This window comes from Enhydra lutris, unplaced genomic scaffold (genome assembly GCF_002288905.1).
Source record: "Enhydra lutris kenyoni isolate GAN:26980312 unplaced genomic scaffold, ASM228890v2 scaffoldscaffold14, whole genome shotgun sequence".
In the NCBI taxonomy this organism is placed as follows: Eukaryota; Metazoa; Chordata; class Mammalia; order Carnivora; family Mustelidae; genus Enhydra; species Enhydra lutris.
In genome coordinates, this window is record NW_019154098.1 from 45575212 (window position 1) to 45647300 (window position 72089).

Consider the following 72089-nt stretch of genomic DNA (forward strand, 5'->3'; position numbering starts at 1 on the left):
GGCTGGATGCGGGGCTGGATGCGGGGCTCCATGCGGGGCTCCATGAGGGGCTCCATGCGGGGCTCCATGCGGGCCTCGATCCCAGGACCCTGGGATCATGACCTGAGCCGAAGGCAGAGGCTTTAACCTACTGAGCCACCCATGCGCCCCACAATCCTATTTCTTAAATGGCCTCAGGCTTCTGCTTCTTGAAAACTATTGACCCTTGCATGTGCTTGAAGGTTGGATGAGTCAGACATGATCAAGAAATGACAAAAGAGCCTTGGTAATACTTTACCTTTGTGACCAACTGTTGGATTTAAAACAACAACAACACAACAATAACAACAACAACGACAAAAAACCCTTGGTAACATTGTCAATATCAAGAACCTGTTTACATTGTTACATTCTATTGTAAAGTCAGCTAAACTGCATATTTTCAGCAGGACTTTGTATATAGTTAAAGAAGGGAGGGGCCAAGCCAGGGACAAATTACCCATTTGGAAAATGGTCCTAAGAGATTCTTTTGTATTTGGCACTTTAAGGTCATCGTTTGGCAGGAGTTTAGAATTAATAGTCTTTCTGAAGTGTGCTTTTTCAGGTTTAGAACCTATGTTGAATCTTCTTTTCATGGGTTTTCATAATATTTTAAAACTGTTTAGTGATGGCTTTTGTTTGGTTTTTAGGTAAAGGTTAATCTTGATTTTTTTTTAAGATTTTATTTATTTATTTGACAGACAGAGATCACAAGTAGGCAGAAAGGCAGGCAGAGAGAGAGAGAGGAGGAAGCAGGCTCCCCGTGGAGCAGAGAGCCCGATGTGGGGCTCCATCCCAGGACCCTGGGATCATGACCTGAGCCAAAGGCAGAGGCTTTAAGCCACTGAGCCAGCCAGGCGCCCCAAGGTTAATCTTGATTTAAAAAACAAACCCACAGACTAAAAGAATATATAAATAGAATAGATAGCTTCCTGGAATAGTATGCAGACTGTGTAAATATCACCTGTGAGTCAATAAGCTAAAGAGCTCAAAACAAAGCGATAATAATATGAACAAACAATTAATAAAGAAAACCAGTAGTCAACTAGCATTTGAAAAGATGTTCAGTCTTGCTGGAAGTCATGTTAAAACCACAGCAAAATACCATTCGCACCCATGAAATTGTCAAGCATGAAAACAATACCAAGTGTTGAAGTGTCGGTGTGGGTGGAACATTGGAAGCTCTCATATCAAGATAGTGAGGGTATAAATTTAGCATTTATTAAAGTTGAAGATACGTCTCCAGTACAACCCAGCTATTCTGTTCTGAGAATATGTTCGAGAAATTCCTGCATATGTACATAGGAGGCATAAAGGAGTGTTCAAAGCAGCTTTGTTATAGTAGCCAAAAATCAAGGCAATAAACCCCTTGACTGTCCTGTCCATTGATAGGGAGAATGAGTAAACTGGTGCTTTCGTATAACGGAAGATAGTTGTGAAAATGAATGAATTCGATCTCCTCATAGAAGTATGGAAGAGTCTCATGTAGAGTGTTAAGCAAACAAAAAAGGGCAAGTCACAGAAGCATCGTTTTATATGTATTCATACACATACAGAGGTTTAGCACATGCAAAACAGTACTACATTCTGCATACAGATACCACGAGATTTCCTAATCGATGCAATAGGTGCTTGTTGCTCATTTATCCCTGTGATAATATGGCAGTTGAGTTGTAGAGTAACAATAGGTTATTTCTTTTCTGGGAAGACTTCCCAGAGGTAGCGATTATGTAAGCTGGATGATGAAAAATGGGCATGGGTTTTCTAAGGAGAATTCATGCACTGAAATTAATGTACTAAAGTGGATTCTTTGGCTCACAGAAAAGATGCTCCAATATTCACTTAGGACCTTTTGACTTATTTAATATATAATTCTAATAAACTGACTTGTCTTATAATCCATAGCAGATTAATTATCTGTATTAGCAGATACACAGGTAAATAAATGAGAAATGACAGCCTGCGGTGAGTTATAAAGGCAGGGAACATCACCAAATGCCTGCATAAGAATTAAAATTAAAAGTAGTCTAAGGCTAACTATAAAGGCAATGAATCTTATGTCTTGGTGACTCCACACAGCAAGCTGTACACTATATTGATGACCCCAAGTTACCCAGATGTTTATGTTTCAGTTTAACAATTTAGGAATATGTATATATATACATATATATATATATTTGAAACATCACTCAGCAGTTTTTAAAAAAAAATTGGAGCTTAAAGGAAACCATTTTTCTGTTATGCAAAATTAACCTCTTTGGAATAACACATTTCCAAACTATGCCTAGTAAGTAATGCATTTCTATATTCCATTTATTCAGCATACATTTCTTGAGCAATTACTGTGTGCTAGCTGTGATGTTGACTGGCCATAGAAAAGCAAATCAGATACTTCATTATCTCATTCACTAATACAGTGCCTCCAATATGATATATTTATATATTTATGCTTAGGAAAAGAAGAAAGTGCTAATTTGGGTGGGTGATCTCTGCTCTACTTACACCATTTTGAAAATTACAAAAATTAAAAGTGTAAATGACTAAAAACTATTGGATTTAAAACTTCACTTGAGAAGCATGATAACAGTATATGATTTTACGAATTTCCCATAGATTCTTGCAGTATGTATTAACAGATTTTGAAAAGTTAATCTCTTGAATTTTATAATCCTAATTCTAAAAATTTATCTTAAGAAAACTAAGCAGATGTTTTTAATTGATGTTTACCTGGTTTATAGTAGTGAAAATTCTGTGTCCAGTAGTAGGATATTGACAAAATTATGTTGTATTCATCCATTGGAATTCCAATTTGAAAACACTTAATGACATAGAAATTGCTTATACTATGTTGGTAAATTACCAAAAAAAATTGGCTGGAGGAAAACATGTCGAAATAATTTATGGTAGTGGGATTATAGGTAATTTTCTTTGTCCTTTTTATTTTTTACTCTATTTTCCAAATTTTCTACAGTAAACATATACTGTTAAAACTGCAAAAAATCAAGCACTGTTTATAAGATAGTACATATTTTCCATCCTAGAATACATTTTTTGAGATGTATTTTTATATTGGAAGATTGTTTTTTTGTTTTGTTTTTTTTTAAAGATATTATTTATTTATTTGACAGAGATTACAAGTAGGCAGAGAGGCAGTCAGAGAGAGGAGGAAGCAGGCTTCCCGATGAGCAGAGAGCCCGATGTGGGGCTTGATCCCAGGACCCTGGGATCGTGACCTGAGCTGAAGGCAGAGGCTTTAACCCACTGAGCCACCCAGGCGCCCCTATATTGGAAGATTGTTATTGACCACAGTAGTTTTTTTGTGGATACTGTCAATAACCAAGGCTTGAACTTTGGTTAAAGCCACTGTAATATAATTTACCATTTATGATTATATTAGCTCATTAAAAATGGCATTTTTATGCATGTTCTTGTCTCTCAAATTGAAGAAATAAACAGAAGTACCTGTGTCACTAGAGCCATAGAAGAGTATTCCCAGGGATGAAAGGGAGAAACTGCATGGAAATAATGCTGTCTTTTACTCATGAATTTGCAGTTCCTCAGTGGGTAGCGCACTTCCCCGAAGACGCTGCTGTGCATATATTACCATTGGAATGATATGTATTTTCATTGGAGTCGGATTAACTGTGAGTATTACTCTACTCACTGTTAGAATTCTTTCTTCTCACCTTTATCAGTAGTAAGTGATGAGGCCTGAGACAATCTTCAGTGATCCCCAAAGAGCCTGCTTCCCTGGCATCCCAGAAGCTTCTCGAGGACTGTGGGCAATCAGAAGCCCAGTCCATGCACCTGTGTTTAATGGAGTTTAATGGTGTTTTGGGACTCCTCTCAAGGTCCTTGACCTTGGGGACTTTACCATCCATTTAGCAAAAATCCATTGTTTTTATTTAGTGCCATAGCAAAGCAAAAGCAATAGTCAGCTATGGAGGGCTGAAAAACCTTTCTCTTTATTCAAGTTAAGCACAGATTTATTATCATTATGGGGATGGTTTATTTTTAGAGGCGACTGAAGCTAAGTGGTTGGCACTGGGGATTATTCTCTCCCAGGAGGAGGAGGAGTTACTGATCTTTTTTTGCTACCATTTACTTCCCATTCTCCTTTGTCCTACCTGGTCCCATATTATTAGGAACACTCTATTGTGTCGTATAACACCAAGGAGTTTAGGTGACAATTTAGTTACTTATAGAAATAACATGTTCAAGTGGGCTTTTTTGTTTATTTCATAAAGTTTGTAGTTAATATAACTAGCAGTATTGTCCTGCTAAATTTTACTCTGTCAATGATAATCAGCAAATTCATCAACTCATATTTCATAGGAATATTGTGGCCTCAGGGATATATTTTATAAAAATCACATGTAAGCCCAAGCCCACACAGGCTCTTTAAGCAAATATTTGCTTGAAGTTTTTAATCTTTTGTTATTATATTGCTTTTTATTTTAGGTTGGCACCCAAGATTTTGCAAGGCGATTTCACGCAACCTATGTTTCTTGGGCAATTGCTTATTTCTTAGGTTTGATCTGCCTTATCCGAGCTTGTTACTGGGGAGCCATAAGAGTGAGTTACCCAGAACACAGTTTTGCATAAGCTTGCTTATAATTCAGTGATGCAGGTGAGAGTATCTAGCAGTTCTTGATAAGCTACTCTGGACATATTTGAATCATTCACCTTAATGGATTCCATTTCTGGTTTCTGTATAAAGTTTCAAGACTTGGGGAGTATTTTATGAACAAATGCTCATTGCACTACATTATATGCAAATAGTTTGTTTTGCTGCTAGGTTTTCAAGCTCCGAATAATAAAACTGTCTTAGTGTTCTTTTACATGTCTTAAAGATATTTTTGGCTTTGTCACCAAACATTACATATAACATCACCCTTCTGTTATTTTTAAATCAGTTATTCCATTACTTGCCGATCTGTGAGTATTCCCAAGGAGTATTTATAAATGTTTCTACAATAGCTTCACATTTATACTCACATTTTAATTAAACAGTATCAAAATTGCTTGCTTTAAAATCTAAGCAATATGCATTTTGCTTGAACTGCTTACTGTAACTTTAACCTAAGATCATAGTGACCTTATTCAGGAAAAAAAAAATTGAGTGTACCTTCAAAGACTTGACATTCTTGTCAGATAAAAATCATTTCTAGATACTGTATGCTTGTTTTTTGTTGTTTGTAGAAAGATACGATATTTTGGTAGTAATTTAAAATACAAGAATGAAAATATTTATTTGTCCACAGTTGGAGATAATGTTGGATAAATGTTTTTTCTCAAAGATCACAGGACTTTTGTCTTTCATTTTTGTCTGCTTTTTAATTTACTAATTCTAAACATTCTGGTCTAGATATATGAAATTTAATGTTAATCAGCTGTATGTATTCCTTTATAGATCTTGGAGGAAGTATTTCACATAACATGTTTTATAATACTTAACCATTTAAACAAAGATATATTTACACTGGATTGCCCCCCTTTTCATTAGATCATGGTAGATTTTCTTATTGGGCTAATTATGGACTACTTATATGAGAAGAGAACCTATGACATTTTACACTAGCTAAAATGTTGAGATTAGAGGTAGTTACTCTTATTCTTCTCGAATATAGCTGGTCTGATGGTTACCCAGTTTATTCAAGAAAGTAGATCAAAGACAAAAAGCAGCATAGTTTTCTAAGAATTCACTAGGATTTGAGGAATCAGCTCTTGCACTGCCCATCTTTGCAGTTTTGAAAAAGAAATTGCTTAATTGAGAAATAATGTTCTAAAGCCTTTAATGTAGTAGAATTAAGATAAAGAGATAATGAGTAAATAAATTGGCTCTTCCAGAGATAAGAATAATAATTTAAATTATTTATGTTCCTGACTAGTATAAAAATGTACTCATCAGAGAATTTGGAGCAAAATACATGTAAACTTCAAAGAGTAAATGATAAATGTCTAAATGCAGTAGCTCAGGATTATGTATACCTTTGAAAATACACTAATAAAGATTATTGTTCAAAACTACCTTGTTATATTCCGTTTTTTAAAAATAAGATGGTGTTTCCAAAATGCCTTGAGTTATTCATCTAAAGGAGTTTTCATGTTTAAGAACATGTATAATGTTACTTTATATAATATTCGTTTATGTTTTTTTCTAGTATTTTCACGGTTTCATTTTAAAAGTACAGATTTTAAATCTACTTATAATACTTTTGATGTAAGGTATGAAATAAGAATCTAATTTATTTCTTTTCTTAATGGTCAGCTAGTTGTAACCACATTGTATATAGAATAATCCCATTAATCCTCCCATTCCTTTCTCATAAATTTGAAATCTCACATTAAATTATATGCTGCATGATCATTTTCCTTTTGGACTGTAATTCCATGATAGCAGGAACTTTGGTGGTCTTGCTCACTGCTTTATCTTCAGCATTTAGAACAGTGCATAGTGCATTTGTGTTCATAGATAATTGTTGCATGAATGAATAAATGGTTAAATGAATTGGTATGTTAAATTTTTATACTTGGGGGGCACCTGGGTGGCTCAGTGGGTTAGGCCTCTGCCTTTGGCTCAGGTCATGATCTCAGGGTCCTGGGATCAAGCCCCACATCGGGCTGTCTGCGGGGAACCTGCTTCTCCCTCCCTCTCTGCCTGCCTCTCTGCCTACTTGTGATCTCTTTCTGTCAAATAAAAAAGAAAAAAAAAATTTTGTACTTTGGGTTTGGCCTTTATATTTTGTTATAGAATATATAGGTGAATGAATATAATATATAATATAATCTTGTATTAAGGAAAACTTTCTAAATAAAACCCCAAAGCAGAAATCAAACAAAAGGATTGATAGATTGTATGATAAAAAGAAAAAAAAAACTTCTGTGTGAAATAAACATAAACAAAGCCAAAAGATAAACTGTATTTCCAAAATAGTAGAAAGAGTTAATCTTTTTAATATGGGAAGGAACTAAAGGCATGAAGAAGCAATTCATTAAGAAGAAATATGATAAGTAAAAGCATGAACTTCTTTTCAATTTATTAATAATCAAAGAAGGTAAGTTAAAACAGTAAAAATACTATTTTTTACCTAGCATATTAACAAAGAATGAAAAAGAGGGATTAATCCTTGTAATTCTGAAGATATGAGAAAGCACACACACAGGGGCGCCTGGGTGGCTCAGTGGGTTAAGCCGCTGCCTTCGGCTCAGGTCATGATCTCAGGGTCCTGGGATCGAGTCCCGCATCGGGCTCTCTGCTCAGCAGGAAGCCTGCTTCCTCCTCTCTCTCTCTCTCTGCCTGCCTCTCCGTCTACTTGTGATCTCTCTCTGTCAAATAAATAAATAAAAATCTTAAAAAAAAAAAAGAAAGCACACACACAAACACGCAGTCTTTGACAGTAATTCCGTCACTACGAATTTATTCTAAAGGTGTTCTGGATACAAGAACAAATATATTTGTACAATGATATTTATCACTTTTTTGTTTATAATAGGGATTGAAAGTAAGAAGTCCAAAAATTAAGCAATAGGAGATGGGTGAAATAAATTATGATATACTCATAATATGAAATAGTAAGTAGGCATTAACAAGATGTTGAAATCTCTCATCTAACTGAATTGGCAATGGTTCACAAAATATTGCGACAAAATCATATTATAAATCAAAATGTTCAGTGTTATCCACTTTTTGAAGAAAACGATTTTACATGTATGTATTAAAAAAAACTAAGGGAAATTAAACACTAAATATTAAGAGGGGTTCTCTTGGGGTGATAAAAGGCAATAGTAACTTTTAAAAAATTCCTGTGGTAGATTAACAGTTGGAAGGTTAGGTTTTGCTCTTGATGAATAGATAAGAATGTTATGTGGTTATCATTACCAATGTCTGTTACATTTTCATTTAGATCCTTGGAGAGTTTTAAAATAAATTTATTAATTCCAAACCAATACATTTCATTGATAAAACCTTATTTTTTAGAGTTAATATATCACATATTTAAGCTTAGTCCTATATGAATTAACATATATTTTTAATTAATTAAATCCAAATTTATGAGAGTTTATACCCAGATTTATTTATTTATTTATTTATTTATTCATTTGACAGAGAAAGAGACCATGAGAGAGGGAATACAAGCAGGGGGAATGGGAAAGGAGAAGCAGACTCCTTGCTGAGCAGGGAGCCCGAGGTGGGGCTTGATCCCAGGACCCTGGGATGGTGACCTGAGCTGAAGGCAGAGGCTTAACAACTGAGCCACCCAGGAACCCCTACCCAGGCTTTTTTTTGAAAGTAGAGCATTCCTTCCAATGCCTGGTACAGATACAAAACACAGGAAGTGCTGGGAAAATGTGATATGAAAGAATACACCATAGTCACTAATTGGAAAAGGAAGGATTTTTTTTTTTTTTTTTTTTTTTTTTTTTTTGGTCCCGGCTATACAAAGTAGTAAAACAAAAATGGTCTAGTTCTTAGAAAAGAGGGAAAAAATGGAACCACGCTCAGTTATTCTTGAGCGAGTCATTTGTGAGAGTAAATGTGTCATTTAGAAGATCCAATAACCCATGTGAGGCACAGTGCTCGCCTCACAGCGCATGCAGTATGATAGCCACAGGAAGCCTAGAAAGCACATAATTCTTTTTTAAAATTTATTTATTTATTTATTTGAGACAGAGAGAGAAGGAGAACACAAGTGAGGGGCAGAGGCAGAAGCAGATTCCCCACTGAGCGGGGAGCCTGCTCAATCCCAGACCCTGGGATCATGACCTGAGCTGAAGTCAGATGCTTAACCTACAAGCTACACAGGCACCCTAGAAAAGCACATATTCTTGTTTCTCTTTTACTAGAAGAAATCGAAGTGTCACTCTCATCGTTCTGAAAAACTGGGTTTTAAGTAGCGCAGGTGTATGCATTCAAAACAAGTACTCCCAGATAATGTTGATGTAGGTTTTCCTGGATCATACTCGAGAAACACTGCACTATACCGTGCACACACCAGTTTGCGTCCACTTTCAATGACATTCACATTTTCTTATATATAAAAGCTTTGTATTGGAGTAAATAATGCCATTTCCTTTGTTTAGCTTTGTTTTAGTTTTGATCTAGCGATACTTGTGCTTGTAGGTTATGAAATTATAGCCGTTTCCATGTGCACTGTCTCAAAATTGCTATAAAATCTAAATTTGTACTTATTTGATGTGTTTTGGTGCACATGTACATATATACGTGTACACACACATAATAAACACTGAAAAAAACTCTGGTGTTTATTGATCTGCCTTACAGCTTTGTTAATATTTAATCTCTATGTCATAGTTATGACTCTACCATTGAAGCAGCTCAGTCAGGGAGGCTAAATAATTAAAGGTCATTCAGGTTATATGTGATGGAGCCAGTTGGAATCAAACAATCTGCCTTCAAAATTTATCTGCTTTCCACAGCATGAGGTTTTATTGTGCTGTGCTTTGTACAGAAAAACTTTTGAGTTTTGTGCCCCCTGCTGTTCATCGTCTATAACTCATTTGTGGAAAAACTGAAAAATGTTTGGCCTCAGTATTGATTTCACAAAGAATAGAATACTATTTAAATATTTTTATGAATTTGATATTATATTGTTTTATTTTAGAGCATTTTATGTAACAAAATATCACTACATGTATTATTTTCTTTTTTATAGTTAATATAAAATCACAAGACTGGCTAGGAATATTATATATTAAATATGAGGGAATTGACATACAATGAATTTTAATGTAAATTCCTTTTCTTGTGATAGCAATATTAAAATGATTTTAAATAGCACAAAGTGCTAAAAAGGATCTGTAAAGGTTTTTCATTTTTAAAATCACTTTACATGCTCAGTTACAAATTAAATACCAAGATTCTTTATGTTTGAATAAGTATACATGTATTTGACTTGGGGTGGAATACCATGTGAAAAACAGAAAAATAAAAAGCCTATATTCTTTTAGGACTGGCCCACAGACTAAGGTATCAGATAAGGCTACAGGTCTAAAAAGTGGGTATGGTTTGTAAATTGACAGGTGAGAATCTTTAATCTACAAGCTCATCTAAGGTAACTTGCTAAATAGGAAGTGATCATACACATTCTTCTCAACAAATTTGTAAATTTACCTAGAGTGGCTTATGTATATGTATAGGTACTAACGCTTGGTTGTAGAACTACTCGAAGTTCCCAGTGTTCAAATCAATTTTTCTGAAAAGTCTTGCTGCAGTTATTTCTACATTAGATATACCTTTGGCTGAAGATATTGGATATTGAAATAATTATGGAGAAAATGTGCTACATTTTCATTAGTTTTTAAGCTTTTAGCAAGAGTAAGTTTAGGCTATTTGTAGAGAATTCTTTAGCTTATGCAATGTGTTATTTTTTTCCTGGCTTCTTGAAAACCTACCTGTCTTACTCCTTCTTTTAAAAGTCCCTTTGCCTGGGGCACCTGGATGGCTCAGTGGGTTAAGCCGGCTCAGGTCATGATCTCAGGGTCTGGCTCTCTGCCCTGCTTCCCCCTCTCTCTCTGCCTGCCTCTCTGCCTACTTGTGATTCTCTCTCTGTCAAATAAATAAGTAAAACCTTAAAAAAAAAAAAATACCTCTACCTACCATCTGCCATCTACAAATCTCTTATCACCCTCCCATAATCAATGCCGACTTCAGTACCTGGTTTCATTCTTACCATATGTCATTTATTTAACTGTCAATGTGAATGGACTAATACTCTGGTCTGGACTCAGTTCTGATACCCTCAAGTCGAATGACCTTCCATTCCTCTTCTGTTATCATCTCTAGCAGTACGGTGGGTGCTCACTTAGAAGCACTCCATCTCTGAACTCTTATGCTCAGATACCCACTCTCTGGCCCTATTCCTCCTCTACCCTGACAAAATCCTCACTCCCTTCATACCAGTATTCATGAGTATTACCTTCAGCCCTTCCAGTTTCTCAATTATCTTCCAGTCTATCTTCTTCTATATTTCCAATGAATCCCACAAACACACAGATTAATATCACTATAGATTTTTAATTACCTTTTTAAAAAAGATTTTATGTATTTATTTGAGAGAGAGACACAGTGAGAGAGAAAGAGAACATGAGCAGCGGGGCAGATGCTTAACCAACTGAGATACCCAGGTGCCCCCGATTTTTAATTTTCACCTTCACCTGCTCCTCAGCATTGTTGACCTGTCTCCAGCAGCTCCTGCAAATTTCCCACAGATACTACTTGAAAACTTCAAAATCCTAAAGCCCTTTATCATACTTTCCATAGTTGACCCCCTTCCTCTCATAGCAGATGATTTATCTCACCTATTCTTACCTTTGTCCCCTCCCTCCACCTACACTCTAGGTCCATCCCAGTCCCTCATTCCTCAGGAAACTCACAGTATCTTTTCCTTATTTCTACCCATCTGGCTGCCCACATCAATAACTGGCATCGCCATTTTCACTTCTCATTCTCACAGCCTTTCCAGTCCATCAGGTCTCCTCTATTCTCTCAAGTTCATGCACTTCTCTTTCTTCATGGGCAGACCTACCTTCCTTGTTCTCATCCACACTGCCTGGGCTACTGGAAAGGTCTATGAACCAATCCCTCTGCTGCTGTTCTTGCTTTGCCTACTGCCTGTCCCTCTCCTCAGACCATTCTCAGCAGTTACTTAGGTGTACGTATGATCTTCTCGTATCTAAAGTCCTTCAGGGTCTCTTTTTACCCTTAGGAGATAAAAGACTCATCCTTCTGTAGCGTGGTACTGAACCACTTATTCAAGCAGGGCCTCATATCTTATGTTTCTGCAGTGCTGAATTACTAGGATTTTTGTATTCAAAATTGCTTCATTTCTGTATGCCTTTGCACATATCCTTCTTCCTGCAAGGAATATCCCTAAGTTGGTAAACTCCTTTTTATCCTTGAAAATTCTACTCAGGCGGTACCTCCTCTTGGAACCCTTCCATGATCCCTCTTCTTTCTGTCACCCCCAATAGAATTATTTCTTTCCTTGTACTACTTCTGTTCCAAGTATATACTTCTTACTTCATATACTACCATTTATTTTATTAGTTTATAGGTACTCTTTTAAAAAATGATTTATTTTAGAGAGGAGAGCATGAGGGAGAGAGAGAATCTCAAGCAGGCTCCCCACAGAGCATAGAGCCAAACCAGGAGTTCAATCTTATCACCCTGAGATCATGACCTAAGCCAAATACTTAACTGACTGAGCCACCCAGCACCCCTAGTTGATAGGTACTCTCAAGACTATCATTCTCTTCTTGCTGATTGTTCCTCAGTCATACTGTCTTATTTCAGTTTGTCTTTGTATCCTCAGTGCCTAGCACCTAACAGGCACAGGTCTTCAAAACTTTTTTTTTCCCTCTGAGCTAAGCTGAATAGAACCAAGTCTCTATTATGGTTTTTTAATGACTTGTTCTAATGATTATATGCCTGTGTGCGTCTATGAGTATGTATCCTCCATAAAATGCTTTGTAAATGTGGAATAAGTGAATGAGAGACAGACTACTGGCAGGAGGCTAGTAAGGAGATCATTTGGTAAACACTAGACAATGCCGCCTCTTCAGCTTTTCCCAACTCCTCAGGCTTTCAGTAGCACCAGTCAGGCACGCACACGCCCTGGGAGTGCCTTTATAGGAACAATTAGCTTCTTGCATTGTAATTTTCTGTTTGTGAATCTGTACTGTCAAAGACACTACATTTCGTGAGAACAGGTAACCAGTTTATGTGTGTTACTTGTGCTCATACAGGGTTTTATTAACTTAAAGGAAGGTACTGTGAAGGTCAAATAAGATATGAAAATATAATGGTAACAAAAACCTCTACTTGATAAAAAGACTCATTTAACTGTGAATTATCCTTCTTCTCGGGATTCCTATTTCCATTCTTGCTTTTCCTCAATCCATTCTCCAAATCTTTCTTTAAACCAAAGTAAGTATTTACTTAGAATGAGAGAATGGCATCCTGTTACAAATTTTAAAAAGCTGACAAGTACCAGCTATTAAAAAAAATCCATAAAAGTATTTTATTTTATTTTATTTTAAAAGATTTTATTTATTTATTTGACAGAGAGAGATCACAAGTAGGCAGAGAGGCAAGGCAGAGAGAGAGGAGGAAGCAGGCTCCCCACGGAGCAGAGAGCCTGATGTGGGGCTCGATCCCAGGACCCTGGGATCATGACCTGAGCCGAAGGCAGAGGCTTTAACCCACTGAGCCACCCAGGCGCCCCCATAAAAGTATTTTAATTAACTGCCTGAACCACCCTATTTTCCCCTATATTTGTACTTTTATGTATTTTGATTGCTTCTTTATCTGACAATTTTATAATGCATTTCCTTTGTGAGAGTAAATAATTTGGTATTTTCTGCAGCATAGCTAATCAAAATTTATTTTTTATTTTTGAAAATTTAGAAAAGTTAATTTTAATCATAACTTATGTAGTCATAACATGTCAGTTTTTAGTGTATTGCTAAGTTGGGGAAACCTGTTGAGTTTCTTATATGAGTTTGATGATTTTAGAGCATTTTAAGCTTTTCTTGATCAGTGTGATTAAGCTTAAATATTCTTGAAAGTACTTGCTAACTAGTCAAGCTAACTAGTCAAGCTGTTGTTGCTGAAGTGTATTATGAGCTCTAGATTATCCTTTGTAGATGCTAGTATCTCTTGCCAAGTCAACAAGAAATTTTCCAAACTTTCAATGTATTATATGATTCATTCTTCTTCAGTTGATTACTAAAAAATTTTGGAAGCTACTACCTGTTTAAAATTTACCTCTTCCTCTAAATGGATTACTGATTTTAGTTTGGTCTAAAATTTTTTTCTTCAAATTAATTTTGTCACAATAATTTCTGTTTATTTCGTATAGTAATATATACAAAATAATTGTATAATGTATATGTAACTGTATACATTATATTGTTAAAATTTTTTAAAAGATTTTGACAGAGAGATACAGCAAGAAAGGGAACACAAGCAGGGGGAGTGGGAGAGGGAGAAGCAGGCTCCCTGCCAAGAAGGTGTTGTACCCGAGTTTTCACATCCGAGAGACCACCAAGGAGCCAAGCACCGATGCAATCACATGGGGGTTTATTTGACAAGCTTAAGCTTGGGCCCAAATATACCCGACACAGCAGAGTAGGGACTTGGACCCTGAGCTTAGTTAAGGCAGGGGTATTTATGGGTTCCTGTTACTAAAGCAGGGTGGGGGGTCTCTGGAACTAAAGTAGGGTGGGGCTCCTTAGAACTAAAGTAAAGTAAGGGAAAGTTCAGCCCTTGGGCCCAGGTGTCTGAGATAGCTGTACTTAATGCTAAGGCTAAACCTGAGGTGGGATGGCCTTAATTTTTCTTGGCCTCCACAAAGGGAGTATGGGGGCGCCTGGGTGGCTCAGTGGGTGAAAGCCTCTGCCTTCAGCTCAGGTCATGATCCCAGGGTCCTGGATCGAGCCCCGCATCGGGCTCTCTGCTCAGCAGGGAGCCTGCCTCCCCACCCTACCCCCGCTTGCCTCTGCCTACTTGTGATCTCTGTCAAATGAATAAATTAAAAAAAAAAAAAAACCTTAAAAAAAAAAAAAAAAGAAGAGAGTACAATGTGGGGCTCAATCCCAGGACCCTGGGATCATGACCTGAGCCGAAGGCCGATGCTTAACAACTGAGCCATCCAGGTGCCCCTAAATATTTTCTTGAAGAAGAAAACTTCTATTTTGACTAGATTGATGAGAACTGAAACCTACACTTAAAATTTTCTACATCTGGGGGTTGGAAGGATTTATTGACTCCATTGTTCACAGACTTCTGGTGCTCCGTGCCATAGGACATGCCAGGTGTGGTGTGTCTGGGGATAGGAATGTTCCTGGAAGCCATTTCTACATTAAATAACTTAACTATGTATGAAAGTAATTCTGAAACCACACCTTTTAAAATGGTAAATCCTATCATGTTACTGCCCCACCGTCCCATTGCTCTTTTTTTTTTTTTTTTTTTAATATTGTATTTATTTGACAGAGAGACACAGCGAGAGAGGGAACACAAGCAGGGGGAGTGAGAGAGGGAGAAGCAGGCTTCCCACCAAGCCGGGAGCCTGATGTGGGGCTCGATCCCAGAATATTGGGATCATGACCTGAGCCGAAGGCAGACACTTAACGACTGAGCCACCCAGGTGCCCCCCATTGCTCTTATAGTAAAATTCAACCTGCCTACTGGAGCCTTGTATGATTTTGGCTTTTCCCTCTCTCCAAACTCATCTTTAATAGTCTCTTCTTGCTTTCTCTTGCCTAGCCATACTGATCTCATGTCAGTTTCTGAGTTTTGCAAACTCTTTTTCTTGTTCCAGAGCATTAAGATTTCTTCTGCTTAACTAGACATTTTTTTTCCTATTATGCATGTGTTTTAAGGTGTACTCAGATGATCCCTTTTCAGAGAGGCATTCCTTCTTTAGTTATCCCATTCTAGACAAGCTTTCTTTGTGTTTACATAGCATCCTTTGGAGGTTACTTGTCTTTTAAGTTCTCTAAATACTTCTTTCCAGAATGCACAAATTTTCTCAATTAGCATCCCTTGCCTAATGTTTCATTTTGTCTGTTATATGCCTATGACATATGTGTGTATGTGTATAGGTCTGTATATGTATGGTATATATTTTCTTAATTTATAAAATAGCTGATAGGAGTCCCACTCTGAATTCATCATTTCCAACTCTTATACTACCAGCTATTCACTTGTTTGCCCAAGTCAGAAACTCAAGAGTTACCTAGATTCTCTTCTCAGTCACCCCTTCCATCCAATCTGTCACTAAACTGTTGATTTCACCGCGGCAACATCGCTCAGATCTTCATTCCCTGTATGACATAATTTCTGCCTGGAGTTATTGCAAATGCCTCCAAAGAAGCCGCTTTGTAGCCTGTTTCATCTTGCTCTACCTCCCTGTCCTCAAACTCTGCCCACCATACTGCTGTCAGAATGATCTTTCAAATATTCAAAAAGACAAAGTATGAAAAATTTAGGACCTAATTCGCGTCCACTGCTCCTGTTTCGTTTCCCCACTATCGGTTCCCTAACTCCAGTGACTCCACACCAGACAAGCCATCTTTTCCTTTGCGCTTCCTCCTTCGCTGCTTTCTTCCCCCTGCCAAATGCAACACACCAGCCGGGCTCTGCTCTGAAAACGACACCCCAGGCCCAAGGGTCTGTTTAGGCATCCCTTGTACTGTGCTCCCAACGTGCACCTGTTCCTCCGCCACAGTCCTTAGCACGGGCTACCGAAGTGCCCCCTAGCTCAGGCTCCCAGCGGGGTTTGAGCCCTGTGATGGCAGGACTATCCTGTTCTCCCGTGTAGCGCTCCCATGTCCCCGCAGCCTACTGCTGACACCCACACGGGACACTCCGAGAACAGAGAAAACGTGAATGAAAGAAAAAGGGTGAAGACTGAAAATAAAGGATTCGGATGGAGTTGCTTCAACTAATCTTGGTCTTTAGGGACGGCGGTCTGAGATAAGTATTCCTGCCTGGTGACCGTTTCTGAGCGCCGGAATCCCAGCACTGACCGGGCGCCTCCGCCGCGGGCACAGTCGCCCGCCCCGTCGGGGTCGGCCGGCCGCTCTGACGCGGGCAGCCTCGCTCACAGAGGCGACCTCGCTCACAGTCGCTGCCAGGAGCCCGCCGCTCGCCCTCCCCGTCCCGGGCAAGCAGGGCCGCTGACTGGGGTCCCGAAGGCTGTTCATGCGGGCGCGCCTGCCAGCACCTGGGAGAGGCCACCCCCGGTCTCCTCCTCACGCCGCGCGGCGGCCAGAAGCTCCGCGCCGCTCCCGCGCGCCCAGTACGCCCTGGGAAGCGCGCGCGCTACCGGCTTAACGGTTCTGGCCCCGCGGGGCTGCGGCCGCGCTCGAGGCCAGCCACCCAAGGCCCCGCCCCGCGCCCGCCTCGCGCCCCTCGGAGCCGCCGTCGGCCCCGCCCCCGCCATCCCCGCAGCCCTCGGCCTCGAGCAGACGCGCGGCGGGAGCCGTTCCCCGACGGGCAGCGGGGCGCTGGGTCGCCGCGTTTGGGCTGAGCGCGGCGACGCTGCTGCCCCGAAATCCTCCCCGATCTTGAGGCGGTAAGTGGTTGGGGAGGATAAGCCGAACTGGGAGGGCAGAAGTCGGGTCCGGGTGTGAGGAGGCGGTGGGCGCCGTCTTTGAGGTCGGGCGCCGGGAAAGTTGTGAGGGAGGGGGGACCTGGGGTCGGACGGGGCAAATCAGGCAGGGCCCTAAGGTGGGTGGTAGAGTGTGAGGGAGCGAGCGCGTCGAGAGGAAAGGGTGGTGACTGACGGCTGTGGGAACACCCGGCGAGGGGCAAGTGGCCGAGGGAGAGTTACTCCGCTGAGGGCGTATTAAAACGAAAAACATAAACGCCAGAGAAAGCGAAGTAAACAGCGCCCTCTGCCCCAGGACGCGGTCCTTGGTGGCGGGATGGTTTGAAGACGTTTTGTCCCTCATCCCCTGGCACCGTCATTACTAATTTCGGGCAGATTTTTTCCCTTGACATTATTGTAGTTGTTTTTATTAATAAAATAAACAGCAAATTAATAATTAATTAGGTGAAATTATATTCAATAGGAAAGAAAACCCGGCAGGAAAAAAAGTGCCAAGAAACCATATATGGTTAATTCACAGAGGAAAATCGAATGGTTCATGAAAGTATATGAAGATATACCGCATAATTTCTATGTAAAGATATGCCATTAAAAAAACCGAGATGTAGTTGACATGTAACAGCCTCAGGTTGACAACATGATGATTCAGTATTTGTGTCAAAAGGTTTAATTGCTGATAATTTAGGCAAAGTTGCAGAAAAGGACAGTTACATCAGTTACATATCCACAAGAGCCCATTATTTGGACAGTTTTATCCTACTTAAGTGGTAAATCTTATTTTATTGAAAGATACCCCACGGAAAAAAATAAAATTTTTTTGGTCAGTTGTGAAGAGAGAAGGCATGAACTGGAAAATATTATGGGACATTCTCTCCTCTTAAAACTTTTTGATAGTTTAGTTTTAACTTTTCCTGAATGTGGCAGCCTGATATGTGGAGTATAAAATATCTTTTATCACCTAAGTCACAATTGATTTATCTCTTACTCCTCTGTATTTCCTTTATATTACTTTTCGTCTGTCAGTTTAATCAGTTTGTGCAGTTTACTTGCAAGCAGCTTGTGGTTTCAAGGAATCCCAATTCTGTATGGTATTTTGAAGTTGAAAATTGAGATTAGGGGCGCCTGGGTGGCTCAGTGGGTTAAGCTTCTGCCTTCGGATCAGGTCATGATCTCAGGGTCCTGGGATCGAGCCCCACATCGGGCTCTCGGCTCAGCAGGGAGCCTGCTTCCTCCTCTCTCTCTGCCTGCCTCTCTGCCTACTTGTGATCTCTCTCTGTCAAATAAATAAATAAAATCTTAAAAAAAATTAAAAAAAAAGAAAATTGAGATTAAATCCTATCTGATTATCATATAGGAATCATACATGAAATAGATGAAAACATGGTCTTTTCACTTCTCAGATTATTTAATTTTATATGATCTTATTTCTTTTTATTTTAATTCCAATGTAGTTAATGTGCAGTGTTATATTAGTTTCAGGTGTATCCTATAGTGATTCAGCAGTTCCATATGGTACTCATTGCTCATCAAGATAAGTGTGCTCTTAATCCCCTTCACCTATTTCTGTCATCCCCTTCAGTCATCTCCCCTCTGGTATCCACCTGTTTGTTCTCTACAGTTAGGAGTCTTTTTTTTTTTTCTTTACCCTTTGTTCCTTTGTTTCTTAAATTCCACACATTAGTGAAATTTGTCTGACTGGCTTATTTTGCTTAGCATTATACTCTAGATCCATCCATGTTGTTGCAAGTGGCAGAATTCCATTCTTTTTTATGGCTTAATATTCCAATATACCTATTTGTGTGTGTACATATAGATATATGTGCATATATACATCTATAAACATGTATGTATATATCCATTCATCTATATGACTTTTTAAAAAGATTTTATTTATTTATTTGAGAGAGAGACAGAATGAGAGAGCGAGAGCGCATGAGAGGGGAGAAGGTCAGAGGAAGAAGCAGACTCTCGGTGGAGCTGGGAGCCTGATGTGGGACTAGATCCCAGGACTCCAGGATCATGACCTGAGTCAAAGGCAATTGCTCAACCTACTGTGCCACTCAGGGGCCCTCTTCTTCTTCTTCTTCTTCTTTTTTTTTTTTAACATTGACTTATTTGAGAGAGAAAGTGTGTGCGGGTTTGGGGGGGTGGCAGAGAGCAAGGGAGAGAGAGTATCTCCAGCAGACTCCCCGCTGAGTGTGGAGCCTAAGTCAGGGCTGATCCTGGGACACTGAGATCCTGACCCGAGCCAAAATCAAGAGTGGGACACTTAACCGATTGAGCCACCCAGGCACCCCTGATCTTATTTCTTAATTGCAGCAAAACCATCAGCATTGTCTAAAGAAATGTAGAATTTAAGTTGGAAATTTTAAGTATAGTATCCGGCTTCTAAATACAGTACTTGGTATGTATATTTCTTATGTTGTGACCCATGATAAGTAGGGCACTGTACCATGTCTATAGAATGAGGAAAGCATAGTAATCTTATAATTTATTTAGTATTCTAAGAAAAATGATAAATTGAGGAAATAGAAATTATTAGTACATATCAGTTTATTCAGCAAGTCTTTATATATAAATGTCCCTTCTCATAATTCATTTAAAAAAATCCAATAAGCAGTGGAATACTAGAGAGTCAGATGTCTTTCATTTTACTGACTAGAATTTCTTTTACTGATTAGAGAGTCAGAGGTCTTTCTTTTACTTAACAAACATGCAAGTTAGAGACAAGGACATGACCTTTATAGTTAAATCTTCATTTTTATCAAATATATACTATGTGAACTTGAGAATCTCTCTCATTTTTCTGAGTATTAGGTTTTACATCTATAAGGTTACTAATAATGATTCTCTATGTATGACTCAGAATTAAGTGAAATATCTGTAAAGAATTTAGCATGTAATAGGACCTCAAAAAATGGAGTTTGAATTAAAAAAGAATAGTATATATTGTGTAGTAAGATTATGTCCCAACTGGTCAGTATCTGTGCTTATTATCCCGTTACACTGTATTTTAGAAAATTCTAGGTAAATTTATAATTTCAGAATTGGTTGATCTTTAGGGTTCATACTTAGTTTGATTTTTTTTTTTTTGAAAACAGAAAAAGAACCCAAGATATTGTTAAGTATTGCTAGATGTAGAATAGCAAAGCTTCCTGACTAAAGCTTCCTGATGTGTGGATCAATATTCTATTCATAGCAGTTGTCCTTTTAAGATGATTTGTTAAATATATGTAAACTTTGAAAAAAACTTTATTCAATAGCTGTTTCTCAGCATGTATTAATCAAATTAAATTTTTGAGACATTGGATCAAAATGTTCTTTAAAAAATATTTATACTACAAGGCTGTGTATTCATAGTTTAAAAGACAACTCCATGATTGGCCCACTACTTGTTATCCATGGTCATAAGTAGGATTCTTTTTCTTTTGCAAGTATTGTCCTTTGTAACAGTTGATGCCATAAACGCCTACCCTAGGTCATTCTAGTAGCTTCAAAGGAAACTTTTGGAGATCTACATTGGGTGAGTGAGGCAGGTATTAGAGTTTAATTAAAGTTATTTTGTATAATGATTTTGTAGTTCAGTTAAATCTTTACTGTTTTTAACCTAAACTAAGAATTAGGCTTTGGTTTATGGCATCCTGTTCTTCATAAATTATGAGCCTAGTGATACTTACTGTAAATAATTGCCTCTTCTGTTAATAACACTGTAGCATGATGCTGTTGTATACTGTGTATCCCATACTTATTCCCTATAATATCAGTGTCTTTATGCAGGCATAGTTTACTTAAAAAATATTAAATAGAATACTATATGGCATTATCTTTTCTCATTTCTTTAACTTATATGAATTTATATATCTGCAGCTCTTGCTTAGTTTTCCTACTATAAATTGAAAGGGTAGGTGATACTAAAAGATCTTTTATTTTTTGTTTATGTACTTGTGTTGCAAAACCATATAATAGTTCTGTAACTCCCCAACTCTTGAAAATCCCTAGTTTGAATACTGTGGATTTGCATTGCTCAGCAACTGGAAAGGACTTTACAACCTATCAACTAAATTTCAGCTGAGCAATGAAAAACAAGAAAGTGTGTGCCACAGTACTCTATTGTATTCTGATTCGTTAGTTTCATATGGGAAACAGGATGGAAAGTTACTACATACGAGTATTAGGGTTCTAATTATAATGTTTAGGATAAACATTAACACAATATTAGATTGCTTTTTGGTCCTTATTTAAAATTTTTCCTTCCACATAGAAAATATTCAATATTTGTCTGAAATACTTTTTTTGCTACATACGCTTATAACTTTTCTGTTTCTTATTATATCAAAGTTGTATTGCCAACAAGTACAGACAGCATTAGTGTTGTTTAGAAGTTTGTTAGTAGCCGTTTTGAAATACCAGTTAAAAGACACATTACAAAACTTGATAGCTATTAATTTGGAATACTGGCTGGCTTATCTCCAAACTTTAGGAAAAAGTAACTATTTTGTGTTTAGTTATCAGTGCTAACTTTGAGAAGTTGTTGAAAAATTTATGATTTTACATTTGAATTATGTCCAGAGGCATTTTTTAAATAGAAGAAAGCATGTCTTTGGAGCTAAAAGGGAGTTATTAACTCTATTCTTTACTTAGGGAAACAGTCATTTAGGGTAATAATCTGCTTAAAAATCATATGGTTACAGTTGCTTCTGAATGAGTGGATACAAAGTCAGATGGAATTTTACTTTAGGCTTTGTCTTAATAGGCATAATAATTTGGAAGGCTGTGTCCTATTCAGGCACCAGAAGATTTAGTTATATTTAAGAGGTATTTAAATTTATAGATTGATTTAGTAAAACTAATTATGTTGCAGGTACTAGCACACAAAGATAAATAGGATCTAGTTCCTTTTTAGCCTCAAATAACTCAGTCTAATATGGGCATGTAATAGATTTACTGTAATAAATAATAAAATAAAATACTATAGGGGTAGTGGAAGAAGAAAGATAAGAATATAAATTATTATTGTTATTATTATTTTACTGTCAGCTATCTGTTAGGAACTAGAAAGTTTCAGATGAACTACTTTATTTTCCATTACTATTGAGACATGAGGATATTTTTTCCAAGGAAATAATAGGAACTTGATCTTGGTCTTGAAAGATGAATAACATTTGGGGAGAAGAGCAGCAGGGAGAGGGAAGGAACTCCAGAATGTATAAATACATGGTGAGACAAAATAACACGTATGAATTCAACAATCTATTAAACACCCACAGTGTTCTAGGCACTGTGCTAGACACTGGAGATACACCTGTGTGAGAGAACTGTAATTTAGTGGTCAGATGATAGGTAATTGCAACTAGTGCAGTAAGAACTACATTGGAAGAGGATAGACACAGGGATGTTTTGTGAGCACATAAGGGTACTTAACCAGAACCTGTTCAGGTCTGCCTGGGTGTCAGGTAGAAAAAGGTTGGACAAGATTCTTAATTCTTAGTGGCCAGAAGCATGGACATGGACATGCCGTCACTTCCTTGATTCAGGACCTTGGGCAAGTTATCTAATTTCTCCAAGCCTTATATCTAAAATTAGGATTATAAAAAAAAATACAGCTAACATTTATTAAGCTCTTAATACGTACTAGGCACTGTGCTAATGCTTTATACATATATCTTGCTTAGTCTTCACGTCAAACCTAGGAGATAGATGCTATTGTTTTCCATAGTTACATCACTTGGTGGTGAAACCATAACATGAACCCACGGAGACCAACTTGAGACTTAAACTCTAACTCTTAATTGGGCCTAATTGATAGAGTTGTTCTGAATCTTAAATAATGTAACTTAGATAAATGATTTACTCTGCATGACACGTGGATGTTGGCTTCTGTTTCTGTTATGAATAATCCAGGATGTAATAGGAACTGAAGTTTTTAAATCAGGTGTTGTGTAAAGGGATCATAGTTTGGAGAGAAAGAGGTTATATTCACCCATTTGTTCAGCAAATGCTTGTGTTACACCTACTTTGGATCCAGTCCAGGTACTGTGTTAGTTGCCAGGGAAAGAGGGTGAATGAAAATACTGTTCCTCACTTAAAGAATCTGCTCTTCACTTTTGTAAGTATAAAAGACAAATCAGTCATTATAATATAGTACAATATTCTTTAATGTCATGATATAGGCATATTCACTGTGTCCCATGAAAATAGGGTGAGAAGGGAGTATTTAAATCAGAGTGATTGGTGAGTTGAATTAAGAACTACTGTGGAACCAAGAAAGTAGTGGTGAGAAAGAAGAAAATAGATTTGAGAAATATTTTGGAAGTAGAATGGACAGGAATTAGAGATTAACTATAGTATGGAGTCTCTTATTTAGATCTTATTTAACCAAAGGTCTGAGAGAGTTGAAGGCTTTAAGGAATACCAGAGGTGAGAACATCTTTGGAGTCAAAGTAATGAATTTAATTTTGGATATCTTGAATTTGAGGTATTTGTGATAAGATGTAAATGGAAGTATTTTAAAAAATAGAATTGGAATTTGAGGGGTAGATGCTAAATGTATAGATTCGGGCGTATTTGTCATGTAGATCGGTAGCTGAAATCATCATAATTGAGGTCAAGGAAGAAGATCAAAGCCAAATTTGGAAGAATTCCTAAATTTAACTGGAGAAAAGAAGAGGAATAAGCCAAGGAAGTTAGAAGAGGTAGTCAAAGAAATAGGAAACAAACCAAAAGAAGAGTCAGGGAAGTTATGAGAGGAAAATGTTTCAAAAGAGTGAATGTTCCATTGTGACAGATGGTTTAAAGAGGTCTAAGGTTTCCACCTTAACTTATAAAATAAATTATCTTCAAATGAATGTTGTGGTTGCGTGTGTGTGTGTGTGTGTGTGTGTGTGTGTGTGTATGTGTATAAAAGCATCTTGATCATCTTGTTGAAAAGATAAGATACATTTTTTCTTCCTAAAGTATGGAACCTCAAGGTCTTTGTGATAATGGAAACCAAAAAATTGATTGGTAAACCGCTTCAACCAGCAAGACCTGTTCGTCATCTGACTTCTCCCCCTGGTGAGTAATCTAGGATACATATCTTTAAATATTAATTGTTTAATGGCTAAGTAGTATTTGAAAGACTAAATAATAAATGAAGTAATTGTTTATGGTGGGTAAGAAATAATGAAAACTAATGATCTTGTTTATTTGAAAAATTTAAAAACCAAAGAGAAAGACTCTTAATAGTCTATGAGTCTACCTAGTCTATCAGACTAACAAATGTAGGAAGAACAGCTCTTGCCTCCCAACAACTTTGTGTACTTTTTTAAATGTCTCATTTTTATGGTTAACTGCTTCTGCTTAGAATGATACTCTCAATACAAATTGTGCCCTGAAATTATGCTCACTGCAGAGCAATCCTGCTGGAGAATTAACCTTTAAAAATAATTCCTAACAGCATATAAATGAATGAATAAATGAATGAATACAAACAAAACAATGGTTACAGATTAGGGCTTTGCTAGGACATAGAGTCTCACTTTTCAGGAAATTTAAACAAAAATTTCTAAAATTAAAGATTTTTCTTTTGCCTGTTAAACTAGTATTTTGGACAGATTTTTGGAATAGTTTTTCCTTAATTGGAATTTATTTTTTTCATTGTTGCCAGAATGACTTCTGTATTTTAACTTAGGTTTATATATATGTGTGTGTATGTATGACTCCTAAATGTTAATGTATATATCTCCTAAATATTACTATATATAATATATATATCATATATATAATGTATATATAATATTGTCACCATCCTATTAAAATACTCTTTATTCCATGTGTTCAACTGAGTAACTGACTTCTTAGACAAAGGAAAAACAAAATTTCATGTGTTCAACTGAGTAACTGACTTCTTCAAAAAAGGTGCAAAGATGAAGTAGAAAAGATAAAAATGATACCAGTTCCTCAGTTTTCTATTTGTTCTCCTCTTACAAGGAAGATTGTCTCTGTTTTGGTTGTGTTTCCTCTGAAAAATGGCTGTGACTTAGGACTGACAAATGATATTAGGGATCTTCTGGACCATAGCTTTAACTGTGTTGATGCCAGCTCCTTCTGGTGTGCTGAAGAAGCAGTAGTTTTGGTCAGGTCACAGATTTTCTCCTAAAGGGAAGGGTATAAAACCATTGGCCACAGCTCCTTTCTGTGACCAGCCTTTTTGCAGCGCCCATCACTCCCTTATCTGTACAGATTCAGTTTTTCATTGATTCTAAGTTTTTTATAGGGGGTAAAGGTAGTAGACCTGTCTCTCATTTAATTATATTCTCCTAAGATCCAGATAGAATTATTTACTTTTTAAAAATAAAATTTATTTATGTATTTTAGAGAGAGAAAGACCAAGCTCGACTCATGAGATCATGACCTGAGCTGAAACCAAAAGTTGGACGCTGAAGCCAATGAGCCACCCAGGCACCCCAATATTATTTCCTTTTAGAAATTCCTTTTTCCCTCTATATCACAAAGCCCACTCTGCTCTCCCCTAATATCTTCTCTGTACCCCTCATATTTGTTTTTATTATAGTAATTTCTTATGAGCTTGTCTTTTAAAATAGACCATGAACTCTTCTAAAACTCTCTGAACTCCTTTTACACTTACAACCCATCCCGTAACACAGTGGCTGATATTCCTTAGTGTTTAATAAATATTTGTTAAGTAAATGAATTATCAGAAAACAGTTCAAAACAGTACCTAGAATATCCTGGATAATTAAGGGTTTTGGATGGTTGTATATCATTTATTGAAATAATGGATATTTAAAGTAGTTTTCTTTTTTTTTCCCCTTCTACCAGGAGCAGTATTCCCTTTCAACTTTCAGAATGAATATTCATGCAACACTCAGTGCTTACAAAGTGGAGTTAGCAGAGTAAGTCCTAGAAATTATAATAAAATGAAGCATTGCAGACTGGAAAGTAACATTTGTTAGATGGTGCTGTGCTAGGTACTGTGCGAGGTATTTTATGTACTCTTTAAAAAGTTATGTTATATTTCTAGAATATATTAAAGAAAATTATACCTGTTGCCCAACATTTTCAAATCTAAACATTTTGCTTTATTTGTTTTAGAAAATGTTAAAGAGCGGTAACTGGGTGACTCAGTTGGTTTAGCATCCAACACTTGATTTTAGCTCAGGTTGTGATCTCAGGGTTGTGAGAAAAGATTTTCTCTCTTCCTTTCCTTCTGCCCCTCCTCCCCCAAAATGTTAAAGAAGAAACCTAACATATATTTCAAAACTCCTGTTTATCCTTCCACTAACCCATTTTCTTCTCATCCTCCACTTCTCACCCCCTACATGGTATATGAAAATAGTGTTCATTGTGCAGTGGAATCCTATTCCCTGCCATCCCCACGTGTTGCATTAAATGTGTGCAGTAAGTCTTATCCCAGAGATGGGCCCAGAGAGGGGGTGGCTGGCCCAAGGGGCACACAGCCACATGCCAAGTTTTTGATAGGAAGATGAGCTTGAGCCCCAGCCCTGCGATTTCCCAGCCCTGTGACCTTACATGAGTGATTTCTTTCACTTCTCAAAGCCTTAGTTTCCTCACCTGAAAATGGGGCTGATAGCTATCTTTCTCACAGGTAAGTGTTAGGAGGAGATAGCAGTGAGTCAGTGCTTCCAAAATCTTAGCACTGTGTCTGGCATGTAGTAAGTGCTTGCTCCATACATCATACAACAGTTTTCCTGGCTGTGCCTGTGGACCGTGCCCCTCCACTATCCTGTTTTCTTCTCACCTTCCTCCTTACCGTCCTCAAATTATACTCAATTTGTTATTGTTTCCAAGAATGTATTAGTACTTTTGCTACAAAAATTAGAATTGTTTTAACTGCTTTATAATTTTATATATATAGTATTATACCCACATGTGTTTTTGCCATTCTTTCTGCATTCAGGTTTATATTTTAAATTTTCTAATATAATTTTTCGACTAAGTAAAATAATCAAAATTTAAAGTTGAAGACATATAAAATGGCATTTAGTGACAAATTTCCCTGCAATCTCTATCCCCTAGTCACCAGCTTCCTCTGATCAGAACTAACCATTGTACCAGTTTCTCACCTAGATCCTTCCAGAAATAGATTCTGCATGCAGAAGCATTACTATGTTCATAATAAATAGAATATTAGGCAACTTTTAAAATGAATAAAGCTGTTCTATATGTGCTGATAAAAAAAACTCTTTATATATTAATATACCATATTTTTTATTTCATTTTCTGTTGGTGGGCTTGGTACTTGTTTCTATTTTATAATAATGCTACAGTGCACATCCATAAATGTTATATCTTATACATGTTTGAGAGGTTCTCTGCATTATAAAACTGAAGTAGAAGTAGTAAGTTAACAGGTAATCTTATCTTCAATGTTATTATTTTTTGCTAACGTACTCTCCAAAGTGATTTGTATGAGCAATGCAGGAGAGGTCTGATTTTTCTACATCCTTGCCTTATTATTGTCAGATTTCAATATTTTGTCTTGTTTATTTAATTAATTTATTTTTTAAAAAGATTTTATTTATTTATTTATTTATTTGACAGACGCAGCGAGACAGGGAACACAAGCAGGGGGAGTGGGAGAGGGAGAAGTAGGCTTCCTCCTGAGCAGGGAGCCCCATGCAGGGCTTGATCCCAGGAGCCTGGGATCATGACCTGAGCTGAAGGCAGAGGCTTAATGACTGAGCCACCCAGGCAGCCCACATTTTGTCTTGTTTAATGGATAAGAACTTATATCTTTAAAGATTTTTAATTATTTATTTGAGAGAGGGAGTGAGCATGAGTGAGCATGAGTGGGGGGAGGAGGGGCATAGGGAGAAGCAGTCTCCCCGCTGAACAGGGAGCCCCACATGGGGCTGGATCCCAGGACCCTGATATCATGACCTGAGACAAAGGCAGACACTTACTGACTGAGCCACCCAGGAACCCCTGAGAAATCATATCTTTTTATGTGTTTTCATTTTTATTTTTCTGTTACTTGTGAAGTAATAGAAAAATAAAAACTTTTCATCTTTAATTTGGCCATTTGGATCTTCTCTTTTTCTGAATTGTCAGTTCATATCATTTGCCCATTTTTCTTGGGTTGTCTTTCTTTTTGGTTTATATGCCTTTAAACTATATTTTGGATTTTAATTATTTTTCTCGTATGCAAAGCAAATATTTTCTTTCCTGGGAATGTGGTCTATGATAGAAATTGTCTCTTTTTTGTGGTGTTTTTGTTCAGAAGTTTTAAATCTTAAGGTAGTCATATTGTCAGTGTTTTTTTTTTTTATGATTTCACTTTTTGTGTCATTGTTTGCTAAGTCTTCTCATTGCTAACATCAAAAGATATTTTCCTACATATGTGTTCAGGTATAGTCTACCTGAAATTGATTTCTTTTGTATGATATGAGATAGAAATCTAATTTTTTTCATGTAGGTGGCCAATTCTCAAGTATAATTCATTGCATAATCTTATTATTTCCATAAAGATTTATGACATCTTTATTGTATAATAACTTTTCATGTACATAGGGTCTTTTTTTAGGCTCTTTATTCTGTTCCATTGATCTAATTGCATGTCTTTATGTCAGTACCATGGTATCTTAATTAGTCTTGCTTTTTATTAATTTTTTATAAGTCATTGTAATGTTTTATTTCATTCTATCAGCTAGTATGTCCCCTTAATAAGTAATGTTTATAACTCTCTTTGGAACCATTGACCTTCTTCAGAAATCTTTATGTGTAAAAAAACGTATATTTACTTTGCAAATTTGATAGAGGAAAAACCAAACATATAATTAAACTTACTCCTAAACTTAAAATTTTGTCTGCTGCTTCAGTTGTAATGCAAAAGCTACCAGAACCTATATCAGAGGTTGCTACAAATATGCTGGATACTTTTTACTAACTATGTATTTTTTAAGTCAACTTTATTAAAGTATAACATAGTAAAATGAACCCATTTTTTCAATGAGTTTTGACAAATATATACCTTACGTAACCAATCCCATAATGAAGATATAGAACATTTTCTATATCTTCCCCCAAAGTGCCCTTATAACCTTTGCAGTCGTTCATCATCCATTCTTCCACTAACCCCTAATGCTCCCTCCTGCTTCAGACATCCATTGATCTGCTTTCTTTAACTGTAAATTAGTTTTGACTATTCTAGAATGTCATGTAAATGAAATATACATACTGGGTATTATGAATAATGCTGCTCTGGATGATTGTGTTCACGTTTGTTTGTGGACATACACCCAATACACAGGAATGGAACTGATGGGTTTTATGAGGAGTTTGTTTAGCTTCTAAAAAACTGCCAAAATATTTTTCAAGGTGGTTGTGCTGTCTTATATTCCCACCAGTGGTATGTGCAAGTTCCAGTTGCTTCATAGCCTACCAATTTTTAGCCATTTTGGTATGTGAATGTTAGTATCTAATTATATTTTAAATTTGCATTTTCTTAGTGATTAATGAGATTGAGCATCTTATCATTGATTGAGCTTATGTTCTATTTGTATTTTTCATTTTTCCTTTTTTTGTGAAGTGTCTGTTAAAATATTTTGCATATTTTTGATATTTGGGTTGTTTACTTTGGGTTATTTGATTTTGGGTTTTTTGGGTTCATTGAATTGTGAGAGTACTGAAAATCAGTATACATGTGTGAGTTTATTTCTAATCCTATTATGCTTTATTGATTTATATGTCTTTTCCCCCCAACTTTATTGAGATACAGTTCACATGTAACTAAGATGTACAGTGTGATGACTTGATAAGTTTATATGTTGCAAAATGTTTACCACAATGGATTTAGTTAAAGTATTCTTCATTTCACATAATTACCTTTTGTTGTTACAGCAAGAGCATTTAAGATTTTTTTCCTAGCAATTTTCAGTTATATAATACAGTATTGTTAACTATATTCACCATACTACATAAGTCTCCTATATGTCCATCTTTTGTCAACAACACATTTTACAGACTGCTGTAGCTTTATGATGTCTTAATATAAGATAGTGAATGTTCACTAACTTTAGTTTTTTTTTTGTTTTGTTTTGTTTTTTTTTTCTAATTTTTCTCAGCTGTCTAGGTCTTTTGTATTTCCATATAAATTTTAAATGAGCTTGTCAATTTCTACAAAAAGTCTACTGGAATTTTGAGTCTAAAGATTAATTTGAGAAGAATCAGCATCTTAAAGATACTGTCTTCTGATTCATGAATACAGCCTATCTTTCCATTTTTTTGTATTTTCTAGCATAGGGGTCTTGAACATCTTTTGTCAAATTTATAAGCAGTTCATATTTTTTGATACTATTGTAAGTGGTATGTTTTGTAAATTTCAAATTCCACATGGTGGCTGGTAGGATACAGAAATAGTATTGGTTTTTGAATATCAATTTTGTTAAAATCACTTTTAGATCTGATGGTTTTTTTGGTAGAATCTCCCCTCCCATTCATGTTCTATTATGGGAATAATTTTTCTGTAGCTTGGACTATAAATACATTTTGCATTACTGTTATTTTTGCTTTCACATGTTATCTTTTAAAATAGCTTAAGAAATAGAATGAGTTTTATTTTACCTTTGTTTACTAGTGCTCTTAATTTCTTTGTATAAATCCATGTTTCTGTTTGATATTATCTTCCCTCTGCTGAATAACTTCTTTTAACCTCTGTTTTTTTATTATTACCTCATAAAAAATACTTGAAAACTTTGACTTAAAACAATAACTTCTTACTCTCTTTCATGGCTCTCTGTGTTGACTGAGCTCAGGTGGCCTTTTTCTAAGTTCAGTAATGTGGTTGCAGTCAGGTAGCATCTAGGATTGGAGTCATTTAAAGTCTTGACTTAATGGCTAAATGTCTTACTTAAATGGCTGGCAGTTGATGCTGACTGTTGGCTTAGGATTTAGCTGCCTCAGCGGAATGGAAAGAACACCTAACACCTACAAATGATCTCTCCAAGTGGCCTGTGCTTTTAACAGCTTCATGTCTGGATTCCATGACTAATGTTCTAAAAGATAAAAGGTGGAAGCTGTGAGATTTTTAAGGCCTGGAAATCAGTTAAGCGTCATGTCTGCCATATTAGATCAGTCTGAGCAGTCACAGAATTTGCTCAGATTCAAGGGGAGGAGATAAAGATGGGGGAGGGATGTCAAGATTTAGTAGCCATCTTTTTATTTAAGAGTAATTTGAGGGGTGCGTGGGTAGCTCAGTTGATTAAGAATCCGACTCTTGATTTTGGCTCAGATTGTGATTTCAGTATCCTGAGATATAGGCCCCTGCTGGACTCTGTGCTCAGCAGAGTTGGCTTGAGATTCTTTCCCTCTTTCTCCCTCTTCCTGTGCCCTCCTCAACCACTGCTCATGCGCTCTCTCTTTTTAAAATAAATAAAATCTTTTAAAAAACCTGAAAATAACCCCAGTAATTTGAATTTTCCTTCTGTATTACCATTTCCTGGCCTTTACCCATTCCTTATTATAGGCTTTCCCCCCATTGTTTTATAGGAGCTCTTGTATACTACATAAATTAACTCTCAGTGAGTTAGTTTTTTTTCTGTTTAACTTTTATTCTAGGAGTGCAGTTTGATATGTATTTACCTCTTCTCATTCTCCTTTGTTATCTCAGTGGTGTACATTTGTTTAAGATGAGTTAGAGGAGCTAGATACATTTTTGCTCTAAGTATGAAAAAGCTAAGCAGAATATTGGGTAATGTACCATAAATGGCAAAGAGACTTGACTTGGAAAAAAAAAAAAAGAAAAAAAAAGACCTGGTGTTTATTTTGCTTTACTCAAGCCTATTCAGTTTTCCATTTCCTAAACTAGCCATATTGCCCCATGCTTCCCAATAGAAAGCTGTTCTTTTCTTCCATAAACATTCATTTTTCACTAGTCAAGCCAGTCTAACTACCACTTATCCTCCAAGCATCATGTAAAGCCCTTCCTGACATTTTAAAAAGAGATTTTACTATGTGACCGAGAAAGAGGCAGCGAAAGAGGGAACACAAGCAAGGGGAGTGGGAGAGGGAGAAACAGGCTTCCTCCTGAGTAGGGAGCCCTACTCAATGCAGGGCTCAGATCTTAGGGCCCTGAGATCCTGACCTAAGCCCAAGGCATTTGCTTAATGACTGAGCCACCCAGGTGCCCCTTTCCTGACATTTTAAAGCCAAGTTTGATATTCCTACTCATTTCTTCCATCACACTCTCTGCATATTTTTATTATAGAGTTCTCAAGTTTTATTGATTATGTAAGATTGTAAAATTTGTAAGATTATGATTTTATTGTAAGATTATAATTGAAAAAAAGTATAAAATTTTAGTAGATGTACTCTCTTACATGCTATGAAAGATTTGAAATAATCAGTATTTTGAGTTGCTAATATATGCAGAAATGACAGTACAATTTTTTTCCAGATTTCTTGAGGTGTGATTGACAAAAATTGAATATATTTAGGTTATACAACATGATTTTTTGTAAAGGTATACAAACTGATGATTTAATGCATGTATACATTTTGATATGATTATAGCAATCAAGTTAATTAACACATTCATCACCTCACATAGTTACCGAGTTTGTATGTGTATATATGGGGGGGAACACTTAAGATCTACTCTAGTAGCAAATTTCAAGTATATAATATAATATTATTAATTATAACCACCATGCTGTATATTAGGTCTCTAGAACTTATTTATCTTGTAATAGAAAATTTGTATTCTTTGACCAGCATCTCCCCATTCCCCCTATCCTTAGCCTCTGGCAAGCACCATTTTGTTTTCTAATTTTATGAGTTTGACTTTTTACCATTTCACATGTAAGTGAGATCACACAGCATTTGTCTTTGTGTCTGGCTTATTTCACTTAATATAATGTCTTCCAAATTGTAACATACAGCAGAATTTTCTTCTCATTTTATGGTTGAGTAATAATATTCTATTTATATATTTTTCATCCATCTGTCTATCTAATGTATCTACCACATTTCCTTATCCATTCATCTGTTGATATGTATATAGGTTATGCCCTTATTTTGGCTATTATGAATAATGCTGCAGTGGATGAATGGGAATGCACAGTCTTTAAAAAGATTGTGCTTTTGTTTCCTCTGGATATATACCAAGAAGTGGGATTGCTGGATCCTTCAGTAGTTCTATTTTTAATTTTTTGAGGAACTTCCATACTGTTTTCTAAAATGGCTCAACCAGTTTACATTCCCAGCAGCGTTGTACAAGAATTCCTTTTTCCCCCCATTCTTGCCAATACTTCTCTCTTTTTGATAACAGCCTTCCTAACAGATTGAAGTGGTATCTCATTATAGTTTTGACTTGCATTACCTTGATGATTTACAAATGTCAAGCATCTTTTCATGTACCTCTTGGCCATTTGTATTTCTTTGGAAAAATGTTTATTTAGGTCCTCTGCCTATTTTTAAATCAGATTATTATTACTATTTTGCTTGTGTTACAGGAGATCTTTATATATTTTGGATATTCATCTCTTATTAGAAATATGGTTGACAAATATTTTCTCCTGTTCAGTAGGTTGCCGTTTCATTTGGTTGGTTGCTTCTTTTGCTGTACAGAAACTTTTTAGTTTGATGTAGTCCAGTTTACTTATTTTTGCTTTTGTTGCTTGTGCTTTTGATGTCATATCCAAAAAATCATTGCCAAGGCCAGTGTCAAGGAGCTTTTTCCATGTTTTCTTCTGTGGTTTTTATGGTCTTGTATTTGGTTTCGATCCATTTTCAGTTTATTTTTGTGTGTAGTATAAGATAAGGATACAATTTCTTTTGCACGTGGATATCCACTTTTCTCACCACTGATTTTTTTTTAAAGATTTTATTTACTTATTTGAGAGAGAGAGTGCAAGCGGGAGAGCACAGGCAGGTGGAGCAGCAGAGGGAGAGGGAGAAGCAGACTCTTCACTGAGCAAGGAGGCTAATGTGGGGCTCGATCCCAAGACCCCAGGTTTATGACCTGAACCGAAGGCAGCTGCGTAACAGACTGCACCACCCAGATGCCACTCAACACTATTTTTTGAAGAGACTATCCTTTCTCCTTTTGTATTCTTTGTTCCCTTGTCAAAGATTAGTTGAGTATATGTGTGGGTTTATTTCTGGGTTGTCTGTTTTGTTCCACAGATTTATGTGTATTTTTTTTAAAGCTTTTATTTTGGGGATACCTGGGTGGCTCAGTGGGTTAAAGCCTCTGCCTTTGGCTCAGGTTGTGATCCCAGGGTCCTGGGATCGAGCCCCACATCAGGCTCTCTGCTCTGCTCGGCAGGGAGCCTGCTTCTTCCCCTCTCTCTGCCTCTCTGCCTACTTGTGATCTCTGTCTGTCAAATAAATAAATAAAACCTTTAAAAAAATAAAAGCTTTTATTTTTACGTAATCTTTATACTGAACATGGGGCTCAAACTTACAACCCTGAGGTCAGGCCAGGTGTCCCATTATGTGTCTTTATATGACAGTATTACAGTGTTTTGATTATTATAGCTTTGTAATATAGTTTTAAATCAGGAAGTACAGTGCCGCCAGCTTTGTTCTTACTTAAGATTACTTTGGCTACCCATGGTCTTTTGTTTTTCATATGAATTTTAGGACTGCTTTACCTGTAAAAAGTGCTACTGGAATTTTGAAAGGGATTGCATTGAATCTATAGATCACTTTAGATAGTAAGGACATTTTAACAATATTCTTTCAATCTATGAACATAGGATATCTTTCCATTTATTTATGTCATCTTTAATTTCTTTAGTGTCATAATTTTCCTTGTACAAATATTTCAACACCTTGGTTAAATTTATTCCTAAGTATTTTCTTCTGACATTTGTTTATTTATGAATATGTTTATTTATTTTTAAAAATTTTTTTCTTTTAGATACAGATTACAATTTACTTTTGAATTTGATTTTAGGTCTTGCATTTTCGTGTTAGTGAAGTGTGCCTCTGCTAAAATTTTCAAATTTAAAAAATTAATTTTTAAAAAGGACCATATGGTAGTTCATGTTGTTTATTAAATCTAACAGGAAGAGAAACTTTGGCAAAAATCAAAGATTTTGGAGAAAATCTTTGACACTTTCATATTTTCCTACCTCTAATTAAAAATAAAGATTTTGCTCAAATTTGATTTTTTTTCTGGTAACTTATTTTGATGACCCAGTATTGGAGTCATATTACTCTTCTTTGTGTCTTAGGGCTAGATAATTAATCTTCCTGACTTCTTGCAGAGTTACCTTGGTAGAATTTGCAGATGTTTAAGGAGTGGGCTACAACTTGCTACTATAGTGATTGATAGAGGAGAGATGTTCATTTTTCAGGATGGATGTCTTCTGGGAAACCTACCTTAATGAATTACCATGGTTCAGAGTATGGCCTACTGTTTGCAAACTGATTTTTGTCAGTGTAAGAGAATTATCTTAAGGATAGATTGTATTGACCAAATTTGTGAAACTGATTTATAAAATCAGAAAAAAGATTATTTTATCAAGAGAAATCTTACTGTCTTGTGCTGGATATTTTCTTATTGGTTCTACTAGTTTATTATATATGTTAGGGAGATTTATGAGAAGCTAAATTGTAATCAGGGTATTTCTTGGTAAGCATGGAATCAAAGGGTTAGTTAAAAAATCAGGACAAAATTGTTAAAGATATATGTGAATATATTTTGAAAGATTTTTTTTTTGCTTATTTTTAATAAGCTTTTTATAAGATTGCTTATCCTTCAGTCCAGAAATATGTCTTGACTAATACTTTAATTGTTAAGGAAAATAGTTTTGTAATGGGAAAAAAAAGTTATATAAAATTTTTAAGCCATAGTTAAAAAGTACATTTTCTTTTCTTTTAATAGTGTAAGACAAATGGAATGCAAGCCTTTTCTCAAGGTCATAATGAACAACAGCAACATCAGTCTCCAGTTAAAAAAGGTAAATTTTTACCATAATTCCTAAATTTCATAAGAAAATCTTAGCATTCCTGTTAATAGTTGCCTAGTTGCAAACCTTATGTACATAAGAAATTTTATTATATTTTTTGGGTTGATTTCAGTCTATATTAGAAATGCTATATAGGTTTGACTGCTTTATGGGAGAAAGTCTTAAACAAGACAGAAGCTTGTTTCTGTATTTTTATTTTCTATAATAGTTCATAATTGAGCTGGTGTATTCATTCTGCTCTGGTGAATTGTTACTGGACTCAATCTCATTGCTTTGCCATCTTTAATGTGTGGCTCTCTCTCATTGCCCAAGATGAATGCCTTTCCTTCAGCCACCATATTCCCTGTCTAGCTATCAGGAAAGAGGTAAAAGGAGAGGTAGTTCTCCTTAAAAGTATGATCCATAAGCAGCATCTGTCACTTTCACTTAATATCTCATTGGCCAGAGCTTAGTCATGCTGTACAAAAACAGACCGAAAAATGTAATCTTTAGCTGTGTAGCCCACTAATTCTGCTACTGAAGTAAAAGGGAAGAATTGCTCTTGGTTATAACCAGTAGTCTCTTTCCATTGACTACTTTTTAATAAAATAAAAATTATTTATTTATTTAGTTTCCAATTTTTTGTCAGTCTATATAATTTAAAAGTTATGAAAATATTAGCTTTTTCTTCTAGTATTTAACTATATTTCTAAATAAAATGTTTAAGCTGTTCCCAATTTTTTTTTTGTTTTTTGATATTGGCATTCTATTTTGCAAAATAAGAATTTAGGTCTTCCCCATCAGTTCCCTCACTTCTTCACTATTCTATCTTCCCTCCCTACCGTATAGTTATTTCACAAGTTTCAGTTTTTTTTTTTTTTTAAGATTTTATTTATTTATTTGACAGAAATCACAAGTAGGCAGAGAGGCAGGCACAGAGAGAGGGGGAGGCAGGCTCCCTGCCGAGCAGAGAGACCAATGCGGGGCTGGATCCCAGGACCCTGGGATCATGACCTGAGCTGAAGGCAGAGGCTTTAACCCACTGAGCCACCCAGGTGCCCCACAAGTTTCAGTTTTAACTGAATTATCACTCTTTATATAAATATAGTTGCTTAGCCAAGAGGTGAATGTCTATTTCATATAGTCCATCATTTTTCTTGGAGGTAATGTTTGCATTGTTTTTCTATGCAACTGCTAATTAACTTTTCCCTTTAAATGCTCCAAGAACTCTGTGACACTTGTAAGTATTTTTCTTATGCACAAATATATCAGTTGGTATTTTTTTCCCCTTGAGGATACTTCTTTCAGAATCCTCCATTATCCTGTTCCAGTATGGACTGTTTACTCTTCAGTACTGTTGTCCTGGAATGTACTTTACACTTGGGATATCGCATTGCGATTCTTTGGTTTCTTTCTTCTTTTAATTTTTATATATTTTTATTTTATTTTATTATTTTATTTTGTTTTGTTTTTATTTTTATTTTTATTTAAGAGAGAGAGAGAGCATGCGAGCTCAATCTTAGTACCCTGAGATCATGACCTGAGTTGAAATCAAGAGTTGGCTTCTTGGGGCACCTCGGTAGCTCAGTGGGTATAAGCCCCTGCCTTCGGTTCAGGTGATAATCCCAGGGTCCTGGGATCAAGCCCTGAATTGAGCTCTCTGCTCAGCAGGGAGCTTCTTCCTTTCCTCTCTCTTTGCCTGCCTCTCTGCCTACTTTTGATCTCTGTCTGTCAAATAAATAAATAAAATCTTAAAAAAAAAAAAAAAAGAGTTGACTGCTTACCAACTGAGCCACCTAGGCACCTCTTCTTTCTCCTTTTTAAATTGAACCATAAATCACCATATAAACCATTTTAAAATGTGTAATTTGGTGGCTTTTAGTACTAAGTTGTACAAACATCACCACTATGTAGTTCTAGAACATTTTTATAATCCCAGAAGGAAACTCATACCCCTTCAGTAGTCATTTTCCATTCTCCCCTTTGCCCAGCCACTGACAAACCCTAATCTACTTTTGGTCTTAATGGATATACTTATTCTAGACATCTCTAATGGAGTTATATTATATGTGACATTTTCTGTCTGGCTTCTTTCACTTAACGTAAGATTTTCAAGGTTCATCCATGTATAGCTTTTATCAGTACACCATTCCTTTTCATGGCTAAATGATATTTTCTTATATTGATATGTCACATTTTGTTTAACTTTCAGTTGATGGATATTTGGGTTGTAAACTTTTAGTTATTATGAATAATGTTGCTTTGAATACTTGTGGACAGGTGTTTGTTTGAACACCTGTTTTCACTTTTCTTGGATATATACCTGGGAGTGGACTTGCCAGGTCATGTGGTAATTCTATGTTTAATTTTTTGAGGAACTGCCAAACTGGTTTCCACAGTGGCTATACCATTTTACCTTCCCCGTAGCAATTTGTGAGGGTTCCATTTTCTTGATGTCTTTGTTAGGGTCTTTAAAAATTTTTATGTTTTAAAATTTTAAGAAAAGATTTTATTTGAGACAGAAAGCAAGCGAGAGAAAGAGTGCGAGCGTGCGCGCATGAGCATGAGAATGAGATCAGGAGCATGGGGAGGGCTGGAAAGTTAAAGAGAGGCAGACTCCCTTTGAAGCAGGGAGTCCCATGTGGGGCTCCATCCCAACACCCTAGGATCATGACCTGAGCCGAAGGCAGACACTTAACTGAGTCACCCAGGTACCCCTAGGATCTCTTTTCACTGTGGTCATTTCAGTGGGTGTAAAGTGCTGTCTTATTGTGATTTTGATTTATATTGCTCTAATGACTAATGATTTTGAGAGTCTTTTCATGTGCTTATTAACCATTTGCATTTTTTTCTTTGGAAAAAGGTCTGTCCAAGTCCCTGATCATATTTTAATTGGGTTCTTTTTGTGATTGAGTTATGAGTTTTGGATACTAGACTTTCATCTGTTTTCTCTCTGCCAATTCCCTCCCCCTGCCCACATGCTCACTTCTTTTCTTCCCCTACACACACACACACACACACACACACACACACACGTAGGTGTATATAAGGTATTTGAGAGATATATATATATTAGACCTTTATCAGATGTATGATACTAGGCTTTTATCAGATATATACTTATCAGATATATTATTTACACATATTTTGTCTTACACTAGAGTTTTCACTTTTGATAGTTTACGTATCTGTACAAATTAAAAAATTTGATGAAGTCTAGTTTCTTTTTTCTTTTGTTGCTCATGGTTTTGATGTCATTTCTAAGAAATCATTGCCAAATGTCAAGTCATGGAGATTTACCCCTATGAGTTTTATAGTTTTAGCTCTTATATTTAGGTCTTTTTTTTTTTCTATTTTAAAATAGTTTTTGTATATGGTGTTAAGTATAAGCCCAAATTAAATTTTTTTTTTTTTTTTGCCTTGGATATCCAATTGTCTCATCACCATTTGTTAGACTGTTTTTTCCTCCATTGGATGATCTTGGCACCTTTGTTGAAAATCATTTGAGCATAGGAGTATGTGTTTATTCCTCGACTTTCAATTTTGTTTCCTTGATCTATTTGTGCTATAAATAGTACCACATTGTTTTGCTTACTATAGCTTTATAAAGTAAGTTTTGAAATTGGGAATTATGAGCCTTCAACTTTGTTATTTTTAAGGTTGTTTTGGTTATTTGGGGTTTCTTATAATTCCATGTGATTTTTAGAATCCGCTTTTCCATTACTGCAGAAAAGACTCCTTTTCTTTCAAAAGGAATTTTTTATAAACATATAATATATTTTTATCCCCAGGGGTACAGGTCTGTGAATTGCCAGGTTTACACACTTCACAGCACTCATCATAGCACATACCCTCCCCAATGTCCATAATCCCACCCCCCCACCCCCCTCCCCCTATTAACCCTCAGTTTGTTTTGTGAGATTAAGAGTCACTTATGGTTTGTCTCCCTCCCAATCCCTACTTGTTTCATTTACTCTTCTCCTACCCCCTTAACCCCCCATGTTGCATCTCCTCTCCCTCATATCAGGGAGATCATATGATAGTTGTCTTTCTCCGATTGACTTATTTCGCTAAGCATGATACCCTCTAGTTCCATCCACGTCATCGCAAATGGCAAGATTTCATTTCTTTTGATGGCTGCATAGTATTCCATTGTGTATATATACCACATCTTCTTTATCCGTTCGTCTGTTGATGGACATCTAGGTTCTTTCCATAGTTTGGCTATTGTAGACATTGCTGCTATAAACATTCGGGTGCACGTGCCCCTTCGGATCACTACGTTTGTATCTTTAGGGTAAATACCCAGCAGTGCAATTGCTGGGTCATAGGGTAGTTCTATTTTCAACATTTTGAGGAACCTCCATGCTGTTTTCCAGAGTGGTTGCACCAGCTTGCATTCCCACCAACAGTGTAGGAGGGTTCCCCTTTCTCCGCATCCTCGCCAGCATCTGTCATTTCCTGACTTGTTAATTTTAGCCATTCTGACTGGTGTGAGGTGGTATCTCATTGTGGTTTTGATTTGTATTTCCCTGATGCCGAGTGATGTGGAGCACTTTTTCATGTGTCTGTTGGCCATCTGGATGTCTTCTTTGCAGAAATGTCTGTTCATGTCCTCTGCCCATTTCTTGATTGGATTATTTGTTCTTTGCTAAGTTCTTTATAGATTTTGGACACTAGCCCTTTATCCGATATGTCGTTTGCAAATATCTTCTCCCATTCTGTCAGTTGTCTTTTGGTTTTGTTAACTGTTTCCTTTGCTGTGCAAAAGCTTTTGATCTTGATGAAATCCCAATAGTTCATTTTTGCCCTTGCTTCCCTTGCCTTTGACAATGTTCCTACGGCTGAGGTCGAAGAGGTTGCTGCCTGTGTTCTCCTCAAGGATTTTGATGGATTCCTTTCTCACATTGAGGTCCTTCATCCATTTTGAGTCTATTTTCGTGTGTGGTGTAAGGAAATGGTCCAATTTCATTTTTCTGCATGTGGCTGTCCAATTTTCCCAACACCATTTGTTGAAGAGGCTGTCTTTTTTCCATTGGACATTCTTTCCTGCTTTGTCAAAGATAAGTTGACCATAGAGTTGAGGGTCTATTTCTGGGCTCTGGATTCTGTTCCATTGATCTATGTGTCTGTTTTTGTGCCAGTACCATGCTGTCTTGATGATGACAGCTTTGTAATAGAGCTTGAAGTCCGGAATTGTGATGCCACCAACTTTGGCTTTCTTTTTCAATATTGCTTTGGCTATTCGAGGTCTTTTCTGGTTCCATATAAATTTTAGGATTATTTGTTCCATTTCTTTGAAAAAAATGGATGGTACTTTGATAGGAATTGCATTAAATGTGTAGATTGCTTTAGGTAGCATAGACATTTTCACAATATTTATTCTTCCAATCCAGGAGCATGGAACATTTTTCCATTTCTTTGTGTCTTCCTCAATTTCTTTCATGAGTACTTTATAGTTTTCTGAGTATAGATTCTTTGCCTCTTTGGTTAGGTTTATTCCTAGGTATCTTATAGTTTTGGGTGCAATTGTAAATGGATTGACTCCTTAATTTCTCTTTTCTGTCTTGTTGTTGGTGTAGAGAAATGCAACTGAATTCTGTGCATTGATTTTATATCCTGACACTTTACTGAATTCCTGTACAAGTTCTAGCAGTTTTGGAGTGGAGTCTTTTGGGTTTTCCACATATAGCATCCTATCATCTGCGAAGAGTGATAGTTTGATTTCTTCTTTGCCGATTTGGATGCCTTTAGTTTTTTGGTTGTTGTTGTCTGATTGCTGAGGCTAGAACTTCTAGTACTATGTTGAATAGCAGTGTTGATAACGGACATCCCTGCCGTGTTCCTGACCTTAGCGGAAAAGCTTTCCGTTTTTCTCCATTGAGAATGATATTTGCGGTGGGTTTTTCATAGATGGCTTTGATAATATTGAGGTATGTGCCCTCTATCCCTACACTTTGAAGAGTTTTGATCAGGAAGGGATACTGTACTTTGTCAAATGCTTTTTCAGCATCTATGGAGAGTATCATATGGTTCTTGTTCTTTCTTTTATTAATGTGTTGTATCACATTGATTGATTTGCAGATGTTGAACCAACCTTGCAGCCCTGGAATAAATCCCACTTGGTCGTGGTGAATAATCCTTTTAATGTACTGTTGAATCCTATTGGCTAGTATTTTGGCGAGAATTTTTGCATCTGTGTTCATCAAGGATATTGGCCTGTAGTTCTCTTTTTTGATGGGATCCTTGTCTGGTTTTGGGATCAAGGTGATGCTGGCCTCATAAAATGAGTTTGGAAGTTTTCCTTCCATTTCTATTTTTTGGAACAGTTTCAGGAGAATAGGAATTAGTTCTTCTTTAAGTGTTTGGTAGAATTCCCCTGGGAAGTCGTCTGGCCCTGGGCTTTTGTTTGTTTGGAGGTTTTTGATGACTGTTTCAATCTCCTTACTGGTTATGGGTCTGTTCAGGTTTTCTATTTCTTCCTGGTTCAGTTGTGGTAGTTTATATGTCTCTAGGAATGCATCCATTTCTTCCAGATTGTCAAATTTGTTGGCGTAGAGTTGCTCATAGTATGTTCTTATAATTGTCTGTATTTCTTTGGTGTTAGTTGTGATCTGTCCTCTCTCATTCATGATTTTCTTATTTTGGGTCCTTTCTCTTTTCTTTTTGGTAAGTCTGGCCAGGGGTTTATCAATCTTATTAATTCTTTCTAAGAACCAGCTCCTAGTTGCATTGATTTGTTCTATTGTTTTTTTGGTTTCTGTTTCATTGATTTCTGCTCTGATCTTTATGATTTCTCTTCTCCTGCTGGGTTTAGGGTTTCTTTCTTGTTCTTTCTCCAGCTCCTTTAGGTGTAGGGTTAGGTTGTGTACCTGAGACCTTTCTTGTTTCTTGAGAAAGGCTTGTACCGCTATATATTTTCCTCTCAGGACTGCCTTTGTTGTGTCCCACAGATTTTGAACCGTTGTGTTTTCATTATCATTTGTTTCCATGAATTTTTTCAATTCTTCTTTAATTTCCTGGTTGACCCATTCATTCTTTAGTAGGATGCTCTTTAGCCTCCATGTATTTGAGTTTTTTCCAACTTTCCTCTTGTGATTGTGTTCTAGCTTCAGAGCATTGTGGTCTGAGAATATGCAGGGAATGATCCCAATCTTTTGGTACCAGTTGAGACCTGATTTGTGACCTATTCTGGAGAATGTTCCATGTGCACTAGAGAAGAATGTGTATTCTGTTGCTTTGGGATGGAATGTTCTGAATATATCTATGATGGCTATTTGGTCCAGTGTGTAATTTAAAGCCTTTATTTCCTTGTTGATCTTTTGCTTGGATGATCTGTCCATTTCAGTGAGGGGAGTGTTAAAGTCCCCTACTATTATTGTATTATTGTTGATGTGTTTCTTTGATTTTGTTATTAATTGGTTTATATAGTTGGCTGCTCCCACGTTAGGGGCATAGATATTTAAAATTGTTAGATCTTCTTGTTGGACAGTTCCTTTGAGTATGATATAGTGTCCTTCCTCATCTCTTATTATAGTCTTTGGCTTAAAATCTAATTGATCTGATATAAGGATTGCCACTCCTGCTTTCTTCTGATGTCCATTAGCATGGTAAATTCTTTTCCACCCCCTCACTTTAAATCTGGAGGTGTCTTCGGGTTTAAGATGAGTTTCTTGTAGGCAACATATAGATGGGTTTTGTTTTTTTATCCATTCTGATACCCTGTGTCTTTTGATTGTGGCATTTAGCCCATTAACATTCAGGGTAAGTATTGAGAGATATGAATTTAGTGCCATTGTATTGCCTGTAAGGTGACTGTTATTGTATATTGTCTCTGTTTCTTTCTGATCTACTACTTTTAGGGTCTCTCTTTGCTTAGAGGACCCCTTTCAATATTTCCTGTAGAGCTGGTTTGGTATTTGCAAATTCTTTCAGTTTTTGTTTGTCCTGGAAGCTTTTAATCTCTCCTTCTATTTTCAATGATAGCCTAGCTGGATATAGTATTCTTGGCTGCATGTTTTTCTCATTTAGTACTCTGAATATATCATGCCAGCTCTTTCTGGCCTGCCAGGTCTCTGTGGATAAGTCTGCTGCCAATCTAATATTTTTACCATTGTATGTTACAGACTTCTTTTCCCGGGCTGCTTTCAGGATCTTCTCTTTGTCACTAAGACTTGTAAATTTTACTATTAGGTGACGGGGTGTGGACCTATTCTTATTGATTTTGAGGGGGGTTCTCTGAACCTCCTGGATTTTGATGCTTGTTCCCTTTGCCATATTGGGGAAATTCTCTCCAATAATTCCCCCCAATATACCTTCTGCTCCCCTCTCTGTTTCCTCTTCTTCTGGAATCCCAATTATTCTAATGTTGTTTCGTCTTATGGTGTCACTTATGTCTCGAATTCTCCCCTCGTGGTCCAGTAGCTGTTTGTCCCTCTTTTGCTCAGCTTCTTTAATGTCTGTCATTTGGTCTTCTATATCACTAATTCTTTCTTCTGCCTCATTTATCCTAGCAGTGAGAGCCTCCATTTTTGATTGCACCTCATTAATAGCTTTTTTTTATTTCAACTTGGTTAGATTTTAGTTCTTTTATTTCTCCAGAAAGGGCTTTTATCTCTCCGGAGAGGGTTTCTCTAATATCTTCCATGCCTTTTTCGAGCCCAGCTAGAACCTTGAGAATCGTCATTCTGAACTCTAGATCTGACATATTACCAATGTCTGTATTGATTAGGTCCCTAGCCTTTGGTACTGCCTCTTGTTCTTTTTTTTGTGGTTAATTTTTCCGCCTTGTCATTTTGTCCAGATAAGAGTAGATGAAGGAGCAAGTGAAATACTGAAAGGGTGGCAACAACCCCAGGAAAATATGCTTTAGCCAAATCAGAAGAGATCCCAAATCGTGAGGGGTGAGAAAGGGGATAAAAAGAGGTTCAGAAAGAAGAAAAAGAAAAAAAAGAAAAAAAAAGAAAAGAAAGAAACAATTAAAAAAAGAAAACCAATAAAGAAAAAATATTAAAAGGAAAAAAAGAATATATATATTAGATAAACTAGTTAAAAAACGTTAAAAAAGGAAAGGGTAAAAGTTAAAAAAAAATTAGCAGAAGAAGAGAGAAAAAAAATTGAAAAAGAAAAAAAAATAAATTAACTGCAAGGCTAAAGAATCATGGGGAGAAAGCCATGAGTTCCGTGCTTTGCTTTCTCCTCCTCTGGAATTCCGCTGCTCTCCTTGGTATTGAAACTGCACTCCTTGGTAGGTGAACTTGGTCCTGGCTGGATTTCTTGTTGATCTTCTGGGGGAGGGGCCTGTTTTAGTGATTCTCAAGTGTCTTTGTCCCAGGCGGAATTGCATCACCCTTACCAGGGGCCAGGCTGAGTAATCCGCTCAGGTTTGCTTTCGGGAGCTTTTGTTCCCTGAGCGCTTTCCGTAGAGTTCCAGAGGACGGGAATGAAGATGGTGGCCTCCCAGTCTCGGGCCCGGAGGAGCTGAGAGCTCGGGGCCCCACTCCTCAGTGCACCCTAAGAGAACAGCGCCCATTTACTTCCGTCTCCCTGGCCTCCGGCCGCGCTCCTAGCTCACCGAGCCTGCGACCGGTTCAAGGTAACCCCGAGCTGTGAGCTCTCTCCTTGGCTCTGTCTCTGTAGCCAGCTTCCCCGTTCTAATACCTGCAAGCTCTGGGACACTCAGTCACCCCCGATCCTTCTGTGACCCTGCGGGACCTGAGGCCATGCTGACCCCGCGTGGGCTTCACCCCAGTTTAGCCTCTGGAGCGATGTCCCTCAGCGGAACAGACTTTTAAAAGTCCTGATTTTGTGCTCCGTTGCTCCCCCGCTTGCTGGGAGCCGGCCCCTCCCTCCGAGGTCTATCTTCCCGTCGCTTTGGATTCACTTCTCCGCCGGTCCTACCTTTCAGAAAGTGGTTGATTTTCTGTTTCTAGAATTGCTGTTCTTCTTCTCTTCGATCTCCCATTGGATTTGTAGGTGTTTGCAATCTTTAGATAAGCTATCTAGCTGATCTCCTGCTACTTGAAGTAGTCTCAGCCTGCTACTTCTCCGCCATCTTGACTCCTCCAATCCCTGACTTTTAATTGGAGTGTTTATGACTGACATTTAGTTGTAATTAATAATAAAGGAGTAACTCCACCCATTTTGCTATTTGTCTTCTATAAGTCTTGTATCTTTTTTTTCATTTCCTCCATTAATACCTTCTTTTGTGTTTAATAAATTCTCATATCATTTTTATTTCCTTTTCATATCCCTTATTATATATTTTGAAGTTATTTTCCTAGTAGTTGCACTGGGGAATTATTTAATTTATAACAATCTAGTGTGAATTATATCAATTTAGTTTCAATATTATACAAAAATTTCCCCACGTAGTGTCATCTCATCTTATAATGCCATTGTCACAAATTCCATCTTCAAATGTTGTGTAATCTATTAATCTAGATTTATAATTCTGCAATTTTATGTATTTGTCTTTCAAGTCATATAGAAATAAATAGGAGTTACATCCAAAAAATTCATTGATACTACTTTTTAACTTGCCATTGTAGTTAGGTTTACTGGTGTTTACTTCTCAATGTGGATTCTAGTTACTTTGTACTTTCTTATTTTAGCTTAAAGGATTCCCTTTAGCACTTTTTCTAAGGCAAGGATTGTCTTATAACAGTTTGCTTATAATGCTTATCAGTGTGAACCTCTTTGAGTGTATTCAATTTGTAGTTCATTGAGCTTCTTGGTTGTGTCAGTGTATGCATTTCACCAAATTTAGGGAGTTTTCTGACATTATTTCTTTTATTTATTTATTTTTTAAGATTTTATTTATTTATTTGACAGACAGAGATCACAAGTAGGCAGAGAGGCAGGCAGAGAGAGAGGGGGAAGCAGGCTCCCCGCCGAGCAGAGAGCCCCATGCGGGGCTGGATCCCATGACCGGGGGATCATGACCTGAGCTGAAGGCAGAGGCTTTAACCCACTGAGCCACCCAGGCGCCCCTCTGACATTATTTCTTAAAATATTTTTTGTCCTTTCTCTCTCAACCTCTCCTCCTATGACTCCCATTATGCATTTGTTGGTATTTTCGCTGTGCTCCCACAAATATCTTAAGGTCCACTTCTTCTTCTTTTTTTTTTCTCTTTCTACTTCTCAGACTGGGTAATGTCAGTTGACTTTATATTTGCTCACTCTTTCTTCTGCCTGCTCATATCTGCTATTGAACCATTCTAGTGATTTTCACTTTGGTTATTGTACTTTTTTCCCCAGAATTTGTTTTGGTTTCTTTTTATAATTTTTGTTTCTTTACTGATATTTTCTATTTGGCAAGACACTTTCTTATCAGGTTTCCTTTGGTTTTTTGAGCATACTTAAAATAGTTTAAAGTCTTTCTCTAGTAAATCCAATATCTCTGTATACTCAGAGAAAGTTTCTATTAATTTCTTTTCTTCCTTTGTATGGACTATACATTCTTCATTCACTGCATGCATTGTGTTTTGTTGTTTTTGGAAACTGAGTATTTTGAGTATAATGTATTAACTCTGGAATGAAATTTTCTCCCTTTTTAAGGGTCTGTTGTTGTTCCTTGTTGTAATTTTTGTTGGTTATCTAGTGACTTTTGTGAACTAATGTAAAGTCTATGTTTGTTATATGTGTCCACTCAAATCTCCATTGTGATATCAGCACGGTCACCTGGTGATTTGGCAGAGAATTCCTTCAATATCTAGAACCAAAAAACATACAAGGAAAAAGAACCCCCTCATCTTTGCATATGGCTTTCATATGTGTGTTGGGCTGTGCCTTTAGTAAATACTTGATCAGGCAATTTACAGCTATTTTTTGACTTCTTGCTCCTGAGAAACTGGAAGGTCAGCTAGAGGTGACTGCTTAGGACCTTCTCAAGTCTCTCTATGAGCATGAGCCTAGCCTTTACATTGCATGTAGCCTTCTAGATTTCTAGGAACATCTGAGTCTTTCTGTGCCCCAAAGCGTGTTTTACCCTAATCTTTATTCCTAAACTTTTTGGGTTTTCCTATTGTTTGCTTTGTTATCCCTTCTCTCAGATGGAATTGGCTAATACATTTCCCTATATGTGTTTCGACAAATGGATTCAGATAGCAGCCTTAGGCCCTGGAGAGTTCTTAGGTGAGTTAAAAGCAAATCCTTTGAGATGGTTCTTTAGGGAGCCACCAGATAGGTCAAAATGAACAACTGCAGTTCTCTCAGAATATGATTTGCAGTTCTCTCAGAATATGATTTGCACTACTTACTGTTCTCTCCAGTACTGGGAACCTGTACCAGGAATGAGAGCAGCTGTTTTCAAAGCCATTGCCAAGCTGGATTGTGGAGATGTTTTCAGGCAAGTTAAAATGCCACAGAATTCTGTAGCAAATTTAGCTGTTCTTTTCTTTACTAAGGCATTCCTCTGGTTTTGTAAGCTTTTGATTCCAGAATTCAGAAGTTGGTTCTAGAGGTTTTTGACAGTTTGTTGCTCTGGTGGAGAGATAAACTTTCAGGGTTTCTTTCTTGGGTACTTTTGCTAACTTACTCTGGTGGAGAGAAACTTTCAGGGTTTCTTTCTTGGGTACTTTTGCTAACTTACTCTCTTGTTTCAATCTTGACTCCTGTTTTCTTCTTTTTTGATTTACCTCCTCATTTTGCTCAGTGCATTTTCCAGGAGCATCAAAAAAAGAGTATTGGTTTGTGAATTCTTTGAAGTTGTGTATTTGAAAATGTAATTACATACTTGATTGATATTTTGGTTAGATAGAAAATTCTAGGTAGGATATTTTGGTTAGATAGAAAATTCTAGGTAGAATATTTTGGTTAGATAGAAAATTCTAGGTAGAATGAACTTCTAAAGCCAGACACAAAAGGTTGGATATTGTATGATTCCATTTATATAAAATATCTAGAAAAGGCAAATCCATAGAAAGTAAGTAATGATTGCTTAGATGGGATTAGGAGTGAAGAGTGATTGCAAACGGGAATGAGGTATCAGATGGTAGTTGATATAAATACTCTAAAAATAGACTGTGGCAGCAGTGATTTCCCAGCTCTGTAAATATACTAAAAATCATTTAGTTGCACACTCCAAAGGAATGAATTTTACAGTATGTGAATTATACTTCAGTAAAGCTATGGAGGAGGAGGAAGAGGAGAATTGCAGAATTCTGCTTGGTAGTATTATCAAAACTTGCTGAGTGAAACCTTCCTAAGGCAGGGAGTGAGTCTTCAACCTCAGGAGACTTTACTTTGGGACCTCACATTCATACAGAACTCGCTGAGTTTTCATTTTATGGATTAAATATAAATATAAATATAAATATAAATATTTGATTAACAAAATTCCAGGTTGAAATTATTTTCATTCTAAAATTTTAAGGCATTTTGCTTCATTTTCCAGCAGGCTATATTAATTGGTTTTTAATTCTAATTCTAATTCTAATTTTAATTTTAAAATCTAATTTTAAATCTAAATCTAATTCTAATTTTAGTTCAGTGCCATTCAGGTTTCTAGTACTTATAAATGGCCTTGTTTTGGTTTGCTTTTTGTTTTTGCTGTTACTGGCTTTGGATTTATTTTGATTGTGTGTTTATCTTTGCTTTTTAAAATTTCCTAATGTATCTTTGTGTAGGTTTTTTTCAACTTCATTTTTCACCCCCTGGGCAGTTGGTGCACTTTGGTTTTTCTGATGAGGAATTTTGTGGATATTTCTTTGATAATTTTCTCATCTCTCTCTTCTCTATTTTCTTCCTGAAATGCCTGTTATAGTCAGATACTAGTGATATTAGTCTACTTGATTCTGTAATTTTCTTATTTTCCATCTTCTCATTGTTTTGGTTTTGCTTCCTAATAGCTTTCCCCAATTTCTTTATCTGGCAGCACAGTCCAGAGAACAACTTGGAATTGAGTGTTAGCCACTAATTCTTTTAAAAGCTACAAGTAATTTCCATCACTGGAAAATTCTTATTCAGCTTTTATATGTGGCACTACAGCAGCAAGAGCTGCCCAGTCTGTCCCTCTCTTTTTCATTCTCTAAGTTCAGAATCCTTAGCCTGCAGTGCCTATTCCTTTTTAAAAGATCTTTATTGGGGCACCTGGGTGGCACAGTTGATTAAACATCTCACTCTTGATTTCAGCTCAGGTCATGATCTTAGGGTCTTGAGATTGAGCCCTATGTTGGGCTCCCTGCTCAGTGTGGAATCTGCTTAATATTCTCTCCCTTCTCTCTCTGTTCCTCCCGCCGCTAAAATAAATAAATAAATCTGAAACAAAGCAAAAACAAAAATCCAAACAAAAGATCTTTACTGAGGAATAATTTACATACTGTAAAATACACCATTTTAACTATACTATATACTTTATTGTCTTTTTGAGTAAATTTGCAGAGTTGTGTGACCATTTGAACAGTATGGTTTTAGAACATCCTTATCACCACGAAAAGCATCCTGTCTACATTTACAGTCAGCACCCATTCCCAGGCAACTAATATTAATCTTTCTCTATTGATTTGCTTTTCTGGACATTTCATGTAAATATAATCATACAATAAATCTTTTACATAGGGCTTCTTTCACTTAACATAATGTTTTTCAGGCTCATCTATGTTGTAGCACTTATCAGTAGTTCCTTCGTTTTTATTGTTGAGTAAGTTCATTGTATGGATATACCACATTTTGTTGATCTATTTCCTGTTGATGGACATTTTTGTTGTTTTCAGTTTTGGAAAGCATGAATAATGTTCCTATGAACATTCCTTTAAAATTTTTCTGTATGGACATACATTTTCATTCTCTCTGGTAGAAATGGGATTCCTAGGTAACATGGTAAATATATATGCCTAATTTCATGACACATTTTTCCCAGGTGACTAACACCAGAAATATCTGGAAATTCTAGATGCTCTTAGTCCTTGCTAACACTTGGTATTGACAGTTCATATGATTTTTTAGTTATAGCAATTCTAAGAGGTACTGATTTCCAAAGTACTATAAACCCAGAAGTTTCACTACCGGTTTTCTACCAAAGAGAAATGAAAAAAAAAAATGTGTCCACACAAAAACTTAAGAGTATATCCTTTTTATCCAAGGTGTCAAATGTTGGCTTGAATAATATCTCCTATTCTCTATTTAATATCTGTACAATTTGAGGTCAACCCCTTTTTTAAAAAATTACGTATTTTAGAGAGGGAGAAAGGTGGGGGTGGTGCGGAAAGAGGGAGAGAGGGAGAGGGCAGAGAGAATCTTAAGCAGAGCTGGACATGAGGCTTGATCCCATGTCCTTGAGATTGTGACTTGAGCCGAAACCAAGAGAAGGACACTTAACTGTGCCACCAAGGTGCCCCTGGACAACCCATTTTTGATCCTCGGCATTTTTTTTGTGTGTTCTTTTCTGCATCAGTGAATCTAGTCTCAGATTGTCAAATTCATTTCTCTTTTTCAAAGAACCAGCTTTTTTGGCATTTTTATTTTACATGTTTTCTATTTTGGTGGTATCTACTTACAAATTTCTTTCTATACTTATGGTTTTATTCTTCTTTTTCTGGCATTTTAAAATGGATTTTTAGGTCATTTGTTTTAGATATTTTCTTAAGAATTTATACATTTCTATTGGAGCATTGCTTTAGATATAATCCACAAATTTTGATGTTATAGTGTCATTTGCTTTAAAATATTTTTAATTTCATTATTTTACCTTTGACTTGTGAATTATTTTAAAGTATGCTATTTAATTTCTAAGATACTTGAAGTTTTTCTGGATTTATTATAGATTTCATAATTTTGTTATCAGAGAATATAGTTTGTATGATTTCAAGTCTCTTTAGTTTATTCCTTTAGTATTGTTTTATTGAAATACAGTTGACATATACATTATATTAGTTTGAGGTGTACAACATAAAGATCCAAAAATTTGTATATTTTGGGAAATGACCATCTCAATAAGTCTACTTAACATCTGTCACCATACATAGTTCCAGATTTTTTTCTCATGTTGTACTCTCTTGGCAACTTTCATATGTATCGTACAATATTATTAACTATAGTCACCATTGTGCATATTATCCCCATGACTTATTTATTTTATAACCGGAAATTTATACCTTTTGACCTCCATCCCCACTTTGCATATGTTCCACCCCTGACTCTGGCAGACTCCAATCCGTTCAGTGACCTGTAACACTTTTTTTTCATGTAAGTGAGTTTGTGCCGTATTTGTCTTTCTCCATTTGACATATTTGATTCCACTTAATACTAAGTTCATCCATATTGTCACAAATGGCAAGATTTCATTCTTTTTTATGATTGAGTAATAAATATTTTATTGTGTATATATATACACACCACACTTTCTTTACCCATTCCCAAATCAGTAAACAGGTTGCTTCCATATCTTGGCTATTGTAAATAATGCTGCAGTGAACGTGGGGTACATATATATTTTTGAAATACTGTTTTTGTTTTTTTTTGGGTAAACACCCAGAAGTGGAATTGCCTGGATTTTATATTTCTATTTTTAATTTTCTGAAGAATCTTCAATACTGTGTTTCATAGTGGCTGTACCAGTTTACATTCTCACAAATTGCATGAGTTTCCTTTTCTCCATATGCTTGTAAATGTTTGTTATTTTTTGTCTTTTTGATATACCAGCTATTCAGACTGGTGTGAAGTGAAATGATAGCTCATTGTGGTTATGATTTATATTCCTGTGACGCTTAAATGTTGAGCATAATTTCATGTGTCTTTTTGCATCTGTAAGTCTTTGGAAAAATGTCTATTCAGGTTCTCTGCTCATTTTTAATTGGATTTATTTCAGTGTTGAGTTGTAGAGTTCTTTGTATATTTTAGATATTAACCTCATTAGTTGTATCATTTGCAAATATATTCTCCTATTCAATAAGTTGTGTTTTAATTTTGTTGGTTTCTTTTTGCCTTCTAAAAGCTTTTTAATTTGATGTAGTCCCAATTGTTTATTTTTGCTTTTGTTTCCCTTGCTTAATGAGACAGATCTAAAAAAATATTGCTGAGACTGAGGTCCAAGAGATTATTACCTTTTATTTTATTTTAGGAGATTTGTGGTTTTAAGTCTTACTTTTAGCTCTTACATACATTTTGAGTTTATTTTTGTGTATGGTGTAAGAAAGCAGTCATGTTTCATTCTTTTGTATATTGCTGGGCAGTTTTCTCAACACCATATTGAAGGGACCTTTTTTTTTTTTTTTTTAAGATTTTATTTATTTGAGAGAGAATGCACCAGAGCACACATGTGGGGTACGGGGTGCCGCAGAGGGAGAAGGAAGGGGAGGAGGAGACTCCCTACTGATTGGGGAGCCTGCCAGTGCTCAATCTTGAACCAAAGGCAGAGGCTTAACTGACTGAACCACTCAGGCCCCCCTTCAAGATACTGTCTTTTCCCCATTGTGTATTCTTGACTCTTTATCATAAATTAATTGACCATATAAGTGTGGGTTTGTTTCTGAGTTCCCTGTTCTGTTCCATTTGATCTGTAGGTCTTTTTTTTGGAGCAGATACCATAATAGTTTCATAGCTTTGTGTAGTATAGTTTGAAATTGGAGTGTGATACCTTTAGTTTTTGTTCTGTCTCAAGATAGATTTAGCTGCTCATGGTCTTTTTTGGTTCCACACGTTTTAGGATTTTTTGGTTCTAGCTCTGTGAAAAATGCAATTAGTATTTTCGTAGGAATTGCATTAAATCTGTAAATTGCTTTAGGTAATATGAACATTTTAACAATATCAGTTCTTCCAGTCTGTGAGCATGGAATATCTTTCTGTTTATTTGTGTCATCTTCAGTTTCTCTCATCAGTGTGCTATAGTTTTTTTAGAGTATAGGTTTTGTTGTTTTTTAACCTGTGTGGCTACATTTATTCCTATTTTATTTTTCTAATGCAGTTGTAAATGGGCTTGTTTTCCTAATTTCTCTTTGTGATAATTTGTAATTAGTGTATGGAAACATAATAGATTTCTGTATTTTTTTCAAGGTTCTTAAAGATTTTTATGTATTTGACAGATCACAAGTAGGCAGAGAGGCAGGCAGAGAGAGAGAAGAGGAGGAGGCAGGCTCCCTAGATTTCTGTGTTATAATTGTATTCTGCATCTTATTGAATTCACTTTTTCTAATAGGTTTTTTTAGGGAGTCTTTAGGGTTTTCCATATAAAGTATCATGCAGTCTGCAAACAGTGACAGTTTAACATATTTCTTACCAATTTGGATGCCTTGTATTTCTTATCTGATCATTGTGGCTATGACTTCCAGTACAATGCTGGATAAAAGTGAGAAGAGTGGACATCCTTATCTTGTTCCTGATCTTAGAGAAAAAGATTCCAACTTTCACCATTGGGTATGCTTTTTTTTTTTTTTTTTTTTAAAGATTTATTTATTTATTTATTTGACGGGGAGAGAGAGAGAGATCACAAGTAGGCAGAGAGGCAGGCAGAGAGAGAGGGGAAAGCAGGCTCCCGGCTGAGCAGAGAGCCCGATGCGGGGCTCGATCCCAGGATCCTGAGATCATGACCCGAGCTGAAGGCAGTGGCTTAACCCACTGAGCCACCCAGGTGCCCCCACCATTGGGTATGCTTTTAACTGTGGGTTTATCCTCCTTGGGTTTTATTATGTTGAGGGATGTTTTTCTGTATGTTTCCACTATGATCTTTTATATGTATGGTTGAATTTTGTTTGCTGATATTTTGTTGACGATTTTTGCATCCATGTTAATCAAGGCCTGAATTTTTTTGTGGGATCCTTTGAGAAAAGCATGTATCAGGGTAATGCTGGTCTCATGAGTTTAGAAGAGTTTGGAAGAGTTTCAGAAGGATTGGTATTAATTCTTCTTTGAATGTTTGGTAGAATTCATCTGGTCCTGGATTTTTGTTTGTTGGGAGGTTTTTGATTACTGATACAATCTCCTTACTAATAATTTGTTCACATTTTCTCTTCTTTGTGATTCAGTTTTGATAGCTTCTATATTTCTAGGAATTTGTCCATTTCTTACTGGCTGGCAAACTTGTTTGATGGATAATTATTCATAGAGTTCTCTTATGTATGATTTCTTGTATGGTATTATTTGTAATGTCTTCTTGTTTGATTTTGAGTTTTTTTTTTAAGCCCCTTAAATTCATTGAGACTTGTTTTATAGCCCAGCACACGGTTGTCTTGGTGATTGTATCATGTCTACTTGAAAATAATCTGTATTTTGCAGTTGTTGATATAGTTTCTGTAACTGTTAGTTAAATCAAGGTGATTGATATTGTGCAGATCTTAGTATTTTCTGATTTTTTTTGTCTAGTTCTATAAAGCGCTGAGGAGATAATTTTGTATTACTTGACATTTTTGTGGAATTGTCTATTTCTTTTGTCATTTTTCCTTTATGTATTTTGAAACTTTGTCATTTGGCACAGCACATCAATAATTCTCTCTTTAGCTGATATTAAGATAGCTATTCCTGCTTTCTTATTCCTACTTTTTGCATGGTATATATTTTTATATCCATTTACTTTCAACCATGTATGTCTTATAGGCAGCATATAATAGTAAGGTTTTCTTTTTTTAATCCATTGTGTCAGTTTATGGCCTTTAATCACAGTGTTTAACCTAAGAGCAAACCATGTTCCTTAGTTCAAATCCCTGTTTTGGAAATTAAATTTTATTGGAACACAGCCACATGCTTTTCTGTAGCTGCTTTTGCACTATTATACTGAGCAGTTGTGACAGAGACTTTATGTCCCAAAACTCTCAAATATTTACTGTTAGGCCTTTTACAGAAAAAAGTTTGTTGACACCTTGTTTAGACCATTAACATTTAAGGTGATATAGTTGGATTAAGGCCTTTCATTATTTATTTTCTGTTTGTCCTGTTTTTCCCTTTTTTCCTTTTTCTGCTTTCTTTTGGGTATTTTTGAATTTTTTTTTGGTATTTGATTATATCAGATTTTTAGCTATATTTTCTTGTATTTTTAAGTTGTTTGTTTAGGGATTATAATATCTCAGTGTACTTGTTAATATTATACTACTACATGCAGAATGGCGATGGTAAAACCTTGCAACCATGTGTAGGTTTCTTCCCTCCACTCCATTGCCCTGACCTTTTTGCTGTTATTGTATCATATCTCCACTAGACAGTGTCATAAGTTTTGCTTTCAATATCCACACACATAAAATTTAGAGGGGGAAAAAGACCATTATATTTATTTAGCTATTTACCCTTCTTTTATTCTTCATTTCTGAGTATTAAGGTTTCTGTGTAGTATCACTGCCTTTCAACCTGAGAAACTTCCTTTAGCATTTCTTGTAGACTAACTCTAGTAGTTACACATTTTTAGTTTTCTTTCTTTTCTGAAAATGTCTTTTAATCTCACATGTTTCAGTTTCACACAACTACCCTCCACTTCAGATGACAGTTGTAAGTAGTAGGTCCCCAGATTACTCAAAACTTCTAAATTAGAGGTTAAGTCTCCCTTCTTGGATTTGATCATTTGCTAGAACAGCTCACAGAACTTAGGGAAAACACTTAACCAGTTTATTATATAATAAAAGATATGATAAAGGATACAGATGAAGGAAGAGATATGTAGGGGTGAGGTCTAGAAGGGTCCCATGTGCTGGAGCTTCTATCCCTGTGGAATTGGAGTGTGCCACCCTCTGGGTACATGGATGTGTTCCTCAACCCAGACACTCTCCATATCCCATACTTTGGGGATTTTTATGGAGGCATCATCATGTGGCATGATTAATCATTAACTCAGTCTCCAGCCCTTCGCCTTCTAGGAAGAGTTGGAGGTGGGACTGAAAGTCTCAAGCTTCTAATCATGGCTTGATCTTTCTGTTGACCAGCCTCTGTCCAGAAGGCCACCAGAAGTCACCTCATTAGAACGAAGGGCATTTCTTTCACCCAGGAAAATCCAAGGGATTTAAGAGCTATATGTCAGGAAGTAGGGTAAAAAACCAAATACTAGAACAAAAGACTTATGCTCCAAGTATTCTTATCATTTAACAAAATTACAAGGGTTTTAAGAGCTTTGTGTAAGGAACCAGGGATGGAGACCAGTAGATTTTTTTGTTGTTGTTGTTTCACAGTATGGAACTCTAATTCGTCCGTTCTTTTCTATTAGCACTTTAAAGATACTGCTCTGCTGTTTCTGGCTCAGCAAGTGATCTTTTATGGTGATAGTTTCTGATGAGAAATATGCAGATATTTGAAGCATTTTTTTTTTTTAAAGATTTTATTTATTTATTTGACAGAGAGAGATCACAAGTAGACGGAGAGGCAGGCAGAGAGAGAGAGAGAGAGAGGGAAGCAGGCACCCTGCTGAGCAGAGAGCCCGATGCGGGACTCGATCCCAGGACCCTGAGATCATGACCTGAGCCGAAGGCAGCGGCTTAATCCACTGAGCCACCCAGGTGCCCCTGAAGCATTGTTTTTATTCTCCTTTAAAGATAGGGACCCTATCTTGGATCTTTTTCACCATTACCTAGCACATCTCTGATGTGTAGATATACAATAAATTTTTCTTGAATTTATTTTGATTGTATTACATTTTAAGTAAGTTAACATGAAGACTAGACAGGCTTATTGGGGTTCTATTTTGGCAGGATCAGAATTGCCCAACACATATTACTGCCATTAAACTTTTTAAGATCCCTTCACTAGATATGAATAACCAGATGAAAGAAACCATGCATCCATTACTGATTTTCTGAAACGTTTCTCTTTCTCCCATTTTTCCTTAGTTACTTGGCTTCCTTTCCATGTAAAAGGAAAAAAAGGAAGCAGTAGCTACTTGTCAAAATTTTTTGCTTCTCTTCTCTTTTGCATAGAAACTACTCATCATTTTATAAAATAATGGATTATTAAGGGACATTCAGAAAACAGTGAGCCAAAAAGTGTTCTGGGAGAGTTATTTTATAAAATTATATCTGATGTTTAATATCTACAGAGAGAATTAAATACAGCAGAGATTTCCTGTTGAAGCTCTCAAGCGTTTCCATCTGCAGAAAAAAACCAGACTTTCTGCCTGATCATCCCATTGTACTTCAAAAACCAGTAAGTAGTTTCCTAATTTTATATTAATTCTAAAATATTTGTCTTTAGTATTTTCACTGGATTCTTTCCCTAGATTTTTAATTTTATTGTGGAATATAATTCAGAAAAGCCCATAAATCCCAAATGTATAATATAATCCCAGCTTTGTTTTTCTTTTTCAACATTTCCTTAGCAGTTCAGTGTCTTTTCTGGTTCCATACAAATTTTAGGATTGTTCATTCTAGGACTTTGAAAAATGCTGGTAGAATTTTGATCGGGATGGCATTGAAAGTATAGATTGTGCTGGGCAGTATAGACATTTTAACAATGTTTATTCTTCTGATCCATGAGCATGGAATGCTTTTACATCTTTTGGTGTCTTCTTTAATTTCTTTCATGAGTGTTCTGTAGTTCGCTGAATCCAGGTCCTTTACCTCTTGGTTATATTTATTCCAAGGTGTCTTATGGTTCTTGGTGCTATAGTAAATGGAATCGATTCTCTAATTTCCCGTTCTAAATTTTCATTACATGTATAACTAATTACTGTAAGTAATTACCACTCTGCCCAAGAAATAGAATGGAATTATATTTTAAGAAATATTTTTTGCATTGAAAGATAAGGAGCCTAAAAATTCTATTATTTTTAAGTAATCCATCTGCAGTTGATCTTACTTTATGATGTAAAGTAGGGGTCAAGTTTTATTTTTTTCTACATGGATATCCAGTCATCCTAGCAATATTTACTCAAAGAACAGCCCTCTGCTACCCTTGTGGCAATATATGTGTGGTGTGTTTCTAGGCCCTTACTCTTTATCTTTTTATATAGTAAAACAAGTCACCCCACTTATTCTTCAGTGTGTTTTTGCTGTTCTTAGTGTCTTATATTTGTGTCACTGCATCAGATTTCATCAAAATAAATTAAATACACCTATCTTTCAGCACATTGATTGGAAACGACAGGAGTGTTGGTATCAGACTTGAGTTCAAATTGTAGCTTCACCTTGTGCATTAGTACACTGTTCAAACTTAAGTCAGTTAACCTTGAAACCTTAGTTTTGTGATTGCAGATGAGGTTGACTTCAAAGTTTTCACAATCTTTTTTATATGGGTAAAAATATTCTATTGAGATGAACTCAAAATATAAGTATGCTGAGAATGGCTCATATGGGAAATATAACCTCTCCTGTGCTTTCCAACCATTTGGAATACAAAGCCTCTTTTTAAAATTCCAAACTTGTAGAACTATAGTCAGTTCAGTCAAAAATTTAAGTTTTTTTCATAATACCTTGCACACAGGAATATTTTATCATGAGAAATGTTCTTAATGTTCAAATTATCCCACCTGTTCAGAAAAAAAATCGTAGGCATATGTATGAATAAATCTAAACTTGAATGCTATATAAAATATGGTCATTTTTTTCATTTGCACACCTATTTCATCTCTAATATTTTATTTTGTAAATAAAATTTAGACAGACACATTATTTTGAACAAGCCAGGTACCACAAAAACAGAATAGGTTTGGAATACGATCTAATATATTTAAAAATGAATTACATATTTTTTTAAACATAGAACTGTTTTGACAAATTCCAGTTACTTTAATACTTTGTATAGTAACATGCATTTAAGATCTGTAAACACTTAATAGAATCACAGTATTTGGTTTGATAAACTAAGTAGTAAAAACTGTAACTTTTTCTTCTATGTTACAGGAAAACCACCAAAGTTTTAAGTAGCATTTTAAGAACAAATGAATTTGAAGATAAAGAATTATTTGTTTTCTATTTTGGACACCTGCAAATGAAGTGGATCTAGTAACAATAACTGTAATGGACTGTGACAATTCAGTTTATTTTTAATTTTGATGGTTGGGTATTTGGTTTCTCCTAAAATGAGAAATATTTTAAACTATAAAGAATTTTCTAATCAGTTTCAGCTTTGCAGGCAGTTTCCTGCATAAATTGGGAAGTAACACTGGAAAGAAAGAATTTGGTTAGTAGGGAAGGCTGTATTTATAATTTGCATGCTACTTGCAATTTTTTGTTTTTCATCTCTTGTAATAATGGAATGGAAATGTAAGCTGTAAAGATTCTCAAATATAAAGTATTTGCTATGATGTATATATGGTATATAATTTCTTGTTGCTTCTAAAGTTGGCTTTTGTTCTGTTTTCCACTAATTTCATACCAGCACTCTGAAAGGATCTTTACAATCTCTCCAGAGGCTTAAAATGACCCAGGATGTCAATGCATAGTTCTCAATGACAGGAAGGAGAATATTTTAACAGGCATTTCTTTGGTCTCTAAGTTTTTGATAAAATTGTTCAATATTCATGATTACTAGCAGAGATTGACAATTTGGAAACAATGAAATTCAAGGTGAAAAACAGCTGCTACTTGTCTCTAATCAGACTCCATGAACATAAGAAGTTAGGCAATTGCAAATTAATACTGATTTTTTTTTTTCCAAAAGAGGAAAGATTTAGGCATTTGCAAGTAATTGAGGTACATTAAGTTTCAATTCTTTAATTTCTTATGACAAGAACATGTATGGATGAAGAATTTGGGGGCTAAGATTTTAGCTCCTAGAAATTTTATATAATCTCCTGCATTTTGTCACTCTGGACGTTACTATTGAAAAAAAGAGTTTCTTCCAGCAAAGTGTCAAAAAAAATTGCTGATACAAAGGTAAGTGTAAACCCTCCCTAATTCTATTCTCAGAAATCCCCAGGTCTACGGGCAAGGCATTCAAGACCCTCATTTGGCAGAAAGTTTATCATAAACTGAATTCTGAACTCCTAAAACCAGTACCTTTTTCTTCACTGGTCTTTGGGGTTTTTACCTGGATTCAAGCTTTAGTCCATGGTAGGCTTCCCATCTTGGTCTTTTAGTACACTACTTTTCATTACTTCGCTCCCCAGGGGAGAAAAAATACGCTAAAACCATAAATTTCCGGGTTACTTAAAAATGATACATTTAAACCTCTAGGGCCCAGATTTATTTTTTGTCCTATTTTCCCTTTATATTATTATAGGTTCCAGTGTGTATATACATAAACACAACACACACACACATAACAATTTATGTATAATTTGTATAAGAGCTGAGGTCAGTATTGCCATAATTAAATTGGTTTATTATTTGCTTGTTCTCAAAGGTTTTTTTTTTTTTTTTTTTTTTTTTGACTCTAGTTAAAAAAAATGGTAATAGAACTTATTCTAGTTTGGAATCTAAAGAGCTCTTCCGCTCAGCACTGTTACTGAGGGCAGAAACCTTTTTTTTTTTTTTTTTTTTTTAAATTTTACCTTCTCTAATTTTGGTGTGTGTCCAGGTTCTTCTTTTTTTTTTAATTTTATTTATTTATTTGACAGAGAGAGAGAGAGAGATCACAAGTAGGCAGAGAGGCAGGCAGAGAGAGGAGGAAGCAGGCTCCCTGCTGAGCAGAGAGCCCGATGCGGGGCTCGATCCCAGGACCCTGAGATCATGACCTGAGCTGAAGGCAGAGGCTTAACCCACTGAGCCACCCAGGTGCCCCGGGCAGAAACCTTTTTAAAGTCATACTACCATGGTACTTTGCAAACTGCCTCACACTTAAAAGACTTAGGTACTTTCTGAATATAATACTGAAATATGTTTTGATTGGCTATAATTTGTATTTTTTGAAACCATTCATAACCAACCTTTTTAAGGAGTTTTATGTCAAAAGTCACTGTATATAATCAGAGTGAGACTGCAAAGTCTGTTTTATTATCTGTTTGCCTTTGTACATATGTATAGCTTGTTTGAGTAATCATTGTACATCTCCATTAATGTTCTCTGCTTTGTATATAAATTAAAAGAGTTGAGCCAGGTGTTGTTTCATAGTGTTTGTCATCTTTAGAAATGACTATATATATGTGTATGTGTGTGTGTGTGTATATACACACACACAGACACACACACATTTGTGTGTCTGTGTGTATGTGTGTATATGTCAAAATTTACTGCCCTTGTCTTGTAGAAGTTATGAAAAAAATTACTTAGATGGACGAGGACTGAGGCGTATACAAAGGTATAACTTTGATAGAAGCTAATTCGTTTGAGAAAATTTTAGGTCAAATTTTATATTTAAAAATATAATTTAGTTTAATCTGAATTTTCCAACAGTAAAAAAAAAAATTGCCTTACAGTTTTTCCTTGAAGACCTGTGGTTTCAAAGGAATTTGGATTATAGAATAACAGAGAAACAGACTTAATGTGCACTGGATTTTTATTAGCAGCATTTATCAGAATAGATTTTATTAAAACTATATGAGCCTGTATAGCAAAGTGTACTAGGTACACAGAACACACCAACTGTTCTGGTGAAATTAGAATTGTCATTCTAGTGTTAAAACTGGAAAAGGTTTTCTGTCCAGTATCTTCCCTGGGAAGAGGGAATGCTCTTAAAATTTTGTGCTTGTTTTGTATTTCTTCATTTACTTAGGTTAAAATTTTATTATTTAAATATTTGAAATTATTATTTAAATGCAAATGTCTATTTTCCAGAAGTAAATTAGTCCTCTGGCTCATATGTCAAAAAATTTGAATCAAATTTTCTCAAAGTAAAATTCTATTTTTTTTGATTTGTTGAACTTACATATAATTATGATGCTATAATAAATGATATAATGGTGTTACAGTACCAAATGGTACCCTAACTATCACAGAATTGTTCACGTGTGAAAAACCAGTTTATAACAGGATAGGTATATAGAGTCTATAGATTACAGCCAAGACTATTATTGTATGCTCATGTATTAACTTTTTTTTTTTTTTTTTTAGCTTAAACAATAGAAAGGTATTTTCTCACAGTTCTAGAGCCTGGAAGTCCAAGATCAAGGTGCTAGCAAGGCTGAGTTCTTCTGAGGCCTCTTCTGGCTTGCTGTTGGTACCTTCTTACTGTGTCCTCACGTGGCCTTTTCTTTGTACACCTTCTTTCGCTCTCTCTGCACGTAAGGACACCATTTTGGGTCACATATTAGCTTTTTCAGTAAAGTGAATACTTACAAGATCATGAATTGGTAATGGAGTGAGCACTACCAAAGAATAAACTTCACAGAAAATCAGTTACTTAAAAATGACAAAACACTGATTTAACCTTGATAGTTTATGACAAATCTACAAAAGCTATCCTATGAAGTGATACTCTAAAAGTTCCCACTTCAATTATTTTTTATCATTTCTTTTTCACAATTTTTTTCCTTTATGTGTATACTTTTTTTCACATATTAAGATTCTGCCACTGAAGGGTTTAGGTTACAATGTAGCAAAACAGCAAAGACTGAGAATAGTGAACTTCAAAAATTTAGGTAAACTTCACATAAAAGATAGAGAAGACATTTTAGAAGAGTGCACATCTTAAATATATTAAACAAAAGTACAGAGTAGATTAGTAACTGCAGAGAATTTTCTAATTCACATTTTCAATAAGAATACTTGTTTTGCACTTGGAACCATAAAATGTCTAGGAACATCTAGTTGTTCAGGATCCACCATGAAGCTGAAAAGAGAAAAACAACTATTATTAAATGAAAATAATTGCCAGGGCTAAGTTAGTCAAGGTGTAATCATTCTTAGACTATTTTCTCCCACCTTTAGTCTGCATAATTATCTTTCAAGTTAGTCACTATTTACTATTTGAACCAAGATTGAACTTTTCGTATGCAATATTTATACCAGGTCTTTTGGCACTTGGTCATACTTTGTTTTGTATGAATGGAGCTTATCTTGGCAATGAGATTGTAAATGCCCTGAAGATGAAATCATATTGTTTTAATCCTCCCAGTACTAGCAGCAGTTTGGGAATGTAAGATACTTTTACATAACAATTTCATAAAGATTGGGTAGAAGCAACTGGATGTGTTTTAAATATAGTGTATCTATGTTGTAAGGTTGAAAATGTTTTCCCCAGTGAATATAAATATCCCAAAGTCAAATCTATAGCAAAGAAGTAAGATTGATGGAATGCTGTGAGAAACCGACAAATAGAAAGGTCTGAAATTTGCAAAGCTATTTAAGAAATATACTAGTTGGTAATAGGATCTTAACTTTCATGTGTATCTTCTTTTCTGATAGCCACAGGCCTCTCTCATTTGCCAAGGGATAGTCTGCTCCACAGACTGAATTCTTTATATTTTGGTCTGGGTATTTTATGATGGCTAGTGGGCCTGTTTGTCTGTACTTCAGTATTCCTCATTTGAATGATTTTGATATTTGAGAGTCCATAGCAATATATTTCTTAAGATGTTTCTTCAGTAAACCCCTTAGAAACTTAATAAAAAAGCAGTCTTATCAGAAATCATAATTTGTGAGTTAAATTAAAAATACAAACCTACCCATCTCTTTATAATAGGTATTTTTTTCAGATTTTTATTTTAGGTCTAAATACGTACAGCTGAAAATGCTTTTGTTTTTATTTTTAACCTTCATATCCATATAACAAAATTCATAAGACTGGTTACTAAAAATATTAGTAGAAAACTCAATTAAAAAAATAAAAATATTAGTAGAAGTCATATGGCCATTAAAACTTTAAATAATGGGGCGCCTTGGGTGGTTCAGTGGGTTGGGCCTCTGCCTTCGGCTCAGGTCGTGGTCTCAGGGTCCTGGGATCGAGCCCCGCATTGGGCTCTCTGCTCGGCGGGGAGCCTGCTTCCCCCTCTCTCTCTGCTTGCCTCTCTGCCTGCCTCTCTGCCTATGTGTGATCTCCGCCCGTCAAATAAATAAGTGAAATCTTAAAAAAAAAAAAAAAAAATTTAAATAATATTTATAAGCTAATTCCAGCTGTTTGTCCAGAGAGGTGTGTCTGCTGTTGCAATTTATAAAACTTCCACTTTCAAAAAAAGAAAAGGATGCCCCAAGTAGATATTAAAAATCTTGAGGGAGATTTAAAAAATTGTGTTAGAAATCAGACCTATCTTTTCTTTTTGTTCTTCCAAACTTCAGGGGTCATTGCTGAAATTAGATATGATATGGAAATTAATGCAAAATAGGTTAACAAAAGCATTAAACTGTACTGAATTTGGGTTCTGAGAATAAGAATTGATCCAGTATTATTTGTGCCCAACTTTTCTCTCCCAAATTAGGGAATGCTCTGAGAGAGAAAGAGAACAGAAAAATTTCAGCCATATTCATGGCTTTCTTATTTGAGTATTAAGTCTGAGATATAAGCAAGGGAAATTCTGTAAGTCCATAAACGTGTTCTTAAGATCTAGAGTAAGTATATACCTAAAGCTCGGGCAGAGATGGTAGGCTGCTGACTGGAAAACATTCACACCTGATCTCCCCCATCTCCTCACCTACCTTCAATTCTAGAATTTACCATTTCACTTTCCATTTATTCCCTAATCCATCGAAATCTACCCTACCACTGTATTAAAACTGTTCTTTTATTAAACTGTTTTGTTATTAAAACTGTTAAAAGTGACCTCTTGTCAAATCCAGGTTTCAGTCCCATTCTCTTCAGTCCCACCCCACTACACAGGCCCCTGACAAGCACTGTGCCTTGCATGGTATTTCTCTTTCAGTTTCCTTGCTAATTGACTACTCTGACTTTCCACCTCTGAGTGGTTCCCCTCAGTCTCCTTAATAACAGAGGCTTTTCTTTCCCTTTTAAATAAAGGCATTTTCCTATGCTTTTGTCAGATAGTTGTTCTTATCTATACCCTTTCTCATTAAACCCAGGCTTCAAATATCTTGCCATGGTTAACTCCTGAAAACTGTATTGGCAGGGGAGCTCTCTCTGGGTAGCTCCTGGTTCAGATGCCTTCTCCTTTCCTGGCCTAGATTATTGCCCTACCTGACCAATCTGTCACCTCTCCATGATATCCACCTTACTCCCTCCTGCCAGTTACTACTGATTAGAGCATTCACTATGCCTCTCAAAAACCTTTAGCGAATCCATATTACTAAGTTCAAACTCATTGTATTTTCAACCTACTCTCTTCTCTCTCTACATGTACCCTGTATTAGCCCTATGCCTTATTCTTACCTTTGTACCAATTAGCCAAGAACATTAACATCTTACATTTGTTCATGTCTACATTTTACTTCTAGCAAAGTCTCTTCCATCTTTATTTGTCCAACTCACCTTTTAAGTTCCAACTCCACAGTCCTCTCTTTTTAAAAAAAAACAACTGTTAAAAAGCAATCCCTTCTCTAAATACACATGCATCTTATGACACCGGCGGTAACTACTGTGTTATGCTGGAGCTCGTTTTTTTCTGCAAGCATTTGTCTTTCCTACTGAACAGTATTTTATGGGAAGGGACTGAATTTTTACTTTGCACTCTCTCTAGCTCCTAACATAATGTTTACTCAAAATTGGAACTAGCACTAGTAAAGCTAAGCATCCCAGTATCCTCAGTACCTAACCCATAAAACACTCAGTAAATATATTTAATTGGTGACTGGAAGGGTAGATGAACAAATGAATTTTGGTTCTCAATTTTCTTAAGCCATGGCTAGGTGAAACTTCTTAGACAGTTTCAATTTTCTCTTTCCATTCTGCTTTCCTCCAATTACAAATAATATTTTAATAGCTATTAAAAATATTTCCAGCAGGGGCGCCTGGGTGGCTCAGTGGGTTAGGGCCTCTGCCTTCGGTTCAGGTCATGGTCCCGGGGTCCTGGGATCGGGCCCCGCGTCGGGCTCCCTGCTCAGCAGGGAGCCTGCTTCCTCCTCTCTCTCCCTGCCTGCCTCTCTGCCTGCTTGTGATCTCTGTCTGTCAAATAAATAAAAAATTAAAAAAAATTTTCCAGCATAATTCTAATCTGCAATCTATGGGTCACACATTTCAAATTTATTCAGTACACTAAATTATAATATGGTAAAACATTTGAATAAATTTTTTTGGACATGTCATGATTTGACTCCAAGTTTGTGAGATTACTTACTATATGTGACTAGAAAAAAATGACTAATACTAGGTTTAATATAGCCAGGAATACAAATAGGATCAACTAAGTAGTAAAGGCAATAGACTATATAGATCTATTTCCTCCCCCCCCCACTTTTAGATTTTAAGATCTAATAAAGAGAGCACCACTGATCAAGTTTGGGGGTAAGAAATACATCTTTTAAAAGCAAAAGACAATACAAAAGCATATAAGCACTGAAATCAGGATAATTACCAGGAACCAGCATAGTAGATGTGAGTTCTGGAGTTTCCAAGAAGTCCACGTTGCTTCTTTGGAATGTCTTGCTATAATTCGTCTGAAGGTGGCTGTATAAATAATTACAGGTTAAGGCTGTGTGCTTCTTTCATAATCTAAGTAGAGTGCAACAGATCGAATTCAGTCACGGTGGCAAGGTTTTGGATGATTTGGATTAAGTGTCTGAATATAGACTTTTTATGGTTATTTGGCCTTAAAAAACAAAAAATTTCAATAATAAGAATATATAATAAGATTGTAATATATTAATAATTATATATAAATGTAATTAATAAGAATAAGAACATTAATTCCCATGGAAAATAAAAGGAGAAAGACTTTAATTGCAGAAAGTAGCTTAAACAGAAAAAAGAATATATTGGCTGTCAGAATGATTTCAAAATAGGATAGCTAAGAAGAAAGACTATAGATTTTTCTCTCTCTAGGGAAAAAAAGAAAAATCATCTATCTCAAAGTGTAGGCCTAGAGTACAGAATTAAGTTGGCTTTAAAGCTCCCTTCTGTGTTTAAAATTCTATTGGTGTCATTATATATTATAGTTTTAAAATAGTCACAGAAATAAAACTTTTAGGTGAAATATGTATAACTAAATTTCCAGGTATTCTATTACTTTCATTACCATATTTAAAACCTTAAATATGGGCTTACTAGAGGGCTGTATTCTCTGCCATTTAAAACGAACTAGTACTATATAATCTCAATAGCAATAATTTTCTTCATCCCATTTTTCCAATTGTATGTTACCTATTTGTAATTATCTTAATTTAAAAGAGGTGTATTGGTTTAACTTTGTTGAGAAGTGACAAATATCTACATTCAACATGTACAATATGGTTTGATATACATTATACACTATAGAATGGTTACCAAGAGAAGTTGATTTTTTAATTTTTTTGCAGTTTAAAGATATTTAGAAAAATTAAGCCATGATGGTGTTAACTGTTATAGTTTTACTGTAAAGTAAAATGCCACAAAGTTTATGAAAAATTAGAAAGTAAAATTATTTTCTCATCTTTCCTTTTCTGTGTCCTTTGTCCTCCCAACCTCCTGGCACTTAAGACACCCACGACCCATATCTAACTCTTACTTGACAGCATCAGTAAAGTGGTTATACTTCAAGGAGGATCATTACCAAAAGTATTTGTGCTTCAAGAAGAGAAGGGTTTCTAATCCATGAAATAAATTCTTAAAAGGGTGGGATTTAGGAAAACGAACAAATGGGATAGATTTTGAGGTGAGGTAAAGGGAACAGAGCTTTTCCTACAAGTTCTAAAAACATCATGTATATTTCCCCCTCCTTGCCCCACCCCCCAAAAAAGCCTGGTGTTACTTACCTATTCCACACACTGCTGTTCTCCCAAAACTCATAAATAATGTACCGAGATTCATTGGAAAGCTTCTGTATGGAAATACTGAAATGGAAAAGAAAAATTGTAAGTAGCCATGGGAAATTAAAGACAAGAAGCAAACTAATTTTAAAGATTCTAGTTATTTATTTTAGAGAGAGAGAGTGTGAGCAAGCTCAAGTGGAGGGAGAGGCAGAGGGAGAGAATCTCAAGTATGGCCCACGCTGAGCAAGGAGCCCTACATGGGACTTGATCTATGACACTGAGATCATGACCTGAGCTGAAATCAAGAGTCAGATGCTTTAACCCAACAGCCACACAGGTGTCCCAAGAAGCAAACTAATTGTTCTAATTGTCTCTGTATGTGGTGTGAAACAATCTTACCTATTCATATGGAAAACACCTATGGTGCCTGCATGAAAATGAAAGTTTTGTGAAGAACTGATTAGTTCAATATATCTGTATTGTTTGACATAATTTTTAAATTTTCTGGTTTGGTATCATGAAAATCATCTCAGTATATTATAGACATGAGTATCTGTTGTCTTATGGTTCCAAAAAATGTTGAATGCGTGCATTTGTACTTGACCTCAAGTGCAGCTCTTTGAATCTATCCTGTCTGCCTCCATATAGCTCTTTCCAAATTCCTGGCCTTATCCCATCCTTGGATTGACTGCTGCAAGGTTTCTGGTTTGTCAGTGCCCATGGTTCGTTCTCTCTCTCTCTCTCTCTCTCTCTTGCTCTCTCACACACACACTTCTGGTTTGCCGGGGCCCACTGGTTTTCTTTCACACGCACGCATGTAAGCGCACGCACACACACACACACACACACACACACACACACACACACACACCCCCCTCAATTTTCTCTCCAACTTTGAGAGTCCACATTCTAGCCATAATTGTCATTTTTTTGTTTGTTTGCTTTTCCAATTTAGGACAGACAGATTTGTCCCTTGCAACTCTCTGACCAGCCTGAGAGTGGCTAAAAGGCTATGTGATATGTTTTGGAGGAGCTGGATTGGGGGGTCTGCTGAAAAGACACATTGGGATGAAGTCTGGATTTAATCTTGGAGCAATGAAGAACCACTGAAGGGTTTAAAACAGAGAGATATCAGGGTTAGAGGTGGGTTTTAAAAGATCCTGGTGGTGGTGTGAGTTATCCCGTGGGGAACAATAATACAACACAGGAAGAAAAGCTAGAAAGGTGGTGAAATTGCTTGGTGAGTAATGACAAAGACCCAAATTAAGGTAGAAAGGAGGAGGGGACAGATTCATAAATTTACGGGAGGATGGGAGACAAATACAAAGATGACTTTAAAAAATTAATTCCAGGGACTTCCAGGGAAGATGGCAGATTATGAGGACTCTAAATTCATCGTCCCACAGATAGAACTAGATGATCGCCACCTCAGTGTAAGTAACTCAGAAAATGACCCATAGATTGGCAGAACAGATTCTCCATAGCTAAATATAGAGAAGAGACCACATCTAACAGGGTAAGACTACTATTGGGTGCTCCATGGACTACTGGACTGCTAGCAGAGGGGAGGGACACATAGGGGTAGAGAAGAGGGAGAAACAGACCCTCACAGTAGGAAGCCTGCACGGGGAAGATGAATTTGCCTTTGAAAATAAGAAAGGCCAAATTTCATGAATTCTTACAGTCAATGGGTCTTAAAACCTAGAACTTTAAAAATCAGCAGGATTGGCTCTGGGAGAGCCTGGAGAGATTCATTTTCTCTTAAGGAGCACAACAAACAGGCCCATGAAGATACAGCAAAGGAGCAGCAGTTTGAAAAAATGCCTGAACTATACTTGTTTACTAACTTCAGGGCATGTACTGGAGAGGCAGGGATACTTGGCAGACTTCTCCAGGAACACAGGAACAGGCAGGTGCCATTTCCCTCCCTTGTTCTCCAGTATAAACATAGTTATCTGTGGGAACCAGAGCAGCAAGGACAATCCCTACATAACTTGCTAATACTGTGCATCTTGCCCAGCAACCCCCCCCACCCCAACCCCACATCCTGCACTTAGGCGGATCCATCCTCTCCAACTTGGCCTGTCTTTGTTCTGGTGGCTGCAGGTCTCTCCCACAGCAGACCAGGACAAATCTTGCTCACATCACACATCCAGCCCCTGTGTACTTCAGCAGATCTGCCCCCCCACCCTGGGGTGGAGCCCATCCCAGGCAAAGCCGTAAGCTTGGCTGTGTACAAGCAGCTCTGCCGGAGGCCAGCACCACTTCCAAGGTGATGTCTGCCCCTGGGAAAGGGGAAAGAACCACATACACACCAGTCCAGCTCCAGCTCCAGCAGTGTGCTGAGGGCAGACATCTGGTCTGACTGCAGGCCCTGCTCAACAATGAACAAATACTTCTCAGGAGACAAAAGAGTGAAAGTGCCCTGAGTTCAGTGTTACTATATTTCTGGCAAATGCCTGGTCTGACTTAAGCCCAAGGTGGCCCAAGACTGGCTCACTAACAGCACAAGGACCAAACCACGGCTGACAACAGGCAAAGAGAGCCAGTGCAATGACTGGACTGAAGGAAAAAGTGGCTCAGTCACAACAGCAGGGTGCATTCAACACAAACAGGACACACCCGTGAAGTGCCGGGTTCTGGTGAACAGGGGACACTGCACTGCAGGACACTATAGGACTTCTTTTTCATAGGGTCACTACTTTCAGGAGCAGAAGAGCTGATTTTCCTAATACATAGAAACAGAGACAAATGAGATGAAGGAACACATCCCACATGGGAGAATAGGATAAAATCACAGCCAGAGACCTAAGTGAAATGGAGATAATATGCCTGAAGGAGAATGTAAAGTACTGACCATAAACTCAGTGGATATGAGAAAAGAGTGGAGGACATCGGTGAGACCCTTAACCATGAGACAAAAACATAAAAAAATAGAGATAAACTCAATAAATGAAATAAAAATACACTAGATGGAATAAAGAGACTAGAGGAAACAGAAAAACAGTGACTTGGAGGACAGAGTAATGGAAAGCAATCAAGGTGAACAGGAGGAAGAGAAAAAAATGATACAAAATGAATATAGACTTAGGGATCTTAGCCACACCATCAAGTTTACTAACATTCACATTATAGGGATCTCAGAAGGAGAAGAGCGGAAACAGGGCAGAAAATTTATTTGAATAGTAAACTGAAAACTTTGAGTCTAGAGAAGGAAACAGATATCTAGGTCCAAAAAGCACAGAAAGATCCTAATGAAATCAACCCAAGAAGGTCCACACCATGACACATAATTAAAATGGCAAAAAATAGAGATAGAGATTTTAAAAGCAGCAAGAAACCACACAAGGCTATCAGCTGATTTTTCAGCAAAAAGGTTGCAGGCCGGAAAGGAGTGGTGTGATACACTCAAAATACTGAAATGGAAGGATTACAGAAGATGGCAGAGAAGTAGCAGG

General features: G+C 36.3%; 3 protein-coding genes across 3 annotated transcripts in view; 2 read left to right on the forward strand and 1 right to left on the reverse strand.

Moving 5' to 3' along the window:
- The window catches only part of LOC111146677 (phosphatidylinositol-4,5-bisphosphate 4-phosphatase 2), a 59338-nt gene extending 53251 nt beyond the window's left edge, over nt 1-6087 (forward strand). The window contains exons 6-7 of the mRNA XM_022502331.1: nt 3572-3662; nt 4480-6087. Of these exons, the coding sequence (XP_022358039.1) occupies nt 3572-3662; nt 4480-4623 (235 nt within the window). The 3' untranslated portion in view covers nt 4624-6087. The remainder of the gene's footprint in view (nt 1-3571; nt 3663-4479) is intronic.
- Nucleotides 6088-24139: 18052 nt separating this feature from the next.
- On the forward strand, nt 24140-59844 carry LOC111146798 (chromosome unknown C8orf88 homolog). The gene is made up of 5 exons (XM_022502482.1): nt 24140-24212; nt 25980-26053; nt 36013-36088; nt 58020-58126; nt 59821-59844. The coding sequence occupies exons 1-5, from the start codon at nt 24140-24142 to the stop codon at nt 59842-59844; spliced, it is 354 nt and encodes a 117-aa protein (XP_022358190.1).
- Nucleotides 59845-62908: 3064 nt separating this feature from the next.
- LOC111146817 (N-terminal EF-hand calcium binding protein 1) overlaps nt 62909-72089 on the reverse strand; it is a 210446-nt gene continuing 201265 nt past the window's right edge. Inside the window, exons 11-13 of the mRNA XM_022502513.1 lie at nt 68635-68712; nt 67260-67351; nt 62909-63628 (exon numbers count right to left, since the gene is read on the reverse strand). Of these exons, the coding sequence (XP_022358221.1) occupies nt 63603-63628; nt 67260-67351; nt 68635-68712 (196 nt within the window). The 3' untranslated portion in view covers nt 62909-63602. The remainder of the gene's footprint in view (nt 63629-67259; nt 67352-68634; nt 68713-72089) is intronic.

Excerpts from the sequence above, each read along its gene's own strand:
- LOC111146798 (XM_022502482.1), top strand. The coding sequence starts at position 24,140 with ATGGAAACCAAAAAATTGATTGGTAAACCGCTTCAACCAGCAAGACCT. Across the intron at positions 24,213-25,979 it reads TCATCTGACTTCTCCCCCTG|GAGCAGTATTCCCTTTCAAC; the intron begins GTGAGTAATCTA and ends CCCTTCTACCAG. Across the intron at positions 26,054-36,012 it reads TACAAAGTGGAGTTAGCAGA|TGTAAGACAAATGGAATGCA; the intron begins GTAAGTCCTAGA and ends TTCTTTTAATAG.